Source organism: Malania oleifera, chromosome 5, assembly GCF_029873635.1.
Source record: "Malania oleifera isolate guangnan ecotype guangnan chromosome 5, ASM2987363v1, whole genome shotgun sequence".
Taxonomy (NCBI): domain Eukaryota; kingdom Viridiplantae; phylum Streptophyta; class Magnoliopsida; order Santalales; family Ximeniaceae; genus Malania; species Malania oleifera.
In genome coordinates, this window is record NC_080421.1 from 38,879,123 (window position 1) to 38,951,211 (window position 72,089).

The window sequence follows — 72,089 nt, forward strand, 5'->3', positions numbered from 1 at the left end:
CTATTTGAGGAGCTATGAGGAGGATGAGATACATTTGAGGCAGGTTCTACAGACGCTACGAGAAAAGAAGTTGTATGCTAAGTTTAGTAAATGTGACTTCTGGATCGAGAAAGTTGTGTTCTTGGGGCATGTTATCTCAGGAGATGGAATTTCTGTAGATCCCAGCAAGATTGATGCGGTAGTGAATTGGGCCAGACCGAAGAATGTCCAAGAGATCAGGAGTTTCTTGGGGTTAGTTGGATATTACCGTCGTTTTGTAAAGGGATTCTCGGCTTTATCAGGGCCTCTGACATGACTGACTAGGAAGAATGCCCAATTTGAGTGGGACGACAGCTGTGAGCAGAGTTTTCAGGAACTGAAGCAAAGGCTAGTCACAACGCCGGTACTGATCATCCAGTCTGGGGGTGAGGGGTATACTATCTATAGTGATGCGTTCTTGAAGGGACTTGACTGTGTATTGATGCAGCATGGCAAGGTGGTGGCGTCAGCATACAAACAATTGAAAAAGTACAAAAAGAACTACCTTACCCATGATCTTGAATTGGCTACAGTGATACACATATTGAAAATTTGGAGGCATTACCTGTACAACGAGCAGTGTGAGATTTTCTCCGATCACAAGAGCTTAAGGTATTTCTTCACCCAGAAGGAATTGAATATGAGGCAGAGAAGGTGGTTAGAATTGGTTAAGGATTTTTACTATACCATCAGTTACCACCCAGGGAAAGCAAATGTGACAACTGATGCACTGAGCAGGAAGTCTTGAGAATCAACATTGACAGCTATGGAGATCTAGCGTTTGATCATGATGGATTTGGAGAGACTCGGCATTGAATTGAGAGAGAGTAATACTCCAGTATGTATCACCAGTCTAGTGGTATAGCCTCCTCTGCGAGAGAGAATTAAATCCGCCCAGAAAGAAGACCCATAATTAGTAGAGGTGATGGACAAAGTACAAACCGGTGAGGGAGAGGAATTCTGCATTTCAGACGATGGAGCTTTACGGTTCCGCTCCAGATTGTGTGTTCCTGCCGATTTTAACATTAGGAAGACTATTTTGGAGAAGGCTCACAGATCTTTGTATACAGTCCATCCCGGCAGTACAAAAATGTACAGGGATTTGTGAGAGTTTTATTAGTGGAGTGGTATGAAGAGAGAGATTGCCGAGTATGTAGCTCAGTGCTTGGCGTGCCAGCAGGTAAAAGCTGAGCACCAAAGGCTAGTGGGTCAGTTGTAACCGCTATTTATCCTAGAGTAGAAGTGAGATCATATATCCATGGACTTCGTTTTAGGGTTGCCGTTGACATCGCATGGCCTGAATGCGATTTGGGTGATAATGGAGCGGTTGACTAAAACCGCCATGTGTTTTAGATTTTTGGGGTAGTTGGACTTAGTTCATACTGCTGGTAGAGTTTGCGTATAATAACAGTTACCAGTCCAGTATTGGCATGACACCGTTTGAGGCATTGTACGGTAGGAGATGTCGATCTCCTTTGTATTGGGATGAGATGGGTGAGCAACGAGTTGTGGGGCCAGAGCTGGTACAATAGGTGTACAATAAAGTTCGACTCATCAGAGATAGAATCAGTGTAGCTCAGAGCCAACAGAAGAGTTATATTGACAATCGCCGCAGGAATTTGGAGTTTGATACTGGTGATTATGTGTTTCTGAAGATAGCTACGTTAGAAGGAGTTATGAGGTTTGGAAGAAAGGATAAACTTAACCTTAGGTTCATTAGTCCATTTGAAATTTTAGAGAAGGTGGGACTGGTTGCCTACAGGTTAGCTTTACTGCCTTCATTATCCAAGATGCATGACGTATTCCACGTATCTATGTTGAGGAAATACGTCCTAGATCCTTCTCATATTATCAGCTATGATGAGTTAGAGCTCAGTGATTTGCTAGTCTCTGAGGAGGTACCAGTGCAGATTCTGGACAGAAAGAAATAGGAACTACGTAATAAGAAAATTTCTCTGGTAAAGGTTTTATGGAGGAATCATGCAATAGAAGAGGCTTCTTGGGAGCTCGAGGAGCAGATCAGAAAAAAATACCCGCAACTATTTTAGGAAGTTTAGATGTGATTAGGAAATGTAAATAAATATGTAATATTTCTTTTACAGGTACATGTAATGCTTTAGTTAGTAAGTGGTATTTTAGTTTTGGGGGAATTTTCTTTTGGTATATGTAATCTCCCAGGACTTGAAATGTAACCACGGTATTCCTCCGCCATAAGTGAGGGCAAGTAATAAAATAAGTAGACCATTTTACCTATTAAGGGATGATGAATTATATGGATAGTAAATTTCGAGGACGAAATTTTATAAGGAGGGGAGAATGTGACAACCCGAATAATAATGGTATTTAAATAATAAAGAGGAAGGAAAATGGAAACAGAAACAAAAGGAGGCAGTAGACTTCATTGACGACATTGCATTTTGGGAGAAATAACCTAGAAAATTAGTGAGGCCCTCGTTGACGAACACAGGGGATTCGTTGACAAAGATATAAGAGGACCTCGTTGACGAAGCCAAATTTTGTCGATGAGAAGATACCGAGAGAGGATTTTAGGAAGTCTAAAATTTGTCGACAAAGGTGCAGGTTTGTCGACGAACTTTCTACAGGACTCGTCGATGAGGTGATGTGTCTCGTCGACGAATCCAGTCCTATAAATAACCCAAAACTCGAATTTAAACACAAAAATTAAGAAAACTCTTACACACTCTCTCTCCATTCGGTTTCTCTTCCTTCTCTCTTCGATTCGAGCTCCGTCGCTCGCTGGATCGACGATCTGAGGCCACGAGGACGCTCACGGGGAAGTTCTCTCCAAATCTGCTGGAGCGGATCGTTGGTGGAAGCTAGTTAGAATTCATCCCTGAGTTGAGGTAAGGCTTTTTATGCCAAATTTGGTCTTACTGTAGTTATAAGAAATGATATTCACATGAAAATACTGAAGTTTAGTACTTGAAGTTTTCATTTTCAGGGTATTGATTAGGAAATCCTACAGGTGTGAGTCTAGGAATACATAGGAGCTTTTTAGTTGCCAGGTAAGGGAATAAACTAAAGCAATTATTTTTTCACACGCATTATTATTATTATCAGCAAAGTAATTTTCAGGGAATATGTATTATATTTGAATATTTTTTAGAAAATGTATGTTATTGGGAAAATTTTGTTGTTTTATAGAAAATGTGATTTTAGAATGACATGTACGAAATTATTCAGCTTTGGGTGGCATGAATGTTATTTTTCATGAAAAATATTATGATGTAACAAATTTTATGAAATAAGCAAGTTTTTAGGGATTATAAAAATACAGTACATTATGGTTTCGAAATACATGATAATTGATTTATTTATTCAGAATGATATGTATGAGATATTCGGCGCAAGGCTGTGATTAATAGTTGGTGTAAGGCCGTGTTTTACGTGTGATTTAGGCGCGAGGCCATATATTTATGAAATGTTCGACGCGAGGCTGTATTTATGAAATGTTCGGCGTAAGGCAGTATTTATGAAATGATTTTGGTGCGAGATCGTATTTATGAAATTATGAAAAATTCTATAATATCATGTATTATATGTTATCAGAACCTGGATGTTAGTTTAGTTCAGTTTCAGGAGCTCGGTACCGTAGCTTATAGATCAGATATTTTATGATCAGATTGGTGCTAACCACCCCATGAGGGGGTGGGAGATGGATAGTCGATGTGGCTTTCAGTGTAGAGTTGTAGACGTCCACCTGGCAGTCCGGACCAAGGTGTGGCCGGCCCATCATACTTACAAACATTTTTGACTTCGTAGTGGTCGGCTAGCCATTATCGGGTCTTGCCTTCAGGCTGCACAACCCGTCATAGGGGGGTAATACATGACATCAGTTAGCTATTTATCCTGAGTATATTTTCAGTATTATCAGTTAAAATAGACGTTTTATGAATGATATGATTTATTAGAAAATATAAAAGTATATGATTATTCAGTATGATATGATGAATGCTTACAAAAATATGAAATGTACTGTATATGTATAATTGCATTAAATGTTCATGTTGTCACACAGCTGTATTTAGTTTATTTTCCCTTACTGAGAAGTATCTCACCCTCGAACTTAATTAATTTTTTAGGAGACCCTGAGAGACCTGCGGGTCGTGACCACCATTGAGTTTGTTGAGTTACCCTACTAGGAGGGTAAGATTTTGTACTAGGATTAGGATTATTTTGTTGTGAGATCCTAGTTGTATTTGGAATGTTATGGGAGATTGAAAATATATGTATGCTATTTTGGCGTAAATAAACTCTGGTATTATGTTATATTGTTTGGATGGTTGTAATTTTTTACTTATTGCCACTTAAGTTTTCGCTGTTTATGACTGGTCTATCCCTGCTACCCACGGGTTCGAGTTGATGTTGTTATTATTTATGATTATTATTTGATAAGTTAAGCAAGTCGTTACATCTTATGCAGAGTATCCCCACTTCAAATAGTTCTTTTATCATTATCCAATGCATATAATGGATATTGCTAATTTTTCAAATACTACTTTATGTCCTAGTACAATGGCTTCCTATCTACCTATTCTTTAATAACCATACAATGAGCAAAATCACTTTGTACATCCACACTTAGTGGTTGCATTTTCTATTCACCAATAACTCTGATTATAGAAGCCAAAAAATATAATGCATCTTAACATTTGTTCTTTGTTTGTCGAATTAATGTTCAAAAGAAATGAATTTAAATTGTTAAACAAGTTTCTCTATAAACTATTGATAAGGAATCAATTTTCAGTCTTTTGTTTTCCATTCCCTAATTACTTGACATAGGATGAGAGTTGAATTCCCATACCTTCAATATCTCAAAATTTTATTTCCTATCATCTTTTGATCCAGCTATATAAGCCTTATATTTGGTAACATTGTTGGCGTAAGGAAAATTTAACTTAACAATTGGAAATTTTCCCCTTTGTGGTGATACCAACACTACCTCTACCCCACATCCATAGGTGTTTATAGCCCCACCAAAATGCATTTTCTAATGACATTATTCATTTTCCATGCCTAAAAAATCTTCATAGAAAAACTCAAGTTAGCTATTCCTTTTTCATCCACTACATGGTCAACTACCGCTTGCCATTTGATTACTTTGGTTGATTTGTATATAATATCATATTCTAATAGCAACGTACTTAAACAAGCTAGTCTTCCTAATAATTTCATTGTCTCAAAGATATATTTCTAAGGATACATTTGATATATCAAATAAGTGGTATGTTATAACATGTATTATCTTAATCTGTTAAGATAATACAAGTTACCCAAGTTAACATGTATTACCCAAGTTAAAGCACAACATGTTCTTTCCACAAAGAGAATATCCACATTTACACTAGTTGAATTTCTTGTTGAGGTAGTTGTAGCTTTTTATTTTCTTTCTATTTCATCGTTTTAGCATAACATGCAACCTATAGACTCTCCCAATATCATTAAGAAAAGAAATAGTGGCTTCTTGAGAATCGAAGGCATCAAAATAGATGGATTTTTTCAAATACTCCTTAATCTTGTCAAAATCTTGTTGGCGTCCATCATTCCAAATATAAGGATTATCCTTCTTCAACAATTGAGATATGAACCTTGCAATTCAATTCAATTCAACCTTCCCAAAAATCTTTGTACTTGTTTTTTTATTAGATGGTGGTGCGACTCTAGTTTCTCAATTGCTAAAATATTGGTTGGATCCACTTCAATCCCCCTTTGACTACAATAAATCGCAACATTTTATCAAATTTCAACCCAAAGGTGTATTTAATTGGATTCAATTTCATCTTGTATTTTTTCAATCTCTCAAATTACTTTTTTAGAACCTTGGGATGCTCTTCATCAATTTTTCTTAGCGATCATACTATCCACATTTAATTCAATTTTTTATGCATTAGATCATGGAACAATGTTACCATAGCTCTCTGATAAGTAGCTTTAGCATTTTTAACCCAAAAGGCATTACTTCATAGTAGAACGTGCCTCATTGAGTAATGAATGTGGCTTTAGTTTTCTCCTCTTCCACCATATTTATAGAATTATATCTAAAGAAAGTATCCATGCATGAAAAAAAACTTTTGATCTTCTATGTTATTGACCAACAGGTCAATGTGGGATAATGGAAAAAATAATATTTAGGGGGATAACCTTGTTCAAATCTAATAATTAGCACACATTCTTGATTTACCATCCTTTTTAGGAACTAGAAAAATGTTAGCTACCCATTATGGATAGTTACAAACTTCCATAAATCCTACATCAAATTGTTTCTTAACCTTTTCCTTGATTTTAATTTTCTATATAGGGCACATCCTTCCAAACTTTTGTTTTATAGGTCGACAATTAAGACACATTGGTATCTGACGAGTCACTATGTATGTGTCTAATCCAAGGATAACTTGATAAGACTAAGTAAATATATCCTTATGCTTTAACTCCACTGCTTATTGTGTTAGCTTTGGTGCAATCCCAAGAGCTGGGGGGGGGGGGAAGGGGGTGAATTTTTATTTTAAAAATTTATCCTGTAGGTCAATTCACTAGCATCAGTATTACGTAATCCTAAGTTCAATCTAGTGTGTATAAAGTAAATCAATATAAATTCAACAAAAATTGAAATGCGCAAGTAATTTAAATAAGCATACACGAGAAAGCAGTAAATAGAGACAACACCAGAAATGTTATTGGGTTTTGGGCAATACTGCCTACGTCCCCACCTTGGCACACCCGCACAAGGATTACACTATAAACTCACTTAACAGGTGGAGTGGCACCGTTTACAACCAAGTCAATTAGCGGGGCTAACCTCAACCTACACCTTACCAGGATGGTACACCTAACTTTCCTAACTGGGTCTAAGCTAATCTGAGACTATTCGATAGGGCTAGTCTCCCTTTTCAGGCCCATGCCTATAATACAACAAATGTGTATGAAATTTTGTATACAGAAATACGCTTCTTCACAAGCAGATATGTACATCAGTATAGCTTAAGCAATGACGGAAGCACGAATGATATGTAAATATGTCCAGTGCTCTAATGTGTGCTAAACACTCAGTCAAGTATAGATAATCAATCAAGATCAATAGTATATATCAAAGTAAGATTTGAACCACAATATTCGAATATCACAGTATCAGATCAAGGTTTCAAATATGCTAGTTAGATGATTCAAACAAACTTAATAAGATGTTCTCAATGTATTAAGCACAATGGATGTTTGAATGCAAGCTTTGAAAAATGATTTTTGCACACAAAAATATAAGCTAAGGTAACTTGAAATGACAATGCAAGAACCACAAGCCACCACGTCTTCCCATACAAAGATTTATCAAATAAAATTGATGGGAGAACTTAAAGCTTTACTCTCAACAAAAATCCAACAATTAATATAGCAAATAAGAGTATGAACTAGTAAGATTAAGCACAAGCACTTTAGAAATATTCACAACACTTGAAAGCTCAAGAAAAATGAAGTGTATAAGTGTTTGGGAGTAGTATAGGCTAAAAAAGGATTTTTGAATTTGAGAGAATTTTGGCCTTAATCAATTTGCTAATCCCTTCTAATTATTGCAAATGAACATATATATATATATATATATATATATATATATATAGGCAATGGAGGATTTATGATCGTTGGGGACCCAATGGAAATTATTAGAAATGTTTATTGAAAGATTAGAAAAAATTAACCCAGTTTACCCCATTTTAACTTGGTTAAAATTAATTCAATCCGAAAGTTTCAGGTGCCTGGTCCAAGGTTCGGGTGCCTGAATAGACTCAAAGCCAAACAAGTCATTTTGAGGTTCAGTCGCCTGAAGTATATTTCGGTTGGCTGAGTAGAGGCGATTCTTCAAAAGACCGCAGTTCGGGTGCCCAAAGTACAATTCAGTTAACTAAACTCACAAGTTTGGTAGCCCGAGGCCAAAGTGAACGCAAAGGTTCGGGTGCCTGGGTTGGTGAAAAGTTCTCTGACACGAGTTCGGGTGATCGAGGAAGATACGTTAAAAAATGGTTTAGTCTGCCGAACACAAGTCAACATGACGACTTGTCCACGATTCGGCCGCCCGAGGCGTTTTCAACGCCACAGGCTCGATTGCCTGACCTCTCACAATATTTTTTAGTTAAGTCCAATTTGGCTTCATTTAACTTCCCTGATATAATAAGTGATGTTGGGTACTATGTACACTACGTGTAGGTTCCTAAAGTCCATTTATGGTCAATTTGAGCATACCTACCTATCATGCATGATGCAAATTATTACAAGCCATAAGTGTACTGTCCATAATTGAATTTACATCCCAAAATGAAGAAAATAAATAGAAAATACAAATTACAACACAGATTTCTTCATTCTTTGGCACGAACACCACATGCCATCATGATATATATCGTTTGGTTCGAGTACACACGTAAGGTGAACCTGCATGCAAATCTTAGTACAACCGTCAGTACCAAGAGTGTTTGTCATGATCAAAACTAGGTGTGACCTATCAGGTCAACATATTGTCTCACTTGTGAGCTCATCAAAGTTTCAATCTTCATCTCCTATGGAGCACTTTCTTTTCCCAAAATCACAACTTCCTCTTCTTCCGTGTGTGGTTTGATTTATTTATCGTCATGTTCCAACATTCTCAAAAGCTCTTATGATGGCTCTAATTCCTCATCTCTTTCACTAGGGTTAGATAAATATTCTTATTGCAATCTTCTTACGATTTAAGGTGGGTTTTGATATTTTGTAGGGATAAATGAACTAGTTCTAAAGAGAATAACAAAAGAAAGAAAGGCTAATGCAAATAAAAAAAAAAAAAAAAGAAGGAAAAGATAAGCATGTTTACAACATAAGGATCTTCCTTTGGCCATAAATTAAACCAAAAAAATATTTTATGTTCTGGAAATCACTTGTACATAGTTAGGACCTTAATGATACAATTATCAAGTATTCTGGATGCAAATTCAGAGACGTCCAGCCAACAGTTCTCTTAACTAATCATGCCAATTGACAATCTATCTTCAAATAATTTGATAGACTCTTTAAGCTCAATATCTTCTTGTGGAATTGTCTCAAATTCGTGAGGCATATAACTTATAATGTCTTTGGAAAACTGTAGTAAATACGTGGAATTACCAGTACAGACTCATATGGGATTCTTCTTTCAATTTTGGCCAGTCTCTTCTCTCTACATCGAACAAAGGCCTTAGCTTTATCCCTTTTGGATGGTTAAAAATTCAAACCAAAAGTATCCTTATGGTTAACCAATGCAATTGGTTCAGTTATCCCTGATAGATGCTTTCCCAAATTCATATTCTTGCTTCAACATATTTTTTGCAGTCATTATGCTAACTTTTGTATATTTTGGTTCTAAGACTTCTACTTTTTCTCCACTAATAATTAGACACTTTATCTCAAATGTCTTGAGATGACAATTTGCTAACATATATTCAACTCCAGTGAAGGAACCAATCTAGGTTTAGTTGTTCCAACACTTTCTTCTCTCTTTCTAGTAATTAGATGATCTCCAAAAATAAATTTTAGCTTCTAGTGCAGAGAGGATGACATTGCCTCATCTACATGTATCCAAGGCCCTTCTAATAGCATATTGGAAGAAGGTATGTTTTCTAAAACTAGGAAAACAATTTCAAAGGTGCAAGGACCAATCTCATCATTCAAATAAATTTCACCAATAATTTTTCTTATAGTCCCATCAAAAGCTCTAACTATCGAACCACTCCTTCTCACTGGAGACTTGTCTATTCCCAATTTCACTAATATTGAGTATGGACAAACACTAAAAGCTAAATCATTGTCAAGCAATACCCAAGGTATGATCATTAGACTGTGTTTCACAACTATGTGCAGAGGAGTCACATGGCCTTTTCCTCATTTATCTAAGTTATATCGTTAACTGTCAATATAGAATTGACCTAGCTTTCAAACTATCCAACTGGAATATTCTGAGGCATATGATCTTCATTCAGATCCTTTTGTAAAGCATTCATATGACCTTCTAAAATTGAGTATTGATATTGTAGCTAGAGTTTATTCAACTATATAAAAATACTATAATCACTAATCTCGAGTTGTTGTAGAAACTTCACTACATTTTCATCACTAATCTTTTTATTCTTTACCTTGTCTACCATTTTCTCCTTTCCTTTGGCAACTTTATCACTATCCTTCCTTTTTAATTTTTTGCTATTCAAGTGTATAATAATGTCCACTTCTTGTCATTCCATTGATATTAAATAAATTAGCCACACTAACTATATTAGCTAAATTCACAACCTCTGCTTCCTACTTCCAAGGTATAACAGGAACAAAGTATGTGGCCTAGTGATAAGAGATTTAGGGTTAGATGAGGGTGACATGTCATGTTCGATGCAAACATGTGTATAGGTTGAAAAACAAGGTGTAGTCCCAAGAGGGGGGGGGGGGTGAATTGGGTTTTAAAAGTTTCTTTTAACTCTTTTTATAGACTCACAACTTATTGTAAGTTTAGTACTCAAATAAGGATGATTTGTATTACAATATCATCTAGAAATCAATATTCACTTTTAAAACATTAAGAATGACTAAATCAACTTGATCTTGCATCAATGTCAATTAACACCCAACCAATGACATTAATTCAATCAAATAAACCAATAATTCATAATGTAATACTCTCGGCCTTTGAATAATTCAATCCACTCAACAAGATAACCAAAACAAGATTCACACTAAAGAATGAATTCAGTAAGGCTTTCGAGATTCAATGATTGAATAACTCAAAGTAGAGTTTGATAAAAGCCATGTTTTAATGAAGCACAATTGAAAATTCCAACACTCTTCCAAAACTCAAATTTTAAATAAACTTTCAATTAATGAGTTTTGGGTGTTAATCAATCAACGTACTCCCTTATGGTTTTCGCAAAAAGTATTGATCAACCAACGTACTCCTGTTTGGTTTCCGAAATCACAAAGTCAAATTAATTTTTGGTTTATTTAATACCCAATCCACACAATTTATAGATTTGAAATTAACAACCACATAGTCATATATGTGCAGAAAATTAAAAAGAGTTTAGGGAAAGAGAGTGAGACCGAGTTTTTTACGAGGTTCGGCTTATACCTAGCCTATGTCCTCGCCTTAGGCAAGACCTCCTAGGGATTCCACTATAGCATTCCTTTATGGGTGGAACCAACTGTTATAATCCCTCCTTTAGGGTGGAGCCCCCTCTCCAAGCGATACCCCACGCTTGGTACAACGATTCAACCAACCTTGAACCATCAAAAACTACAAGAGAAACAAGAAACAATTTGGTGTACAATGACACTATCAAAAGAGTAAATTAGTACAATTGAAATCTATATACTTAAATCAAAATCACAATATAGAAAGATGAAGCTCAAGTATATTTATCACTAGGGTTCTTTTTTAGGTTGAATAACTCAATAAAAAGAATTTGATTGATTTTCTGCTTGTAGGTTGTTAATATATCTGATCCTTAGGTTTAATCATGTATTTATAGAGTTTAAAGAGTATTTTTCGTGTTGCTCAAGTTGTTTGGAGTATTCCCCAAGTTTTCTCAAAGTTTGGTGGCTAAGAAATCACTTTTGGAAAGTTTTAAACGCTGTTTTAAAATAGCCATTACGAGGTTCAAGCACCTAAACTCATCGAGTCAGTCACCTGAACTTAAAATTCAGTGTATTTTTGAAGTTAGTATAGGGTCAGGAGCCTAAAGTGACAAGGGTCAGTCGTCTTAAGTGGTTCAGTCTATTGTTTAGACGCCTAAACACATTAGTTTAGCCGCCTGACAACTTTGACCACCCTTCAATATTTTGGTCATAACGTTTTCTACAAAACTTTAAACTAGACGTTCTTAGTATCAACAGAAATATAAGAGAAAATCTCACGACTTTCACGTTCAACTATTTTTAAGATAAGGAGTGGTTGATAAAGAAAAATGCTCATCAATGTGGATATAGAAAAAATAACAGAATTTGGAAAATCGTGTTTTGGTGCTTTTCATTCCAAAAATAATTTTAACCTTTTTGAAATAACTTTTGACCTTATAAAAATATTTTCTAAGTATTTAAAAAGGTATCTAGGTCCAAGTAATTAACCTAAGAGTTTCATGTATCCATATTGAAATTGCTTGAAGTACTTACATAAAGACTTCTTAAGACTTAAACAATCTAAGCACTTAAGTCTTCATGCTTTTCCATCTCTTCAGTCTATCTTGACTTCAACTTCAATTCACTTTAAGTTTCATCAAATCATCTTTGAATCCATACTTTAATAGTATAAACTTTATGAGATCTTCTTTCTTTGGAGTATAAGCTTTCAATAATCTTTGTGTGCACTTGATCTTGTATTCACATACTTGAGTCTTGAAATATCATCACTTAATCAAATATGTTGAGTTCCTCTGATTTGTTATCATCAAAACAAGATTTTAAGCCTTGTAAGGCCAAGAATCTTCCCTTTTTTGATGATGACAAACAAGAAACAAAAATGAGTAAGCCTTAAAAAGGCTCTCCCTTACAATAAGCATCAACTTAACAATATTTGCAATATCAAGATCAATCTTAATAAACATATCAGACTTCATGATCAATTTCATATCATTCTTATATATCAAGATTAACTTAATATCACATTATGTCATAATTCAAGATCAATTATCATGCTCATATACATCATTTCATAGTTGAGCCAATATACATGCTTAGGTATGTCATGCTAGTGTCATGCTTAATTTTTATCCAAAAAATCTCCCCTTTTTAACATCAATAAAAAAGAGTAAGATATCAAGAAAAATATACAAATTCTAAGGCCAAAAGCGACCATAAGCTAAAGTATATATCAAGTGAGGCACAAAATAGAAACTTTGCATTCATCATGCATAAAAAGATAGACAATAACTCCCCAAAATAACATGATAAAATACAAACGATTTAGAATCCGATTTTTCAGTAATTTCATAAGTCATGATATCATTACATAATAAATCTAACTCCCCCTGAATGAAATATATTTCATATTTAATAAATTTATAATTTCATTCATGATGTATGAACTATGTATTCATGAAGATGTCAAGATTATCAATCATGCTTTTGAATTTATCATGTCATGCTCATGCTTAGTTTGCTTACATTTAGTTTTGCTAAATTTTATCCCCTTTTTATATCAACAAAAAAATAAGTTGAAGGAAATATTATGCAAAAGTACTAAGGATATAAAAAAAAATTCCGCATTTAGATCACAATAACAAGGTCCATAAGTCAGCATATATTTTAATCAAAACATGGTCATCCATTATTCATTATGCCAAAAAAATATATAACATATTCCAACATCAGCATGTGAACTTAAGATGGTCAAGAGAAAAACAAATAAAAGAACTAAGCACAACAAAATAATATTTCAACCCAACTTAGTGTTTAGTTTGACAAAATATATATGCATCTTGCATTACCATTAGATTTGTATGCTCATGCTCATGCTTTCTTCAAACACTTATCCTTATTCCTTATTTGAAATTCTTATTCAATAAACTCAATTTGCTTAAGAATTTCTTTCTTTTGATTTCAGATAATTTTTTTGCACATGAATACCAATTGATGAATTGAATCAACCCCAAAGGGATTGGAAAAGTGGTGAATTCTCTTCTAGGCATATGATTAGGATTAGTTTGACTTAGATTAGCATTTGGCAAATTAGGTATAGTGGTTTGTGAGCTTATGACTGGCCTATTGGTATAGATTCGAGTTGGAGATTGATTCTGTGCCTTGCCTTAAGAAAACACACTCATTTTTTATTTTTTTTTTATTTCAACCCACTTTAAATTATTTATCCAATAGTCACAACTATTGCAAAGTTAGACAAATATTTTGGAATTATTTATCAAAATACATTCCTTTAAATGTACCTACAAAAAGTGCTAACCATCTTAATATTCGATAATGGTGGATTAACTTGAACAATGACTTCCCTCTATATTTGAGTATAGTCTTTAAAGGCTTCTAAATTCTTATTATCCATATTCAGAAGACTCATTCAATCTATGGCAATGATTGCATTAAACTGATACTACTTTAGGAACAAATTATCCAAGTCCCTCCATTTTGAACTTGACTTTTGTCTATCAAGGCATACCATTTTGGAGATAGGCTAGTCAAACTCTCATGGAACAAATATATTAGAAGTTCATGATTTATATTGGCGTAAGGAGCAATCTTCCTTATTTACATTTGGAGATGAATCTTAGGATATCCTATTCCATTAGAGCTTTGAACTTCTTAGGTAAGAAAACATTAATAAATAGACGCAAGTCTTCAAAATCTTCCACACCTCCATCTTGTATACCTTGAATCGAACTTAGTAATTCTTCAACACACGTCATATGATCCTTATCACCAACTGATTGAATTATTCCTCTTTTGGCTTAGCCAACTTTGTTGGTTCAATGCCAGTCCTTTGTCCAATTATATTAATGAAGATAGGTTCTTGGATAATTGGAAATGTAGATGATGGTTGAGTGTCATCAACTATAGATGCTTTTTCTTTTTATGAGCTGGACTAGAACCAATATAGACTTTTCCAAAGTCACAATTTTTTTGTCAATTAGAGACTTCATTATGGCTTGATTTATGGCAACTCCATACTTTAAGACCAAGATCTAGTGGAAAATACTCAAAAAATGAACACGAAGAAATGTGAAATGAAGGAAGAAGGATTGAGAGAATGAGATTGTCTCTAAAATGGCACAATGTAAACTTCTATAACAAACACACCAAGCATGAATTTTCTTTGCAACAATCTTTCCTTTTCCCCGACTAGGATGTGCCCTAAAAATGGCCATGCATATGTTTGTAGACCATGCAAGATGGAGGGAAATGGAGGTTGAAAATATGAAATTCAAATTCAAATTTTCAACTTCCATAACTATCAACTTAAAACCACTAATGCCTTGATTTGTTGCCTGACGCATGGCACCAACCAAGTCGCATGGCTAACCCAAAACCAATAGACAATCAAATTAAAGAATTTCAAATTTTAAATTTTCAACTAAATCAACCGGTTGTCCTATGGGACCAGTTGATTGCTATTATGTTGGCATCAAATTCCTTTATGCATGCGCAAAGAAACAAGTAAGGGAAAGGGCCTATCAATCGCTTTAAAGTGGCAATCGCCCTGTGCAATATTTCATTTTTTTATTTTTATTTATTTATTTATTTATTTATTTTTAAGCTAAATTCTCAAATTGTTCACCTAGGTTAGGAAATGTTTGGTCAGGAAATAACTATCAACACATAACCCAATTACATGGATTGGTTTGTAGGTTTAATGTCCAACTCATTTGATCCATCCTGACCCACCGCAGATGACTATGCGAAAAAAAATAAAAATTGATAAGGGCCCACAACTAAACTATGGGATTGACACATTTTGGATTGTTTAGGGTTTGTTTGCATCGTTGCTGTTTTTCAATTTTCTATTTTTGTTTCTCCATAGTGAAGAAACATATTATAAAAATGTGTTTGTTTATGTTGTTAGTTTTCTATTTCTGTTGCCAATTTTTAACTGCTACTAAAAAACAAAAAACTAGATTTTATGATTTTTAGTTGTTTTGGCAACCTATTGCCAAATATTTTAATAACCAGAAATAGCTTTTTCAAATTAAATTATTCATTTTATATACTTTAAAACTAAAATCAAAATTAAATGATCATATGAAATTAAATATAATTAAAATAAAAATATACATAAATTTTAAAAAATAATAATAAAGTCAATTACAAAATACTTTTCCCAATTGTCATGCCCAATAAAATTTCTGTTGTATAGTAAATTTCAAAGGAAGAACAATCAAGTAAAATACTTATAATAATTTTTTTATTATAATATTTTTTAATGTGCATTATTTGTAATTTTATTATTTTAATCATATATTTATAATATTATTTGATTAAAAGAAGAAAATGAGCATTGTTTAATTAAATTTTTAATTTGTGTTAGTTTTATAAATGTTAACCGAATAGGTTGCTAGTTTCTAGTTTTTAGTTTCTATTTCCAGGATTTGGTTTTCAATTTTGGTCTTCATTTCTTTAATTTTTGACAATGATACCAAATGATCCGTTTATTTTTATTTCTATTTTTGTAATATTTATGGATTGATGTTTTGGTCCTTTAGAAGACAATAGACAAATTTTACATTTTATGATTTAATGTGGTTGATAGTATGGGTATTAGACAATAAACATATCATTTTTTTATTTACTTTCATAACCTTCTTTATATTATGTTAGCAATGCAAAATAAAAATTGTAAATTACTTATCATGTTATATCATATTGTTAAATTGATATAAACTATTTTTTTTTTTAAATTAGAAATCTACTATTTCAATATATTTAACTTGAATGACATTGACATAAGACTTTCAAGGTAACTGATATGCCCCAAATATATTAGCCCTAAAACAATCCATTTACCATAGTGGAGTATTAAGGAGCAGCCACGATCAAGGCCATTATTGCCCAAGGGCAGCTGTTCTTGAGGAGTCAATTCCATGCACACTAGAGCGATCCATGCCCATGCCATTAACAACTATCATCAGCTCCTTAAAGGTCAGAGTGATTTAGCACCCATTTTTACTGTTGCATTTAGCCTCTCTGAAGCATTTCCCGTACTTAGGCATCAGAGTGATCCCTCAGAGTATACTCTAGGTCCTCCAAACCTTTTTCCTTTCCCCCTTTTCATGTCAATGGAAGTCGGAGAGCAATCTCGCTGGTCACCACCAATTTTATCCCGCAACAGTTGGTGCCTTATGTGGGAAATTGCTTTGGAGAGATACTTGACTTGCTCTTAACCTCTAACATTCAAAAAATGCCAACCACACACAGCTTTAGCTCTAATCCTGCCGTCGGAAAAGAGTCGCCCCATTCCATTCACTCCACACCCATACAACCTTCGGGAGTCCCCAGGGAAGAATTCCTTGCCTTCCAAAAGAAAATGAAGGATATGTTCAACATGCTCTTACAGCAAAAGAGTCAGGAAGGGCATGTCGCCCCACCAACAACAATGAGTCTAGATCCAACCAAGAAAGCAGATAAGCCAAAGGAGAGTGAGGAAAAAACCCACCTCACTAAGAAGGTAGAAGACGAGAATAACGTGGGTGTCAACAAGCAGAGATCCACTGAGTTTGAAGAAAGGATTAAGAAAATATACCAAATAGAGAAGATGGTGAAAGAAGGCAAGACCAACCCCTTCTATGGGAAAGCTTCTCTAAGATCTTTAGAGCCCCCATTCACCATAGAAGTGATGGAGGTTCTATTGCCCAACAAATTCAAAATGCCAACCTTTGAAAGGTATAAGGGTCTATCCGACCCAATCGATCACCTAGACACCTTCAGGGTATTGATGCAGTTGCAAGACTCTCCTTACGCCATCATGTGCCAAGATTTTGCAGTAACCCTCAAAGGTAGTGCCAGGGATTGGTATCAGACCTTGCGACCTGGATCGATCGATTCCTTCTCAGAGATGGAGCAGCTGTTCATCGGCCACTTCCTCAATAGTTGGAGAATCATAAAAACATCAGCTCATCTAATAAGCATGGTCCAGGGAAAAAAGGGAGATGCTAAAAAAGTTCATGCACCATTTCAACACTGCGACGTGGAGATCCGCAACCTAGATATAGGGGTGGCTTTGGCAGCTTTGACCATGACCCTTCAGCCCAGAAGCTTCCTGTATTCTCTAAGGAAGAAGTTGCTGGCTGATATGGAAGAACCGATGGCCCGAGCGCAGAAGTACATCAATCTGGAAGAAATGATGGATATTAGGGGAAATCAAATCAAGTTGAAAAGGAAAGGTAGTAGCCGAGAGATGGGAGAACCTTCCAGATCCGCGAAGAGACAAAAGACCAGTACGCTGCACGCCAGCTTTAAGGCGAGAGGGTAATCCGGTAAGTTCTCCACTTGTACACCACTAAACACACCAAAGTCTGATGTGTTGATGCATATAAGGAAGAAGGAATATGTCTTATGGCCCTAACCTATGCAAACCCCTTCATACAAATGGAACATGTCCAAGTTCTTTCAATTCCATAGGATTCACGGGTACGATACAAAAGAATGAATTTATCTGAAGAATGAGATTGAAGCCTTGATAAAAAAAGGATACTTGTTGAGATTCATAAAGAAGGGAGATCGGCAAGGGGAACCTCGTGAGCGGAAGAGACCAAATGGGGACGAGAAGGAAGAACAGATCATAGGAGAAATAACGGTGATCTTTGGAGGATCCGCTAAGGGTAGAGGCAGTGGAGGTGCACGTAAAAGATATGATAAGCAGGTACTCTCAACAGAGAGAGGAGAACCAAGTGGCAAAAGGAAAAAAAAAGATGATGGTATCATCTTTGACAGCGAAGACGAAAAAGGAGTGCAGTAACCACATGACGACACACTAGTAGTGTAAGAACCCAAACCGTGATAGGTGGGTTTAAATAATTAAGAGAGGGGTGAGATGGTAATTAAACAGGCTTCATCGACGAAGTTGGAGTTCATCGACGAAGGCCTTACATTTCTCATCGACAAAGTTCAGAGGCTCGTTAATGAAGAGAAGCCAAGGGGTTTCGAAAAATCAGAAATCCCAGGCTCATCGATGAGACCATCATCTCGTTGACGAGCTATCTAGAAGGCCTCTTCAATGAGGATGCAATTCGTCGATGAGATCTACTGAGTTAAGGGTACTATAAATATCTGTTTTCATTACTTCTCAGTTAAGAAATCTCATTTTCTCTCTCTCTATTTCTCTAGAAACTCTTCCTACTCTCCATCTCTCTATAATTCTTCGATGTTCGTCACGAGAATCATTAATCCGAGGTTACCACGAGGATCGTGGAAGGATTCTCTACAAGTTCTATAGATTGAATTTTCGGTTCGGCTGTTTTCGGGTTTTGGCATAAAATCGAGGTAAGGCTCGGTTTTCAATTTTGATCTAGTAGTTTTGTAGAGAACAGTGTTATGAGTATTTTATGTACTGGGATTTTTAGGTTTTGGAACTCGATTCACTGGTTAGGGGCCTTGGAGTTCGGGATTTGATCATTGGGGGAAAGGTAAGGAGATTCAGTTTATGTCGGTTATTTTTGAAATCAGAATCGGTGAAATTATGGTTCATGGTTTTATGTGCGTTTTGGTTACTCATTTGAGGGGAATCTAACGGGTAAACTGTGGGTTTTTCATGGTTATAGTTTTGGAAAAAAAAGGGGTATTGGATTGCATCCCTGGTTTTGTTGGGAAGAATCGTATGTATATGCTGATTTATACTGTGTAATAGGGATGACTGTGCCTTGACTTTATTTAGACTATATATGTTTGGAAAACCATGATTTTAGATTACCAAATGGGTGTAGTTTGTTTGGTTATATGAGCATGCATGTGTTGTATTTTGGTTGAAATGCGAGTAGGAATGGGGTTTCGAATTTGTTTCAGGTACTGAAAGTGTCTAACACTATATCCAAGGGTGTATGAAATCATTGGCCATGTTTGGCAAGATTGTCTAGCTCTATACTCGAGGGCATGAGCCTTACCGGCTGATCACCTAAGGGAGTGGATACACCAGTTTGCATCGGTATGACGCCATGGGAGTTTGGGACTAGCCATGTGCAGGTGGCGCCGTATTTTGTGGGTTGGCTACAAGCCAACGCTGTATGTCACAGGTCGGATTTGAGTCGGAGGGTGTGACGACATTGGGATTGCTTGATCATGTGTGTGTGCGTGGATGCATTGTTGTGAAATTAGTACTAGAATTGCATTTAATTGTGTACATATTGCTGTCATGATAACACTCAAATGCCACACACCGATATAACATGTATTCTTCCTTACTGAGAGGTGTCTCACCCCTGCTGTACGTACATATTTTTCAGGTCTTTCGAGTAACCGGAACTAGCGTCTTTGTGTTGGAAGCGTAGTGGCTGGTGTACTGCGGGTAGCGCTTGGGTAAGTGCTAGGACTTTCATTTCACGAGTTGCAGTTTTGAGATATGTTGAGCACCCGGTTGTATGTTGTATGATGGAATATTAACTCTATTTGTGTATAGACTCTGGTATGGTACCATGTTTGTATAGAATGACCTTTTTCGTTGTGTATATTATGTTGTGTATGGATGTGTATAGGGTGTCTGGGAATCCCACGGGGTTGGACCCTCATCCATTGTCCTGTATTTTGGATGTCTTGTTTGATATAGGGACAAGTTAGATTACATTTTTCACCCCTGGATTCCATTTTCGAGTTTGGGGCGTGACAAGTAGTCTCCCTAGTGGTGGCAAATTACAAATTGAGATGTGTGTTCATAGATAATGGCAGCTCAGCCAACGTTATGTTCTAGTCGGGTTCGGAGTGGATATAGTTCATCCCATAGGTACAATCACACTCCCGACAACAATGAGGATGACCCCACAACAAGTCACTTCCTTGACATAATTCCTGGTGGTTGACCAGCCATCAGTATACAACATCATACTAGGCTGCCCCTTGCTCAAAGAGGCTCGAGCCTTAACATCTACGTATCACCTCAAGATGAAATTCCCTACTCCGCACGGGATAGGGGTGGTCAAGGGAGATCAAGAAGTGGCTCGGAATTTCTATGTAATGGCCCTAAAAGGGAAGATGGAAGCAAGGGAGACCTGAACTGTAGGAGACCTAGAGGTAAGGGGAGAGTACTCTCAAATTAGCATGTTGGATGAAGACATCACACGCGTACCCCTAAACGGTAATCAGGAGAGGTGCGTGCAGATCGAGAGTTACCTACCCAACACTTTAAGAGGAGAACTAAGCAGGCTACTGAGTGAGTTCGCAGATGTGTTATCTTGGTTGGCCGAGGATATGTCGGGTATTGACCCTGCGATCATAAAGCACAGGTTGTAGGTAGACCCCAACACAATCCTGTAAAGCAGAAGAAAATGAGCTTTGCGATGGAGCAAATCAAGGTGATTGATGAAGAAGTGGTGAAGCTGGTCCAAGACTGATTCGTTAGGGAGGTCAGCTATTTAGAGTGGTTGAGCAACGTGGTTCTCATAAAGAAGCCAAATGGGAAGTGGCTCACCTGCATAGATTTCACAGACTTGAATAAGACATGTCCGAAGGACAACTTCCCTCTCCTCCTAATTAATTAGCTGGCTGATTCGACCTCTGGACATGAGCTTCTCAGCTTTATGGATGCCTACTCGGGATACAATCAAATCCTAATGCATTGAGCTGATGAGGAGAAAACATCTTTTGTCACCGAGAGAGGGCTATATTGCTACCGATTAATGCCCTTCAGATTAAAGAACGTAAGAGCAACATACCAGAGGTTGGTGAATAGGATATTTAAAGATCATCTCAGGAAAATGATGGAGGAATACGTAGACGACATGCTAGGGAAGAGCTTAAAAGTGGAGGAGCACCATAAAGATTTGAAGGAGACATTTGAACTATTGCGCAGGTACCAAATGAAACTAAACCCTTCAAAGTGCGTGTTTGGTGTCTCTGTAGGGAAGTTTCTTGGGTTCATGGTGATGCATAGAGGGATAGAAGCCAACCCATACAAAATAAGGGCACTACTAGAAATGGAGGCCCCTCGAACGAAGAAGGAGATCCAAATCTTGACAGGAAGGATAGCCTCCCTCAGCAAATTTGTTTCCTGCTCGGGGGACAAGGGCATACCCTTCTTCAAGGCACTAAGGAAGAAAGGAGGATTTGAATGGGGGGAGGAGCAAAATAAAGCCTTTAAATAGCTTAAATTGTATCTCGGCTCCCCCTCGCTACTAACAAAGGTGAAGGCAGGAGAAGACCTCTACCTATACATAGCTTCGACTCCAAATGTAGTCAGTTCGGTCCTAGTCCGAGAAGAAGGTAGGCAGCACAGACCTATATACTACACCAACAAGGTGCTGAGTGGAGCTGAGAATAATTACAGTACAGCAGAAAAGGCGGCCTCTCCATCATTTGTGCTGCACGAAAGTTGATGCCCTACTTTCAGGCGTACAAGGTAATTGTGTTGACAAACCTACCATTAAGGTAGATCCTCCAGTGGCTAGAGAGTTCAGGAAGGATGATGAAGTGGTCAATTGAGTTAGGCGAGTTTGATATATAGTACCTACCAAGTCCTTCTGTCAAGGCCTAGGTACTAGCTGACTTCACAACTGAACGATCCCCCGAGGCAGCAAAAAAATCGGAGGTATGGACGTTATACATCAACGAGTCATCTACTGCAGCCAGAGGAGGAGCAGGGTTTATCCTCACGACACTGGATGATACGGAGACCCTATCTGCACTAAAGTTGGAGTTCTCAGCAATAAACAATGATGATGAGTATAAAGCTCTACTAGCAGGGCTACGCTTGGTGAAGGCACTAGGGGTAGCACAAAATAAGGTATCAAGTGATTACCAGTTAGTGGTGGAGCAGTTGAAAGGAGAATTTGAGGCTAGGGATCAGAAAATGAAGAAGTATCTAGCCAAGGCCCAAGAATATGCCAAAGCATTCACTCATTTTGATATAGAGCATGTGCTAAGGGCCGAGAACGTAAAGGGTGATACATTAGCAAGATTAGCCTCAACCATGGACCCAGAATGGAGGGATGCTATTTACCTAGAGCGAGTCAGAAAACCCTTATACGAGGAGGGAAGTGTTAACTTGCTGACAACTGAAGTCAATGAGGGGGATTGGAGAGTGCCTCTGATGCGATACCTCCGTGACGGATCCCTACTAGAGGACAAGAAGGAATCTCTAAAGGTGAGGAGGAAGGTGGCAAGGTACACACTCATAGACAAAGAGTGGTACAGGCGGTTCTTAACGTTGCCATACCTACGGTGCCTGAGTGATGAAGAAGGAGAATATGTACTAAGGGAGATCCACGAAGGGGTATGCAGAAATCATCTAGCCAGCAGAGCTCTAGCTCACAAGGCCTTATGGCAAGGATTCTATTGGCCCACGATGAGAAAGGATGCGCCCAAGTTCATCAAACGGTGTGACAGGTGCTAGTGGTGCACAAGAATACCACATGTTCCATTCAATCTCCTCTCCCCTCTGACCAGTCCTTGCCCCTTCACTTAGTGGGGACTAGATATCTTGGGGCCACTACCTCAATTGACCAGGCAAAGGAAATTTCTATTGGTGGAAATTGATTACTTAACAAAGTGGGTAGAGGTCGAAGCCCTAGCTCACATAACCGAACGGAACATCACACAATTCATGTGGATGTCAGTGGTTTGTCGGTTTAGAATCCCATGGGCCATAGTCATGGAACACGAGAGACAGTTCGATAATGAGCGCTTCAAGGAATTCTGCTCCTACTTGTTCATTAAAGTCTTGTTCGCATTAGTAGCATATCCCCAAAGTAATGGTTAGGTAGAAAACATGAACCGAACGATACTGCACATTCTAAGGACATGGCTCGAGTCTGCGCAAGGCAGATGGGTGGAAGAGCTCCCCTCTATAATCTGGGTGTACCACGCTACCCAACAAGCAGCGACAGGGGAAACCCCATTTATGCTCGCAAATTGGAGTAGAAGTCATTATCCCTGTTGAAGTGGGGATCCCCTCTTGGCGAAGGAAATACTTTGACGAGCAAGACAACAATAAAAAGCTCAAGACGAAGATAGACCTCCTAGAGGAGAGGTAGGAGCAGGCACGTGTGAGAATCATAGCATATCAGCAAAAGGTGGCGAAGTACTATAATAATCGCGTAAGAGTGAACATTCCACTTTGGAGATTTGGTCCTTAGGAAGGCGCGAACCAACCCAGCAGAACCAGGGCCGAACAAGCTAAAACCGAACTGGGAGGGACCATACTGAGTTATAGTGGAAATAAAGCCAAGAAAATACAAATTGGAGGACGTAGTGGGAAAGGAGATAAAAAATACATGGAACTCTTATATGTTGAAAAAAATATTACTCTTGAATTTTTCATTTCACCAAATGTTGTACAATGCAATAGTAAGTCTTAAATACAAAAGTTGTACCACCAAGAAACTCAAATGTGCATTACATTATATTGAATAAAACTACGGAGATGGATTATTCAATAGATCAATTGGCTTTGCTTCCCTCTGCAACCTCCTCTTCCTCTGCCTTATCCTCCTCATCCATTTCATCTATGGACTTGGGACTCTCATGACCATACCTATGTGAACACACACCATCTAGAGGAAGGTCAGGGTGCATGGTCCTAACCTGCTCTTGGCACGTCCTGAAACCTACACGATAAGTCTTGGTGGTGTCCATGATGAACCGTGATGAATCCTTATACTTCCTCACCGCAGCTCTGGTAGCATCAGTTGTAGCAGTAGCAGCAGGAACCTCCTCCCTTCGAATCCTTTCAATTTCTTCCTGAAGGGCCTACTTGCAGAGCTCAGCCTCACTAAGATCATTTCGGGCAACAACATACTTTTCTCTGGCATCCAAGGTCTGTTGGTACATCTTAGTAACCTTTTCTTCCTGGGCCAAGGCCATGGTCACTAGCTGAGAACAAACAAAAGGGAAGAATAGGTTAAAAATTCCAAGGAGAAAGGGGGAGATGGATAGACACGGTCAAAAAGCATGAGTTTCAAAGGTACCTGGTATATGGTATGTCTAATCTTTGCGAAAAGGACATTTGGAAGAGAACATTGAGCTTGCACAAAATCCTCCAAGTAAACTGCCCTATGTAGTGCAGGAGTGGAACGAGTCGACATGTGAAAGATAGCTTCATTAAAAACGGTCGGGCTAGGAGGATGCACCATCGCAACATTCTCCACAGTAGGAAGCTCACTCTCTCGAGCTCCTTCCTTTTCTTCTTGCTCCTACTCGCCCTTTATTTCTTAGTTTTTCCTATAAGAGATTTATATTTGTTAAACTCTATATCTGCAAAGGGAGAAAAAGAGGTAATAATATAGAAAACCGTAGGGACATCCGGATATATACATCATGAGATCAAAGGTAAGATAAGACTTTAATAAACGGGGCTGATCCCCCACTGCACAAGGACTCACTCCTTGAGCAACTTCTCGTAAGGGACTATCCTTTGCCAACCAAGGGCTCGTAGCTCTTTTAGGGTGGCCTGCTTAGCGGGAGATAGCGTCGGAGGTGTATGACGCACCCGAACTAAAAGAAAAAGAAAAAAACAAGTAAGCAACATGTACCTACACACAGCTCCTGCATACGTGGTAAGTAAATAAAGTGAAGAGAACGTCACCATTAAGAGGAGCAGACCAAACGCGAGGCCTAGTATAATTCAACTCCCCAGATGCAAAGAAGTATCAGGAATTCCAATTGTGAATGGAAGAGCTACCCGGAGTAAAGAGTTTAAAGTCGGACAAAGAGTTGAAGTAGTATAGTTCCTTCTCCATAGAGTGCATTCTCATCTAGAAGCAGCTCTGAAAGAGAGGCATCGTGGGTTGATGACCTTTTCTGAGTAGGAGGACAACAAAACACAACAGAAAAAGGTACGAGTTTGGAACAAGCTGTGAGGGGGCTACACGGTAAAAACACATCACCTCATAAATGAAAGGGAGAAAAGGATATCTAAGCCCTAAGTCCAAATAGTCGGTATACAAATAGAGTTCACTGGGGCTAGGATCAAGAGCAAACTCCAAGCTAGTAGGCAACCTAATACTAATGTTTGCAAGAATAGCAAAGAAGTAGCGGACATTTTGTATATCTGAGGAGGACAGATCGCACCGAGCACTCTTTACCATGATAGGAGCCCTCGCTGGGGGCATCGAAGACTCCATAACAAAATTGAAATATGAAACAAACAATTTATGCAAGTATAAAAATGGATTAAACAGGTGAACTTCCCATAAAAACACAGAAGATACTGTGTGAAACAAGATCAAATGGGTAGATTTTGCATAAAACACGACAAACACTATGCAAAAAAAGAAAAGATAAAAAAGGCAAGTTTCTCATAAGAACAACGAAGAACATGAAAAACAAAACAAACATATAATGCCACACAAAAGCGGAGAAAATAAACCAAGGAAAGGGCAGAAGGAGAGCATACCTAGCAGATAGAAGGGACCCTTTGGGTGAGATGAGGAGCGAATGAGAGAGCCGACGACCTTTATATAAAAAGCCTACATGGATACTCGAGAAAATTAGCATCTTAAGAAGGTGGTAACACATCAATAGGGTGTGCGACTCGAGGGAAAAGATACCAAATCCCCGTACATACGTTGACGTGGTGCTAGAATTCTTGACTTCCCGAGGTACGCCCGATTTGACAGGTACTTATTAAACTTTTGTAGGGCGGCGAACATTGGGAAAAGAATTCAACGTCACTTTGAAGCAGTCAGACTGACAACCCAACAAATGAGCACAACTCATTAGGCAAACAAGGTCCAATTGACGAGCACAGATTGTGAGGCCGCGCAATAGCCCAACAAATGAGCACAGCTAATTAGGTAAACATGGCCCAATTGACAAGCACAGCTCATGAAGCCGCACAACAGTCCAACAAATTAGCACAACTCATTAGGTAAACAAGGCCCAATTGATGAGCACAGCTCGTGAGGCTGCGCAACAACCCAACAAATGTGCACAGCTCATTAGCAGAACAAAGCCATTAAGAGCAGCTCGACAAAAACCAGTTCGGCAAAAAATGCCTCGAAGAGCAGCTCGAAACAGCTAGTTTGGCAAAAAGTGCCTCAAAGAGCAACTCAGCATAGCCAGCTTAGTAAGAAAAGCCATTAAGAGCAGCTCGACAAAAGCCAACTCAATAAAAAATGCCTCGAAGAGTAGCTCGGCACAGGTAGCTCGGTAAAAAATGCCTCGAAGAGCAGCTTGGTAAAAACTAACTCGGCAAAAATGCCTTGGAGAGCAGCTTAACACAGCTAGCTCGGCAAGAAAAGCCATTACGAGTGGCAGGGCAAAAACCAGGTTGGCAGAAAATGCCTTGAAGAGCAGCTCGGCACAACTAGCTAGACAAAAAGTGCCTCGAAGAGCAACTTAGCACAGCCAGCTTGATAAGAAAAGCCATTAAGAATAGCTCGGCAAAAACCAGCTCGAAAAAAACACCTTGAAGAGTAGTTCGGCAAAAATAACTCGGCAAAAAGTGCCTCGAAGGGCAGCTCGACATAGCCAGCTTGACAAATATTGCCTTGAAGAGCAGCTCGACACAGCCAACTCAGTAAGAAATGCCTTGAGGAGCAGCTCGACACAGCTAGCTCGGTAAGAAATGCCTCGAAGAGCAACTCGGCACAGCTAGCTCGGCAAGAAATGCCTTGAAGCAGCAGCTCGGCAAAAACAGTTCGGTAAAAGTACCTCAAAGAGCAACTCAGCCAAAACAGTTCGACAAAAGGTACCTCGAAGGGCAGCTTGGCAAAGAGTGCCCCGAAATGCTTTGAAAAATAGCATGACAAAAAATACTCCAAAAGAACAGCGTGAAAGAAACGATCATTAAGATTAGCTCGACAAAATTTGGTCGAAGCAGCATGCCTTGAAGAAAGTTGCTCGGCAAAATTTGCTCAGGGCAAAGCCTCGAGAAGCTGCTCAGTAAGGGCCAGGGGGGAACAAAATTCCCCCATGAGATTGCTTGGTAAAATCTGGTCGGAAGGATCTGTTTGACACAAATGGGCAAACAGAGCTAGTTGGAAATGTCTGCTTAGCACAAATCCTCGAGAATGGCGGTTCGAAAACAATCAGCTCGACATAAGTGGCGTGTCACTGTGGTTGGATCAGCCGAACAAGGTTAAGGTTAGCTAGCCAAGCAGCAGATATTGCTTAAAACAATAATAATAATAATAATAATAAATAAATAAATAAATAAATAAATAAATAATAAAAGGAGGACAACTGATATATATGAGAAGAAGACATGGCAACTTTCAAAATTCCTTCTAGAAATTTGAATCTAGGGGGGGGGGGGGGGGGACAACTGATACGCCCCAAATATATTAGCCCTAAAAAAATCCATCTACCATAATAGTGTATCTCAGGATCAGCCACGATCAAGGCCATTATTGCCTAAGGGCAGCCTATTCTTGAGGAGTCAACTCCATGCACACCAGAGCGATCCATGCCCATGCCATTAATAGCTATCATAAGCTCCTTAAAGGCCAGAGCGATTTAACACCCATTCTTACTGTTGCATTTAGCTTCTTTGAACCATTTCCTTTACTTAGGCATCAAAGTGATCCCTCGGAGTACACCTCGGGTCCTCCAAGCCTTTTTTATTTTCCCCTTTTCAGGTCAACAGAAGTCGGAGAGCAGTCCCATTGGTCACTGTCGATTTTATCCCGCAACAGTAACATATGTTATTATTCTTGGTAAAACTTACAAATATTCCTTTAGCATTTTTTTTTTACTTTGATGCAACGTTAAATGAGTTAAACTGTTAACCCAACCCAATTCGCCCGACAATCAAATCGACTAAAATCAATCTAAACTATATCTTCAAAAGTTTAGCTTAAACTTGGATTTTTGTCAAATCAACAAGATTGGATCAAATAGAATTTTAACTTATTAGTTAGATTCTATCTCTAATAATGAGTTGTGGTAAACATATTTGCATATATATATATATATATATATATATATATATATATATATATATATATATAATCCTTGATATAAGTGTTCTTAGTGTTTATTTTATGTTATTTTATTTTTTAGCATGATAATGTAGAAGTGCCCTAAAAAAGGCCATTGCAATCCTATTTCAACCTCAAAATTGAAATAATTTCAAAATTTTTTCCTGACTTTGTGACACGAATGATTCGATCCCCAAATAAAGGAAATTTGATTTTTTATTTTTAACAGACCTCCTTAGTCCTTTTCCTTTTTCCATTTTTTTTAAAACAAGGTGTAATTAATAAAATGGGATAACATGGCTTGTTTCTTATTCTTCCAAATTATGAACTCTATTTAGGTCGGACCCTTTGAAAATCTCTAATATTATTATCTCATGGCCTCTCTAGAGCTATCCTACCCTAGTTATTTGCCACCTATGTTTGACATCTATTTTATAAAATTATAGTTTTGTCTTAGACAGCAAAGTTTTATTTGAATTTTTCACTACACTCTTCAAGAATTTGAATTCATAAGTTAAAAGATGATTGCGAACTTATTGTGACAAATAAAATTCGAAGCAATTTAGGGCCCTTTTAATTATGAAAAATAGCTTTTATTTTGTACTTTAGATAATTATAAAAAATAGCTAATCTTTTAATTTTGCACAAAAATAAAAAATAATAAATTTTTAAACACTATTTGCTTATAGAAATAGTTTAATTTTTCATTTCAAATTTTCCTAATAATCACATAATACCACCTTGTTTTATGATTTTTTTTTTTAAAAAAATTGTACATAAAATTTCGGAAGCTCTTTTTGTTGTTTTCTGTATTTGTGATTTTTTATTCTATGTTTGGGGGCATGCAACTCTAATCTTGGGTTGAATTTGTTGCATTACGATAAATTAAATATTGTATAAAATTGTATTAATTTTCTTTTGAATCCAAATAAGTCCAAATTCAAGTTCTAAAATCCATGATTTTAGATACAACTTAATATAATTTTTAAAAAATTGAAAAACAAGTAATCATTTTTGTAATTATTTTAAAATCTAGAAATAAAAAAAATATTTATGACAACTAAATAAATTCTTTATTTTCTTCCTTTTTTAATGTGAATCTTGAAAATTTTAAAAATAAATTAATATTCTTATAATTGTTTGGACAAGAAGTGAAAAAAAAAATTCTTTTTATTTTCATAATAGTGTAAAGATTTAAACATAATCTTTAATATTTGTTCCACTTGTTTTGCTTATATAATGCTTATTCATAAAGAAGGAATAATCATAATAGTATAAAGATTCGTTAACTTTGAAAAATGTTATTCACCATATAGTAAATGACAATGCAAAATTTATATATATATATGGTAAATAAAGAATCATTATTTTCAAATTTTATTGTGACAATCGGTCCGTGCTTGCCATATTGTATATATAACATGGAATAATATACTTTTAAACGAATGATTTTTGTATCCTCAATAAGTAGTGGGCACGGTGCGCCCAAGACTTTAATTTTTTTTTAATTTTAAAATTTAAAAATAGTTTCATTATTTATTAGCATTTTTATTATGTTATTTTATTTAATAGTTTCAATAGTTCAAAGGGTATCTTAGAAGTTTTCAAAAAATAGGCCAAAAATAATTGCCACCTAATTTCCAAATGAGAGTCCTTTCTCTTAATGATATATTTTATTACATTCCCATCCTATTGCACCATACACACACCCCCCTTTGAAAATTTAAATAAATCAATTTCTTTTTCTAGAAGCAAAAAAATAAAATAAAATAACTTTTTTTAGCACTATTAAGCAAAACTAGTAAAATTATTTCTCAAATTTCATCACTAAATTAGATTGCAAAGAATATTATTTATTTTAACTATTTTAATAAATATTTTTATCTAAAAAATAGAATTTCGATAATTGTTCGTTCGTAAAATATCTTTATAATTAACCATATTTTCTTCTAATTAAAAGGATAAAAGTTATAAGGCAAAATATCGTTACTCTTAAAATATTAAAAATTTAAAAAACTAAAAATTATTATAACCATCATTACTATTATTATTAGTTCGAAGACTTGGATAAAATCATTCAACCATGTTTGTGCCATAAATGGCATGAAGTTTGATTAAATATGGAGTGGTAAATTTTTAGAGAAGTCAAGGGCATATAAGTCATTCAAGCTACATTTGGAAACAGAGATGCTCCCCTTCCTCACCCTTCTCTCTCTAAACATATTTTCTATTTTTCATATTTTGCCCATCTCTTACGTTGTTCATTCCTGTTCTTAAATCTTAATTAATTTTCACCACAAAACCCAACAAATCTGCAACTAAAAAGGGACCCACCATTTTACCTTTTTGCATATTTGTCCCCAATTTTTTTTCCCAACTTGTTGCATCTCTCCCTCCGTCCCTCCCTCCTCTCGTGGAGCTCTGCAAGGGAAGCATGGCATGAGGGTTATACTGATGGCTATGAGATCATTCACTCCCATGGAAGTTTCCTATTAAAGATTCTTGCTTTTGGGTTCATCAAGATCTGTTCATGCCTTCAACCGGCAGCTCACCCACATCAAATAGTTTTGATTATTTCCTCCCTCTCCGGTTTTAGAGGTGACAGTTTTTTTCGTTTTTTTTTGTTTTTATTTTTTTGTTTTGAATTGGTTCATGAATTCGTGAATTTTTTAATTGTATTAATATTAATATGGGCGGGAGATGATACGACTTGGGGTTTCTTTTTATACTGGTCTCGAGCTTTGGAGCTCTTCTTCGTAAATCTTTGGCTATAACTTGAAGAAAATGGTCAGATTTTTTTTATAAAAAATTTGGAACATATTTATCAGTTAGTTTTCTGAAGGTCGGTTTTATGGCGTTCTTGTTTTCATTTATGTAGTTAAAATTATCTTGTGAAGTGAATTCTACCAGTGTCTGTTTGTTTTCAAGGTAATAATGGAAAGGAAAATGAAAGAAAAAAAATTAATTTTAGGACACCTTTAGAAAATTGTCTGTCGGCTGAACGCAGTACAATGATCTGTAATTTTATTTTAAGCTTATAAAATTCCCAAAGTTTCTAGGGAATGGTCCTCTTTTAATTTTTAATTTTCTAAAAATAAAGTTTAGCCTTTAGCAAACTGGTAGAGTCAAATGGGTTTAGTCATTTATTGACAAAACTAACACTGGGAAGTTCATTATTGAATTGAACAGCTGGCTTATGTGGAAAGCTTGAGTTGAAGGTAGTTAAGTTTGCTGAATAATTCAAAAACTGTAATAACTCACATTGTCCTATAGCAAAATATGTGCTTTTTTTTTTGGGGGGGGGGGGGGGGGGTGGTAGGTGGTTGAGAAATAACTGAAAGGGTTCTTGATTTGGGCGCAGTGTTTGATTCACACCTCAATGGAAATTCTAGTTGTGGTTTCATATGTGGTTGTAGCTTCTTGAAAATGCAAAGCAATGGCATAAATAATTCAATTTCTTGATTTGTATGATAAAAAATTCAAAGAGGTCTTCATTGTTTGGTTTTTTATTAGTTTTTTTTTTCCTGCTTTAAGTCTTGTCATATTGTTATTAATTATGATCTCTGTAATTCTTGATTTCTGTTGAAATGTTTAATTGCATAAATCAGCTGGAGGAGAGAAAATAATGTTAAAAGGATTTGTATAGATGCTGACCTTCTCAGCGCACGGATATTTTTTCCTGCAGACTTTGAGGAATTACTTCTGTAGTCTTAGCTATGTTTTCACTCAACACTGTCACATGTACAATCAATGTATGTATATGGTCATCAATGCATTTGCTATGGACATCAGATGAAAATCAAATAATTCTGTGTGTTCATTTGTTTTATAAACTCGTCATTTGTTCCTTTTTATTTGTTAGTTCGTGGTCAGTTTTGGCAGCAAAAAACATTGAACCATTTGTTTAGTGGGGTTCTATCTTTTAATCGCTACAATTGTTTTAGCAATTGGATGATGTGCATGCCAAGTTATCTGCATAATTTTCTTCAGCCTGTTTGTCTCTCCATTTAAGGATATAAAAACACACCTAGGTAAACTTTGTCACCTTTCCTAAGAAAAAAATATCATGAGGTTGCTAGTTTAAGGTTTTTTTTTGGAAATTTTGAATGTTTTCAATCTTTCGTTTTATGAAAACAGACAGCATATTTTTATTTATTTTTCTAATTATATGGAGCAAGAGAAATGATTGTATGACAGTTTCCAGAAACAGTTGGAGACACCTTTCTTAAGCTTCTAAATCTGCCCATTTTGACTTCTTCTCATGAAAAAACAAGGAGTTTTCCCAAACATTTCTACTGCTCTTTTACAAAAGAACTGGGAAAAAATAATAAGAAACAGAAAAAAAAAAATTGTTTCAAGCAAACACTTCGATTACCATGAATGTATATGGATGGTTAACAACTTGTACTTTAGAAACTGTGATAATTGTTGTTATAAAAAAATTGTTGTAAAGTTAGAGATGGAGTAGAGAAGACGAGAAAAGGAGAAAAAAATAAGAAGAAAGAAATTGGGGGGGGGGGGGGGGGGAGAAGAGGCAGCAGTTTTGGGAGCCTCACATAGAGCTTGAGGTTTGCCCTCGTATATTTTAATGAGAATAAAAAAGACTTAAGGACAAAAATACTCCCACCCACTATCTAATTACTAAAACAACATATTTTCTTTTGACACTTCTCTTCAAGTTGGAGGTGTATAAATATCACCTAACTAGCTTGTTACAACCGTTAGACTCGACGGGCTGAGAACATTGCCTCATTGATCCAAAAATTTCACAATTGAAGTCATCGCAACCTTCTTCAACACATTACCCCTTTCAAAATGGCAATCAACTTTAATGTGCTTTATCCTCTCATGCAATATTAAAATTGGCAGCTTGATTATCACAAAACATATCTATTGGCTTTGTTACCAAAAATCATATCTTTGACATAAAGACTTACACCACATAAGCTCAATCATAGTATGACTACTTCAGCATTACAGTGGCTTGTTTCTTGCTATGCCAATCAACATGATTACTTCCCACAAATGCATAGTATCCAGTAGTAGACCTTAGATCATCAACAAAGCTAGCCCAATTTACATCATCTCATAGTTTTGTTTACATTTATATATCAAACGTTATCCATAAAGTGACAGTCAAATAAATCAACTAGGCATCCAACTGCCTATGTTGACATTTGTCCTCAAATTCCACTTCAACATCCCTAGAAAACTTCATGCTAGGATCTGTTGTGAAAGAACTTAGATTTGCACAGCGGAAATTAAATACAGCAACTAACGAAGAACAAATATGGAACACACCCACGCAGTATATCTGAAAGCAAGAATAACAACACAAAAATTTACGTTATTCGGCAATGCCTACATCTACGGGAGCAATCGACAAAGTTTCACTATGTAAGTGTCAAAGAACATGCAATACAATGATCTTCCACTCTCAGAATATACCCAGAATGGTATATTTATAAACACTTCGGAGGTTTCTCTCCAAACACCCAACCACATTAACGTCTAAATTCAAAATTTGAAATTAGTCTCACTGCCTCGAGCCAAATAGTCGACAGTTTTAGGAAATCCATCGACGGTTTCAGACAAAATAGAAATATTGGCCCTGCTGCATTGTTGCACTCTGATTTCCATTCATGCTTTCCCTTTGAATGTGAGCCATAATTCACAACAAACTCCACCTTGGCGAACATACGCCCCTTAGGAGAAATCAAAAAACATGAACGCACTGCTCCACCTTGAACTTGGAACGTTAGGTTGGGTCCGTCTCCCCTCTAGCACTTGGAGACATGAAGTAAGTCCAAGCAATGCTTGAACTTTTCAGTAGTAACCGATTTTATCAAAATGTCTGCTGCGTTTTCAGATGTGTAAACTCTCTCCAATACAAGTTCACTTGAAGTAATCAATTCCCGGACTCTGTGGAACCTTACATCAATATGCCTAGTTCTAGCATGGTACACTTGATTTTTCGCCAAGTAGATAGCGTTTTTACTGTCACAACGTAGCACAACCCCACTTTGCTGTATACCTAGCTCTTTGGCCAAACCGATAAGCCATAAGGCTTCCTTTGCAGTTTCGGCAATTGCCATATGTTTAAATTTAGTTGTAGGCAATGCCACCAAGGATTGTACCATAAACCTCCAACATATAGGTCCTCCCATAAGGGTAAAGACATAACCCGCTGTAGACCTTCTATCATCCATATCTTCTACATAATCAGCATCAACAAACCCCACAACTGATGGACTATCTTGTTGCTTGCCGAACGTGATGTCATAACTAGAAGTACCCTGTAAGTATCTAAAAATCCATTTGACGGCTTTCCAGTGCTGTCTACCCAGATTAGAGAGAAACTTACTCACCACACTCACTATATGTGCCAATTCTGGTCTTGTACACACCATGACATAAATTAAGCTCCCCACCCCATGGAGCTAGCATAGGGGACCTTTGACATGTCCTTGATATTATTATCTGTACTTGGGCATTCAGCAGTAGATAATTTAAAGTGACTTGCTAGAGGTGTACATACCGGTTTAGCATCAGCCATGCTAAACCTTTACAACACCTTCTTCGCATAGTCGCCTTGAGATAACCACAATCTCCTTGTAGTTCTGTCCCAGCGAATTTCTATCCCAAGTATCTTCTTGGCTACACTAAGATCTTTAATGTCAAACTCTTTATGCAACAAATCCTTTAATTGATTTACCTCAGTTAAATCCTTTGTAGCTATTAACATATCATCGATATACAACAATAAGAAAATAATAGAACCGTCATCAAGCTTATTCACATACAAGCAGCAGTCATACTCATATCTTCTATAGCCTATCCTGATCATATAGGAATCAAATCTTTTATACCATTGCCTTGGAGATTGTTTCAGCCCGTAAAGAGACTTCTTCAACTTGAAAATTAAGTGTTCTTGTCCTGGTTCACTGAATCTCTCCGGCTATACTATATAAATCTGTTCCTCCAAGTCATTATGGAGAAATGATGTCTTCACATCCATTTGTTCCAAATGCAGATCATAATGAGTTACTGACCCCAATACTACTTTGATGGAAGTGTGTCGGACCGCAGATGAAAAGATTTTATTATAATCTATTCCCTTTTTCTGTGAGTATCTCTTTGCCACTAAGTGTGTCTTAAATTTCTCTCATTCCTTTTTTGAAATTGCTTCCTTCTTCCTATATACTGATTTGCAGCCTATCGCCCTCTTCCCATTTGGAAGCTCCACCAACTCCCAAGTTTGATTCTTATGCAGCGATTCCATTTCCTCAATCATAGCACCCATCCACTTACTTTTCTCTTAGCCGTGCACTACCTCTTAAAAAGTAGTTGGATAATTGCAACTGATAATGAAAGCATAAGATACTAACTCTTCAAACCCATACCTTGGAAGTTTTCTGATAGTACGTCTGGATCTCCATATAGGAATATTATCGACTTGCTGGTTTCCCGAACTCCTTGCAACTGGTGGACTAAGATCATTATCATTGCCCTGAGTTTCTAACTCCACCTGCACAACATGTTCGTCTTTGTTCCAAATTTTTGGCTCTTGTTTCTCTTCATCAAATTCTTGAGTATGCTTTACCATAGTTTTCTCATCAAAAACTACATCCTTGCTAATCATCACCTTGTTTATCATTGGATCCCACAACTTGAACCCCTTCACGCCCTTTTGATATCCCAAAAAGACGCAGCGTCTAGACTTTGTGTCAAGCTTCGTTCTCTCCTCACTAAACACATGAACATAGGCTGGACAACCGAATACCTTCAATTCGGAATAGTCTACTGCATTTCCCATTCATACCTCTTCTGCCACTTTCTCCTCTAGTGATGCCCTTGGTGACCAGTTTACCAAGAAACAAGCCATACTAACTGCCTCGGCTTAGAAGTTCTTTGGTAGCCTTGCATTAAGCCTGAGACACTGAGCTCAACTAGAGTCTGGTTCATCCTTTCAGCCACACCATTTTGCTGAGATGTCCGGCGAACAGTGAAATGTTTCTTAATGTCCTGCTGCTCATAAAACCCCATGAACCTAGAATCAGCGTACTCGGTCCCATTGTTTGACCTGAGGCATTTGATTCTCCTCCTCGTCTGGTTTTCCACTTTAGCTTTCCACAACTTAAACTTGGCAAACGTATCAGACTTACCCAGACTTTCTGTGAGTAGTCGTCAACAAAACTCACAAACTAAACATGTCTACTTCTTGATGCTACTCTAACAGGTCCCCAAACATCAGAATGTATATAATCAAGAATACCTTTTGTCTTGTGAATAGCTGATTTGAATTGTGTCCTATTTTGTTTCTCAAGAACACAAAATTTGCAAAAATTCAGTTTACATGTTTCCATACCTTTCAAGAGTTTTCTCTTGTGAAGTTCTTTCATACCATGTTCACCTATATGCCCAAGCCGCATATGCCACAAAATGGTTTCATCAAATTCAGAATCTACGATTGCAGCTCCACCTACAATTGTAGTTCCTTGTAGTATATAAATATTTCCATCTAACTTTTTTGCCCTTTCATCATCGTTGGATTACCTTTGCACACCTTCATAATCCCACTTTCAGATTTGTAATTGAATTCATTACAATCCAAAGTGCCAAGTGAAATGAGACTCTTCCGTAGGTCCAGTATGTGTCTTACATTACTCAAGGTTCTTACAACACCATCAAATATTTTAATTCTAACACTTCCAATGCCAATGATTTTTCAAGAGACATCATTGCCTATAAGAACTGGACCTGAATTTACCAACCTGTAAGTGTTGAACCACTCCTTATTTGGAGTCATATGATAAGAACATGTCGAGTCTAGGATCCATGAGTCCGTGAGGCGATCCAACCCCGACGAAACTGAAAGTACATCACCATCACTGCAAACTAAATTTTCTTTTTGAACTACATTTGCTTATTTTGAAGTCCCTTCATGCTTTTCAGCATTTCCTTTCTTCCAATCCGGACACTTCGGTTTAATGTGTCTCTTTTTATCGCACTTGTAACATCGGATATCCTTTTTTTTCTTGGATTGAGTTTGGGATTTTTGACTTGATCCATTTCTGAATTTTCCTCTCCTACAATCATGGTTACCTTTCACCACAAGTCCTTCTCCGTTCATCTCAGACTTTCATCCTTTGATGAAATCCCAACAATGCACTTGTCACCTCTTCCAAGTTTAGGGTCACTTTCCCCCATGTAAGAGTGGTAACTAGGTTCTCATATGTGTGAGTCGTTGGCAAGGAATTCAGTAGCATCAACGCCTTATCATCATTTTCAAATTTCACATCAACCCGCATTAAATCACTTATGATTTGATTAAATGTTTTGATGTGTTGATTCAAGTTTGAACCATCCACCATCTTAAGTCAATAAAGACGCTACTTAAGAAAGAGTTTGTTAGTAAGGGATTTGGACATATACCGGATTTCAAGATTTTGCCAACGCAGGAGAATCTTCCTCCATGACATGATAAAGCACTTCGTTGGCCAAACACAATTGTCTTGTAGCAACAGCCTTTGCCTCTAATTCTTTCCAATTAGTCTCATCCATACCTTCTAGTTGAACACCATACAAGGCCTTCACCATTCCTTGCCGCACAAGCAAATCTTTCACTTTCCTTTGCTACAAACCAAAGTTTCCAGTTCCATCAAATTTGACAACATCAAATTTTGCAGATGAAGTGGCTCGATGCCATAACAACACTTTGATACCAATTGTTGTGAAAGAACTCGGATTTGCACAGCGGAAATTAAACACTGCGACTAATGAAGAACAAATATGGAACACACACAAGCAGTATATTTGAAAGCAAGAACAACAACACAAAGATTTATGTGGTTCAACAATGCCTACATCAACGGAAGCAATCGGAAAATTTCACTATGTAAGTGTCAAATAACATACAATATAATGATCTTCCACTCTCAGAATATACCCAGAATGGTATATTTATAAACACTTCGGAGGTTTCCCCCCAAACGCCCAACCACATTAATGTCTGAATTCAAAATTTGAAATTAGCCTCGTTGTGTCAAGCCAAATCATCGACGATTTCAGACAGAATAGAAATACTGCCCTAAAACCGTGGACGGTTTCAGACAGAACAGAAATACTGCCCTTGCTGCACTGCTGCACTCTGATTTCCATTCCTGCTTTCCCTTTGAATGTGAGCCATAATTCACAACAGGATCCATACGGTATTAATTGGCATAGCACCCAACAAACTAGTCCAAGGTATATTTTTTTCTAAGATAGATTAAACCCTTTCTTGCACTGTACGATATCAATATCAAGAACGTAATGTAGAGTACCAAATCTTTGATTTGAAAGTTAGCTTGACGGCATGGCTTAACAGATGTAATCTCGCTTGAGTCACTACAATAAGAATGATATAAACAAAATAGACTACTAGAAGTACCACGCGTCTCCTTTTTGCAGACAAAAGACTGAATGAACATAGTAGCATTGGATGAAGCCAAATGTAAAGAACACCACACTAAACTTGTCAAACCATGCTCAAGGTGACTGTTCAAGACCATAATTGACTTTCTGCAAGCTACTTACTTTACATCATTCCCCTGAGCAACATACCTGGGAGGTTAGTCCATGTATATCTTCCTGCAAATGTTGATACAAGAAGGCATTTTTCACATCCAACTGATATAAGGGCCAATCAAAATTAACTGATGAGATTGATTAAGTGAACATAATTTAGTCTTCCAACCCTTGGCAACCAATCGAGCCAAGCCTTAATACCATATGTTTGGGTGTATCATTTGGCATCCTTTGGCTGTTCAATAGAGATATTAGGAAGATATTTGATAATGTGTTAGATTACCGCTTAAGCTGTTAGGTTGTGGCCAACAATGTGTATCAAGATTAACACTCCCTCGCACATGCATCCTGATTGCATGTGGGGAGGTAACAAACAGTAAATAGTATCCGTTACAGGGAATAAGATGAATTTAAATAAACAAACAATAAGTGCAGGCAACACGACTAAAATCCAAGACCTCCTAGAAACCATGGCTCTGATACCATGTTGTAAAGTAAGAGATGGGGCAAAGAAGAAGAGAAGAGGAGAAGAAAAGAAGAAGAAAGCAAGAGAGAGAAAAAAAAAAGTGGCAGTTTCCTGGAGCCTTGTATACAGCCCCAGGATAGAGATGGGGCAAAGAAGAAGAGAAGATGAGAAGAGGAGAAGAAAAGAAGAGAAAAAGAAAAGGTGGCAGTTTCCTGGAGCCAGCCCCATGTCTGCCCTCCTATAGTTTAAAAAGAATAAAGAAGACTTCAGCAAAAATAATTCCCCCACTAAAATACCTAATTACTAAAATAACTTATTTTATTTCAACAAAAAATATTTTTAAGGTTATGGTTATAATACATTTATTATGTGGAATAATCTTGTCAATGCATTACATCTATAATTTCCAGTGAAATAGTTTTTTTCTGGTGTATTCATTATTTAGTTTGTGAAATGATTTTCCAATTCAGGTCAGATGGACACAAAATCTGTTAGATGTCTGATAAACAGCATTTCCCGATTCATTCATTTAGTTTCGTGCCAGATTCTGAAACCGATTCCTAGTCAGAAGGATTACAGAATAATAGTCAGTTCATTGAAGCTATTGAAACCGGTGCTTGATGAAGTTGCAGATTACAGAATATCTTCGGAGGAAATCCTATTTAAGGAGTATGAAGAACTTGATGTGGCTATTAATGAGGCAAGGGAGTTTGTGGAGAGCTGGTGTCCAAAGATGAGCAAGATTAGCTGTGTGAGTAACCTTTTTCTCATTCTGCTTGACTGGGTCCTTTTGACAAGGTGGCGCTTTTCTATTTTTTGGGCTCTTATAACTTACATTTATGCTTTTTAAATAAATTAGTAATTCAATTCACATTGTTTTCCTTTTCTTTTTCGATTTGTATCGCTTTGTTTGCTTAAAACATCTATTTTCAGAAGTAAGCTTAATTATACAGAATATATTGCTTTTACTAGTAAAATTTTCTTCCCAATCCATATTTCATGAATGATCTTCAATGAAGTTGTAACATCCAAAGCTTTCGTTTTTTCTTCTATTATTTTGGCAATTGATAACAAAGTTGGCAGGTTGGGGAATGGCATTGGGCCTATGTCATGCATTTAATGAATTCTTTTGGATCTCTAGATTCTGCAGAGTGAACCACTGGTGATGAAAGTTCAAAGCTCTTCACTCAAGATTTGTCATAAATTAGAAGAATTGTTACAATCATCTGCACGTAGTTCTATTTTATCTGGTGTCCATGTAAGTTGGAAGTTGGAATTTGTTTTTCACCACTCTCTCTCTCTCTCTCTCTCTCTCTCTCATGTTTTTTTTGCCTGGTTAACCATATCTAGTCTGTGACTGATCTCTAGTCAACTGTTTCAGCTCTGTATGCAAGAACTTCAGTATGTGGAGCAGGAAAGAATATCAATAAGCATAGAGGAGGCGCTAAGAATTCAAAGAGATGGTAATATTCCATCCAGTGATCATCTTTTAAAAATTGCTGAATCACTTGGTCTGACTTTGAGCCATGAACTGCTGAAAGAAAGTGTGGCCTTGGAAAACAAGAGAATGAAGGCACAACTCAGCAAAACAAAAGGGGAATTAGACCACATCAGCCAAATCATGGATCTTTTTTCCCATATTCGTAGCTGTGTGGTTAAACTTGATTGCTTTAAAATGATAAATGGAGTCTCAATTCCTTCGTACTTTCGTTGCCCTTTGTCATTGGAACTCATGGTGGATCCTGTGATTGTGGCTTCGGGTCAAACGTATGAGCGGGCTTCCATCCAAAAGTGGCTTGATCATGAGCTGATTATTTGTCCACAAACTCGCCTAAGGCTCGCGCACACAAATATTATTCCTAATTACACCGTCAAAGCTCTGATAGCAAACTGGTGTGAGGAAAACAATGTAAGGCTTTCCCGTACCCCTGAGTGCACTAATATTATCTCAGTCCCTCCTTTGAATAATGAATCTCGTCAGGATTTCATCCATACAGATAGTTTCCATTGTTCTTTACACAGCAATTGCACATCAAGATCTTCTGTAGAAGTTGGTAATGAGCTTGAGAAACAAAAGGTTGATACTTCTTCCAGATTGAATGAGGAATTATCCAAGGCATGCAAGAGAAGGGACAATGAAAGGTCTGAATCCCCATCCCCTGAGCAGTCATACATTCACAGCAGGAGTGAATCAGTTGCAAGTGCTATTTCCAGTGTTGACTATATGCCCACTGGCTCAACAGAGGCATCTGGGATATCTGATAAGAATGAAAATGTGAGCGAGTATTCAGGAGAAATCACATCTGAACGTCCTACTTCTTCTCCTACTAAAGATTTGGGGTTTTCGCCCTGGCCATCAGGAAATCAGAGTCCCAAAGTGAGAACTGAAATGCCTAGCAATGGAAGTCACAGCCACAGCAGAACACTTTCCCATCCGTTTTCTGACTCAGGATCAGATGATTTAACCACAGCTTCTCATGTTGAGAAAATGGTTGAAGACTTAAAGAGCCAGTCAATTGAAGTGCAAACAAGGGCTGCAGCAGAATTACGTTTTCTTGCAAAGCACAACATGGAGAATCGCCTTATTATAGGTCGATGTGGAGCCATCTCACTACTACTTGCATTGTTGTACTCAGAGGTGCAGCAAACCCAAGAGCACGCAGTCACAGCTTTATTGAACCTATCGATTAATGAAGACAACAAGGCCATGATAGCAGAAGCAGGAGCCATAGCACCTCTCATCCATGTCTTGAAATCAGGAAATGCTGGAGCCAAAGAGAACTCTGCAGCAGCTCTGTTCAGCCTTTCAGTATTGGAAGAATATAAGGCAAAGATTGGTCGTTCTGGTGCAGTTAAAGCCTTGGTAGATCTATTAGGTTCAGGGACTCTCAGAGGGAAAAAAGATGCTGCCACTGCACTATTCAACCTTTCAATTTTTCATGAAAATAAGGCTCGAATAGTTCAAGCAGGAGCTGTGAAGCATCTTGTAGAGCTGATGGACCCTACAACTGGAATGGTCGACAAAGCTGTTGCTCTTCTAGCAAACTTGTCAACGATTTCAGAAGGAAGGGTGGCAATTGTGCGGGAAGGGGGCATTCCATTGTTAGTTGAGGTTGTTGAAACAGGTACTCAGAGGGGAAAGGAAAATGCTGCCTCAGTACTGCTGCAACTGTGCATTAATAGCGCCAAGTATTGTACCCTGGTTCTCCAAGAAGGAGCTGTCCCACCCCTCGTCGCATTATCTCAGTCTGGCACGCCCAGAGCAAAGGAGAAGGTGTGTAGACTACCCTCCTCTCTCTCTCTCTCTGTCTCACTCACACACACACACACACACACACACACACACACAGATAGTTAAACTCCCGTCATGGCATGGAGGCTGGTGCTGTTATTTCACCAGGTGCAGAGAAAGAAGGGAATTAAATTGCAAACGCTTTCGCTTCTCTGGTTTTCAAGTCTACTCCCATCTCAATGTTTTGATGCTGTTATTCCTTATTCCAAGGATTATACCCTTAGCTTGAGTTTGTGTTACAAAATGTCTATTCATATGAATAGAGTGGTTACAAGGAATAAATAAGAAATAACTATTCTAAAATTTCACCAGCAATGTCCTTCCTTTCCTATTTCATGTTGGATGAAATAACAAGAAATAGACAAGGAATATCTATTAACATGGGAGAAAGTTTATTCTCGAATTTCTCATTGCATTCCATGTTATTCCTAAGAGAAGCTATTTTGCAAACCAGGCTATGTTTAGTCTATAGAATGTCCATTCCTAGGGATAGAATGGTTATAATAAAAGAATTTGATAGTTCATCAAAATAATTGTTGGCACTATAAAGCAAATATCAACGCAAAAATTTGTGTGAATCCATAACTAAACAAGAAATGACTATTTTCAAGTTTCACCAAAATGTCTATTCCTTTGTCTTTGTTGGATAGAATGACTGACTTCTTTTCATATTACTATATCTGTATACATTTTCATTATATTCTTATATCTTACACAATTCTTATTGCATTTTCATTGTATTCCATCATATTCTAAGAGATAGCTGTTCCACGAAACTTGGCATTTACATTATTAGATATTGTTTTCCCCAATAGAAAGCACGGGATAATTAAATTATTGTTGGTTTTTTTTTTTTTTTTTTACCCAGGCACAACAGCTTCTTAGTCACTTTCGAAGCCAGAGAGAAGGGGCTAATGGGAAGAAAAAATAATGATTTTTTTCCTCTCTTTTTCTTTTGGTTTATTGCTGTCTTTTGGGTAGTGCTCTATGTTGGTTGCTTTTCGACACAGAGATGTCCTCTTTGGTGGTGGTTCCTTCTAAATATTCTTTAATTTTCAACCTTATTCTCTTGCTCCTGTTGTCTTCAAGTTGTTAAGAGTGCCAAATGGAAGCAGGCTGCTGCTGTTCTGGTGTAGTTTCTTCTTCTCCATTTGTTTTGATATGGTCTATTGCAGGTGTGTTTGTATATAGTGTAGGACACTTGTAATCTGCTGTACAATCATGGACTGGGAGCATGGATGGATTGATGGATGTACATGTTCTTTGATGCACAAAAGGTGCCCTTTCTTTGGCATGGGCAGCCCGTGGGTTCTTATTAATGTACTAAATGCCCGTTGTGTTTGAAGGACTTTGCTGCTTGCAAGGCCTACTCACCTCTGTTTGGAGGTCTTGAATCTATACAGAGGTTCCAAAATTTATTGAAAATCTTGTTAGGTTTTACAAAACCAATGCATATTAAGATTAAATATAAATGTCCAAAAATATGAGAGTTCTCCTCTTAATAATCATTTTAATTATCAGATCAATTAGATGAATTTAAGTGCACAAACATGCGAGAATATGAATATATTAGATGGAGTGGGATTCACTCGTTTGAAATCTAATGATTATAAGAAGTGTAACACCCACTTTTCTAACCATTGACGTAGCTCGTGGGGAATTAAGCACTAAGGTATTCATTATCAGAAGCAAAAATAATGTTATAGACTGGATTAAATTCATTTCCTCAATTTTCTATAGCTTGAGATTCTCTCTTTTGTTGAAGTCTGAATATAAAATAATAGGGACTAATTTGCGCATCTTCTTTCTAGCTCATGACACAGTTGATAATAGAAATAGTAAAAGATAACTAAGATAAACGTTGTTGGTGCCAAAAATATCAAATTTCAAATTGCAAAACAAGTACCCAATTCAAGGGGGAAAATTCTCTTGATCATAGCTATTTTATAGCATAATTCTCTACCTTAGCATCTTTTATGATACTTTTAAATGAATCCCTCATCCATAGAGCATCAAATAATTGAGGAATTAGCAAGAGTGACGAAGAGGTGGAGGATGGGGAGGGGGGGGGGGGGGGAATTCACAATAGTTAGGTCAGCATCAACAAATATGGAAGCTTTGGATGCCCGAAATTAATTCAAATTAATTGGACAAACAATGAGTTGAGAAGAATTAATTGAGAGTTCTTTGTCTTCTCATATACGTTTGCAAGCATGTTTCGGGTTTGGGCCATGTTTCAAGGGTTGTGCCCAAACACCCTCTTTAGGACAAAGAAGGAAAATCCTTTCATCCTAAGGGGCATTTTTGGAAAATAGGGCTATAGGAGCAAAACCCTGACTCCTAGACTTCATAAATAGAGGCTTGCAACACCTAGAAGACACATACTGGAGCTTGAGAGGTGGATCACAGGTTAAAAAGTATGATAGAGGAGAAAACCTAAGTCTAGGGTATCACACATCAAGAGAGGAAGGTTATGAAGGTTTTTTTATTTTCATGATTCTCCTGGGTATTCTCTTGTTGTAACTCTATGGTGTCTAATGTCTTTGGACATAAGATGGTGAAAATTCATTGTCGTTTGCTTCTTTGGATGTAGGCTATCATGCCCTGAACCCGCCAAGTGGGGCCCGAGGTGTGATGTCATTTTGTAACGCCCTAACTTGGGTCTGTCAGGGAGTATTGCGTCTCTCCTCCTCCACTAAGACCAGACAACAAGGGAGCGGGCCTTATCGGACTAATGACTGACCTCACAGACCAACACATGTTCTTTTCAGTGTGTTTTGTCCTTACTCACACACTTCCTGAGAAAACTTCTCAGAAGGTCACCTATCCCAAGATTGCTCCAAACCAAACACACTTAATCGTGGAGTTCTTATGGAAAGGCTCCCGAAAAGAAAGGTGCATCTTGTTGATATAGGTAGTAACATCAAATCCTTTTTAAGTCTTTCTTCTACGGGGTATCACATAGGCATTGTCGAATCACGTAATTTTTCGTGTCATTGTTTTATTGCTTTCACATAATATGCGTGATTGTGTTTTTCTGTATATTTTACTGTTGGTTGCTGCATTCTGTGATTCGATATTCCGCTACGCATTCATTTGCACAACATTGTTTTAATGAAAATCCAAAAAAAGTAAATTTATTTTGAATGATGTTTTGGATGTGTATATGAGCCCTTGTGATTGGTAAACACAAATAAGAGATAAGAAAATGTTATCTCTACTAAAGATTTGAGGATAAAGTGCCTAGGCACTCCAGCACATCGGGCATCCTTTTTGCTTGTCTTATTATGCTTGATTTTGGTGTAAACATTGTTAAATGAATTCGACAATGCAACGCCAAGTGGGGACAATGGCATTTTTTTAGATTCTAGAGGTGAGAATAACCTCAACAACAAGACTATTCAATATTTAAATGCTTAATAATTAAATTTAACCTAGAAGAATTATGAATCTTGATTGATTGAATTCAAAATGGGTAATTAAAGGCTAGTCAAGTATCATTCATTAGCACAAGTGTGTGGGTGGTGCTAATATTTTTACCTCGCATAATTGTACTCCCAAACCCTACTCTAGCTATACAGACCAAAACAACTAGTTCTTGACCTAAATTAGCTTAAGAATTGAGAATTAGTAGATATTAGGTGAACTAAGCACATGGTCCAATACTTGGAAATAAAAGGTTAGTGGCAATTTCGTTGAATTTTTTTTTTGAAACCCCAAAATCTCACACCCTCGTTTTTTCAACCACATGCTTAGTCACCATTTGGATAGGTGTGTTGGGATATGTCAACATTAGTTTCCCATTTTTTTGGTAGGGAACTAAGAATCATTTTACCATTTCATTAGTATAAAAGATCTTACCTAGTCTTTTCATAGGATTAATATTATTTGTGAATCAATTGTACATATCAATCATTAACCTATTTTCTTTCATCCGAAACATCTAATATTCACTCATCAACAAATTCACTTTAGGTTCCTTGACTTCGTTAGTTCCTTCATGCATTACTTCAAATTTGTTTTATATTTCTTTAGCTAACTCATAACTTAAAACCTTTGAAATTAGGATATATTCCCGAGAGAGGGGGGGAGGGGGATGAATTGGGTTATTAAAAATTAATTTGCGGAATTTTACTTTAGCCCTTAGTTATTTTAACCTTTTACAATTACACAAATAAGATATCTAAGCAGCGACCATACTATACCAATCAAGAGTCCTAAATATGAATATGAATGTGTATATGATATCTACAATTATATTACAAGATCAAGTTTCAATTTACTCACCTAAATAATTTATTATAGTGCAATTTATAGCAATAAATAATATTTTTAATTACAATCTTAGTAGTGAAGTAGGTTTATCTTTGCATATAGACTTCAATTTAATGATTGATTATAAAACCATTTTCCTCGGCTCAATTACTTAAGAATTCAAAACTTTATACTTGTCTGAATTTTCAATCCAACAACCAAATCAAAACCAATATAGATTCAATCACAAACAAAATCGATATTCAGCTAATTTCCAATGTTCAACAAGTTTCAATATCAACAAGATTCAATATTCAACAAGTGTCAATATTCAGCAAATTCTTAATGAAAATAAAATCATGCATGTAGTTTATATCTTGCAAAAATTTAAAAGACTAAGGGAAGAAGAGCTGAACACCAAATTTTACAAGGTTTGGTCGCAGCCTACGTCCTTGCCTTAAGTAACCCACTGTGAGGATTTCCTTTACCACTTCGCCACTAGGTGAAGTAAACCTCTCTCCATTCAAGGTGGATTTCGCCTCTCTAACGAGAACACTACTCTCGCTAGGCAACGATTCAAAGTCCCTGAATCGTAAAAAAAAAATACAAAGAACGCACAATTGCTTGTACGAAAAAAAAAAAAAGACTCCTCACTCGAGCAGATTAGTACATGTTAGAGTCACAATACTTCAAATAAAACAATATAGAAGTTGAAGCTCAAAAGTATATCGCTAGAAATCTGATTTAAAGAATGTGAGTTTCGAAAGATCAAATCAGATTATCGTGAGTTTTTCAGAAAGAACACAACAGCCTCTTCTGAAAAGTATAACCAAAAAGTTTTAATAGATTGTGTGTCGTGCCGTTCTCTCTTCTTGCCCTAATATGCTAGAATATTAAGTTTAAATAGTGCTCTAGGGTTTCAAAAAGTTTCCCTAAAATTTTCTTTCAATTTGAAAACCAATCATGCAAGTTTTAGAAACAAGATTAGCGCTGTTAATCGTTTAAACATACGCATCAACCAATTGGACTCGAAAGGTCAGTCGCCTAAGCTTTTTTAAAAATAGCGCTTTCTGAAAGTCATAATGGGGTTAGTCGACTGGTCCTGATAGGTCAGTCGCCTGTGCCTATTCTGTTTGCATATTTTCGAAGTCAGTAGCACTTTAGTCGCCTGATGAAATATCATCAGTCACCTGACCTTTCAGCAATACTTGTTTTTCAATGTTTTGGTTCCAAACTTAAATTAATACTTTGGAAAACTTAATTTCAACTTTGAGAAAATATTTTCCATGTATAAAATCAGGTATCTAAGTCCATGATATATCATAGGAGCTTCACTCAACAATATTGAAATTTGAAGTACTACATGAGACTTTAACACGATAAATCTATCTAAGTTCCTAAGTCCTCATGTGATGAAGTTTCTGACATTCTTCTAAACTTTAAGTGAATCTTTAATAATCTTCATATCCCTTATGACTTGAAACTTCATGTTCATCATGACTCATAGCTTTAAGTGTGATTTTCATTTAAGTTCTTTAAATATATCCACTTGATTTCATAAGATCACTTAAGCCTTAAAACTTAACCTTAAACAACCATGTTAAGTATCCTTGATTTGTTATCATCAAAATGAGATTAAGCCTTGTTAGGCCAACAATCTCTCTCTTTTTGATGATGACAAATAAGGAACAAAAATGAGAAAGTCTTAAAAGAAAAGGCTCTCCCTTACAATAAGCATATCCTTAACAAGTCATACCATGAATAGTAGAAGTTTCAACACTCATATCAGAATATTTCAAGCGTTCAATATCATGCTTTCAACATTCATATCAGAGAAATTTCAAGCATTTAGAATTTTCAATATATAGCATGCTTTCAATACTAATATCAGAATAATATATATCATGCTGTCAACACTTATATTAGAACAGTTTCAAGCTTTCAGAATGTTCAATATATATCATGCTTTCATAATAACTCCCCCTGAATATACTATTAATATGTTCATATCTCAATCATAAGTTCTCATTTTTGCCAATATTTCTCTCCCTTTTGACATCAACAAAAAGGGTAATGGAAGAAAATGAACATGCGTTGCAACATAGGACTCAAAATTAGAATTCAATTCAAAATCATAGTCCATAATTTAGCATGCAATTTCTCAAGTCAAGCATTCATCAAAATGTTCATTCTAGATATACAACATCCATCATGCAAAAGATATGCAATATAGACCAAATTCTAGCATGAAAAGTGTCATATCCAAGATAAGAAAAGAGAAGATAAGAAAATAATGTTAAGTGCTGTAAGAAGCTCAAATATTACAATCCAAAGTTGTTTTAAAAGATCAATAATAAGACAGAGTTAATCGTCATTGTCACCATCAAATTTAGTGCCTTCCTTATCATCATCATCGATCATCATCATTTCCACAGCTCAATTCCATTGGTGCTTTCCTATGTGATGAAGATGATCCTGCCATGTAGTTCTCAATGCGTCCAAGACGCTGATCAAGTCTAGTGAAGCTCAACTGAAGTGAGCTAAAACTAGTATGCACTTCATCACGAAAATCATTTAGCTGCTACTGATAAGATACAAACTAGGATAGAGCATCATCTGCAGCTTGTTGGGATTCTAGTGCTTGTTAAGGTTCTCCACGTGGACGTCGACCAATTAGCAACCAACCATGTCTTTCATATTTAACGTAACCCTTTTGCTTAACCATAGTAGATGAGAAAATATCATAGTGGGTTCATTTGATGAAGAGGGTAGATGGTGTGATCACGCTGAGATGGTCAAAGATTTGGTTTAGAATTCCTCCATATGGCAGAATAACCCTTCTAGCCTCTTCTCTAGTAAACATCCATTTTAATATTAGGCTAGGTAAGTCAAGCTTCTTCCCCTTTAATAGGAACCAGATCACAAAATAGTCAAGGTAGGAGATATGATCTTGTGACCCTACCCTAGGAAAAATGTTGTAAGTGACGAGTTTCTGTAAGATTTGAGCTTGGAGATTAAGTTGACAATACACTGGAGGATTACCAAAATATACAGGAGCTTCTGTCATAATCAATGGTAAAAACTCCTTAAGGGTAAATCCTTGAGCCATTATCCAAGATAAACCAATTTGTGGACATTCAAACTCTCTGTGTTGGATTCTAAGTCTCGTGGCTAAAGTTTGTGGGGTGTTGGAATTGGTGTGATCCCAAGAAGGGGGGGGGGGGTGAATTGGGTTTTAAAACTTTTTCACTAATATAAATGTTTCGCCGATTCACCACATATCATATCCCATTTTAATTATGGTCATGAATGAAAAATGATTAAGCTATAAGCGTGAACATACACGTGCAACATATCTCATTTAAATAAAGGTGTGCATGCAAATAATTAGAACTATGAATAAACAAGCATACACGTGCGAAAATTAAAGTACAGTAATTAAATGAGTGAGTGAGAGAGAGAGAGAGAGAGAGAGAGAGAGAGAGAGAGAGAGAGAGAGAGAGAGCAACACAATATTTGTTATCGAGGTTCAGCCAAACTAGCCTACGTCCCCTCCTTGGGCATATTCCCCAAGGATTACACTATCTCTGCTCACTTAAACAGGAGGGGTAGAAGTCGTTTACATCCTCTCCTTACGGAGCGAGGAAAACCCTAGTTCAATTTCTAGGCTAAACCAAACTGGTCTCACTTACGGGGCTGACAATCCCTAGTTCAATTAATGGGATGAACCCAACTGGTACAATGAAAACATTTTTGTACATGATAATACTTCTGAAAATACAAGCAAAGATGAACACGTTTAAGCTCTACAATGCACTCTCTAATATGATTTGAAATTAATGCTCAGTAGAGTAAGGGTGTTTTCAAAATAATTGTGCAATCTTTGAGTATGATGTATAAATGAAATTTTTTCACAAATGAAAGGTATATGATCTTTGATTTAAAATAGAGTATGCAATAAAATACTTCAAAGATCTTAAAGCCTACAAAAAGTTTCTCCGAAAATATTTACCAGGAAAATAATCGGGAGAAACCAAGATTTACTCTCAATAAGGATTTTAAAACAATGAAAGAATTTATGAGAGTAAAATACTTAATAAATGCCCAATCAAAAATGAATACTCTCTTTCAAATGATTTTCCAAAGAGTAATAAAGAAAGTTTGGAGAGTATACAAATTTACCCCATAAACGATTTTGAAATAGAAATTGAAATGGGGGAACTTTGATTAAAAAATATTTGAGAGAATTTTAAAGTTAATCAAAGTTGCTAATTAAACAAATGAAAGGGGTATTTATAGTTTTTCTAGGAAATATGACCGTTGGGGACATATTGGAGATTTTGAAAAAGTTTAATTAAATTTTAACCCCAATTACCGCAGTTAAATTTTCGGCAACCCCGAGAGTTTTGATCGCCCAAACACTCACAACTAGAAAAGTTGAATTTTCAACTTTGGGTTCCTGAAGACAGGTTCGGGTGGTTGAACCAAGGCGATTTTCCAAACGCTCGAGGTTCGGTCGCCCGGTGAACGGTTTGGTTTGCCGAACCTCACACTTTGGTCGCCGGAGCCTATTTTGAACTAATAGTTTGGTCACCCGGGGAAGGTGAAAAGTTTTAGCTCTAAGGTTTGGTTGACTGTAGACATTTTGTTCATTTTCAGTTCGGTCGCCCGGGCTTTAGTCAATTTTTTTACCTTTGCACATTCGGTCGCCTGAACTTTTTTTAACCTTCTAAGTTCGGTCGCCCGTAGCCCGATTTTTGTCCTATTTGAGATTAAAAACTTACCACTATTTTCATAGATATGACTTGTAAGATAGAGGAAATTTTCAAAGTGATGTGTAAGGACCTAGGGTCGTTCTATGATCATTTGAGCCTACCCAAAAAATCCGGCGTCAGTCGACCGAAGGTGATCCCGAAAGTCAATCTATGGTCTTGAGCATTAAACCTATCATGCATGATGCAGTTATTATAGACCATATTAAATTACAAACTAAATAAAATTAAATGCATTACAATACAATACAAAAATGTCTTGATTCTTTTTGCCTCCTATTAAGCCATCATGAAGTATGATCTTTGTAGTCCTTATGACTTCCTTATGTCCTTACCATCCGTGTGTGCAAAGAATTACCTGTTCATAAGCTCAGTGCACAGGTAAGATACTTATGTTTTGTCAACATCAAAATAAGGATTGGACTCAAAAAGTCAACATGGGGTTACTACAAAAGATTTATCCATAACTTGGGTGGAACACACATTTTCTCCCTTCACCATATTTGCATAGTAAAGCTTAAAAAAATTTGGATACATGCCTCTAGCTTGATAAGTTATGAACCTTTCCCAACCCAAAGCATTCAACATAGGTAACATATATGGGAAATCATCTCTAAAAAAGTCAATATCTAAAACCTTACCGAAGACAGGTTTCGTAGATCAAAATTGTTCCCGATAGACTTGTTTGGCGTGGGGTGTCATTAACCATCGCTCAATGTCGTTTGAATCATCCCTTCTGAAGGTGGGATCTCGGTTCGCCATGTGCTTGGTTCTAGGCATGATTTTGAAGCAAATAACCGGTTGAATCCTTAAAAAATGAGATGAAAATGAAATATGGAAGGATCTTTTGAAGTTTAATCAGTGAAATCTTCGAGAAATAGGACTTGGAGACGAAAGAAAGTGCTTAGGGAGAGTGGGGAAAACAGGGTCAATAGATTGAGGTGTGAAAAAGTAGGGTTTTACAAATAGTAAATATATATACTGCCACGGCCAGTCAATTGCCCTCAAAGAGTCAATTTCCTAACCTATGTATTTCTTGAAATTTCATGAGTCAATAGTGAGTCAGTTGACTGCACTTAAGGAGTCAGTCACCTGATGAGCCTGAACCTAAAATTCTAGTAAGTTCGTGTAGGTTCAATCGACTAATGGTAAGGTGTCAGTCACTTGTCCTTCAGGATTTGTGACTTACTTGATTACTTAACTCGACCACTTATTTTAACTAGCTTCTACTTCTCAAATCACCTCTCTACTGTGCAATAAGCCTTATTAACTTTGGATTTTCTCTCTTTTGATTTAAGATTATTCTTTTGCATATGAATGCCCAATTTTCACATTGCTTTCCAAATCAGCAATTGATGCATAGGACTCTTTGAATTCAATGCTTTCTAAGTTAAGCCTTGTACAATCCATCCTTTGATTGTGGCCAACAATGTCATTTTTATATTCATTTGATTCTGACACTAATGTCATCAATAAACTAGAAAATTATTCTTCAAGATTGATATAAACCATTTTAATCTTGTTCAATCTCTTGTATTAAAGATGAGATTTTGTGAATTCTCTGAATTTCTTAGAAGTAGCTGCTGATATGATTATGGAGTGAAAGCTTTTAATTGATTATGAATAGCTAACTTAATAATTTCAAAAAGACTTCTTAGAACCACTTTTCTTCTTGAATCAACCATATGTTGTAAGAGTTTAAGAACAATTACATTGCACTTGCACTTGAGGACCTATCAGTGTCTTGAGATGATTTTAAGATGAATATCCTATTGATTTATTCAATGTTTAACCTACTGAATTACAGATTTTCACTTTGAACTTCTTTCAGTGTTTAATCAATCAACAAGGTCTCAAGATGAATTTAGGATCTTGTGAGTAACATTACTAAGACTATTTTAATTCAATCTTCTAAATCTCAAGTTTGTGCAAAGAACAACATATGATGTGCTCCATGTTGGCCTTACAAGGCTCAACATCCTGTTTTGATGCTAACAAACAAGTGGAACTTAACATATTTGGTTAAGTAAGGTCATTTCAGGACTCAACTATGAGAACGCAAGGTCAAGTGCTCACAAAGCTTGTATTCCAAAGAAAGAAAATCAAATGAAGCTTAGTGCATGGATTACTTAAAACATGAATTCAAAGATAAAACTTGAAGATCATGAGAGCATTGATATTAAGGAAAAAGCTTCAAGAATGAAAGCTCAAAAGATCATTGAAGCACAACAACAAAGAGAAATCAAAGAAATGAAGAGAGTCAATAAGAGTTCAAATTATGAAATTTCATTTTGAAGCTCATTAGGAAAAAGAGACTTAGAGACCTTAATTTTAAAACATGGAACATATTTTTCAAAGAGAACAAATTGGTATTCCAAGAATTAAGAAGCAAAGAGAGTGAATACAAAAATATTTTAAAAACTAGATTTTTACTTGATAGGTGCTTGACTAAACGTGGTCAGTAGGTTGCCACTTTAAAAGCTTTTAAAATATAAAGACCGAAGGTTTTCAGGCTACTGTCTGGGTCTTGATAGGAGCCTGACGGTGCAAAATGAGAAGCTTGACAAGGTTTCATCGGGCTACTGTCACCCTTCAACCTCTTTTTTAAAACTGGGTTATTTAGTGAAAGACGCCTAACCCCAAGGTGACAGGCGATTGCCACCCTACTGCCTATGTATTTTAGCTATGTAATTCATTGACATGCACTGACAAGAACCCCTTAGGCTACTGCCACGCGGTAGATTTTAAATTTTTATAACTAACATATTTTTGAAAAATAAATTACTTGGGGCTCAAACCTGTTCAAAACTTGGACACTACTCCAAGTAAACTTGAGGATCAAGTTAAATGTTTTTCTAAACACTATAAATACACTCAAGATCAATTAATTCAAAAACCAAGAATCAAATTCAGCATCTCTCTCAATTGTTCTCAAACTCTCAAGGGCTTTCTTACTCTCATCTTGCACGAAATTTACTGAGGTTTTTCTGATTCTAAATCACCAATCGTGTGCTACAATTCTAATTCTTTTATCCATTGAAAGAACTATTTGGTGATACACTCTTTGAGTTTTAATCTGAATTTCATATTTTGAATTACTTTGAAGTATATAGTTTTGAATGTGTACTAATCTGCTCTTTAAAAGAGTGTTCTTGTACGCACCTATCATTTTGTATTCTTGTAGTGTTTTTGACGATTCCAGGATTGTTGGATCGTTGGTTAAGCATGGGGGATTACTTGGAGAGGCGGGCTCTAGCCTTATTGAAGGAGTGACCGAGTGAGGGGAAATCACTTGGAGAGGCGAGCTTTAGCCTACTGAAGGAGTGTGTAATGGTGTTGTTCCGCTCAGAAAAGGAATTGATATAGTGGAATCCTTTGGTGGTTTGCCAAAGGCGAGGACATAGGCTGGGGATAAGCCGAACCTCGTAAAAATTCAGGTGTCACTCTCTTTCCCTTACTCTCTTTATTTTCAACACATATAAATTGTGTGGATGTTTTAAATTCATTAATCTTAAAAACTATGTGGATTGGATTTCAAATTAAGCTAAAGTGTAATTTGTTTTTGGGCTTGTAGAAACCGAAAGGAAGTACGTTGGTTAATCAATATTTACGGAAATCATAAAGGAGTATGTTGATTGGTTAACACCCCAAAACCTATTAACTAAGGTTTATTTGAAATCTGAATTTTGGGAAGAGTGTGGATGTTTTGTTGAATATCAAATTGAGAAACAAATTTCACAAATATAGGGCTTGATTCAAAATTTCATTCACTACAGGGCTGCAAACAAACAAAACATCTTGATTGAATATTGTGTAGTTAATTGATTGGTTACTTACTTTGTGATTAATTGGTTTGAGTGGTTGATTGAACATTTATTTGTGTTGTGGTTGTGGATTGAATAAAAGACTTAAGCTTTTTTTTTGTGTATTGAACAAATCAATAAAAGGTTAAGACTTCATTAAAAACAAAAAGAATTTAAAAGAAATTTTAAAACCCAATTCACCCCCCTCTTGGGACTACACCTTAGTTTTCACTCTATAATTTTAAACTTAAGTATTCATAAATTATCTTTAACAATTCAATTAAGGTTACCACTTTTGTCCATGGGAAATGAATCAACTTGGTTATATTATCTTATCTCTTGAGCTATAGCCATTATTTAAATCAATCAATCATGATATGCTCAGTTAAATTGGGCTTTAGATTGATTCTTAGAATTCATCATATTTACTTAGCTTCTCAAGGTCTCTACTATAGTAGACATTTTTATTACTATTTTATATTTTAAGTATTATCTACTATCCGAGCACAATTATAGTTATTACTGCATCCCTTCTTATGCTAGGAATGATCAACTTAAACTCTATAGGTTGTGAAGGCATCACTAGCCCTTTTCATTTTAGTACAATTTAGCTTTCTTAATTCTTAAAAGGGAATGACAACTCTTAAGATCTATGGAGGCCTTAGTTCAAGAATTAGGCTTTTATTTTTTGTATCCATTCCTTTTTGGGTCTAAATGGTTTAACAAGATATGATTCTTTGACTCTCCAAACCTGTTTGGTTTTCACACCCTTTCTCTCAAATGGACATTCAAACTTTATGTGTCCCTTTTTCTTACATAGGAAACATGTGGTGTGTATGTAAGAATTTGAGAAGGTACTAGCATAGTATTTGGAAGCTTTTACAAAGTACCCTATGTAGAGGTTCTTTTTCTTTTTATTTTCAATTCCATTGAATCTTATGCCGTCATTGTCTAATGACATTCTTTGAAATCCAACTAGTTTATCAAAGTTCTCCTCTCCTCTTGTGAAATTGTGAATGATTTTAGATTGGCCCTCTATTTTACTTTCAAGAGTGAGTATTTCTGAATCTTTTATATCTTTGCAATTTTCTTGTAACCTCACTAGTTCTTTGGTTATCTTGTTAATTTTACTTTTTTGTTCAGAAATAACCAAATCCTTCTCTTTTTCCATAGGGGTTTGGGATCTTAAATCTTCCAGTTCTTTCATCACTTTTTCATTCTTGCTTCCTAATCTCTTAATTTTTAAATCCATTTCTCTTTTAGAAAGATTTTTAGATTCTAATTCTTCCATTACCACTTCATTCTTATTTTTCAATGAAGTGTATTGTTTAGTCACATTAACTAGAATCTTATGAGCCTTGAATAGTTCTCTTTGTAGTTCTTCATAAGATGACATACTCTTATAATTGGATTCATCAGATGAATCGTCACAAGATTCATTGCATGATTCATTAAATGTTTTGAATGAGGAACTTTGTTCTTCATCATCATCCCATGCCATAAGAAAAGCATTAGCAATCTCTTGATCGCTTGATTCACTTTTTGAACTATTGGAACTTACATTGTCCCATGTAGTGGCCTTCATTGCCTTTTTCTTCCTCAGAATTCTTCTTGAGCTGTGGACAGTCCGGTTTTATGTGGCCTACTTTATTACGGTTATAACATGTTGGAAGTTCAGGCTTTGTTTCCTTCTTACTAGTCTTTCCTTTATCCATTTTGGAGTCCCGAAATTTTCTTATGAATTTATTTTTCTTTCTAAGGAATTTTGCAAATTTCTTGGTTATGAAGGCTATATCATTGACATCCATTACCTCTTCATCTTTATCGCTAGAGCTTTCATTTAAGGCTTTAAATGCTATGGACTTCTTTTGTTTATTGCCCTCAGTGGTTCTTTCATTTATCGCCATCTCGCATATGAGAAGCGTCCCTATCAATTCATCTAGGGAAGTATTTTTCAGATTTCTGCCTTCCGTTATGGCAGTGACCTTAGGTTCCCAAACAGGAGGAAGTCCTCTAAGGATTTTCTTGATCATTTCATAGGTAGAGTAGTTCTTACGTAGTGCATTAAGGGAATTAATTACATGAGTGAACCTAGTGCACATACTAGTGATTGATTCTTCTGGGTTCATCTTGGAGGCCTCATACTCACTAGTGAGCATGTCAATCCTACTATCCCTAACATCTACAGTTCCGTCATAGGTAACCTGTAACTTGTCCCAAATCTCCTTAGCCAATTTACAACCCATAATTCTATTGAATTCATTGGCGTCTAAGGCACAATATAGTGCGTTCATTGCACTAGAGTTATTTTGAAGTTGTTTTATGTCTATGTCATTTAGACTACTTTCTTCTTTAGGGACTTTATTGGATCTAGGAGTGGTTCCTTCGGTACTTAATCGCCTATTACACTTTACTATGATAATAGCGGGGCGGTTGCTAACTCAAAGGAACCCAGGACCCACAAGAGGGCAAAACACATATAGCATAAGTATCACCTGATACGAGATATCGTGTAGAGAGGTGATGTGATGGTGACTAAGATTGCATCGGCAAGCAACTTGGCAGACCTGTTTACAAAGAGCTTACCACCTAGTACTTTTGATAGTCATGTAAAGGGAATGGGAGTGAGATGTATGGCAGCAAGGCTTTGAGTATAAGTGGGAGATTGTTAGAGATTTATACTGAAAGACATGCTTTATGTAATTAGTTTTATTTTTATTAATAACTTCAGTTATTCCATTTTAATAAGAATCTTTGTGAGCAATGTTTGCCTAACATTATCTATTTAATGATTATGCATGTGTGTCTTTTATTCTATATAGTAGGTGATCTAGTGTGTAGAGTACGATTTACACACAGAAGATTAGATCATCAGTTCTTATAGAATATAAGTTTATTGTTCACAGTCTTAAATGGAATCGGACACACCATTGGTAGGATTGTAGCACAAGGTTTTAATAGGTCTGTCTTGACTTTGGGGAATGGTATAGTTCCAACTCTTTGTGCTAGTACACTTTATGTGTATTAAACAAGACCGTCTTGGGGTAATTGTTTTTATACTGACTATATAAAAAGCTTAATACCTCATGATTATTATAAGTGCTTATGTTCTTAATCCTGATATGATTATTGGACACGTGCACGTAGTGTTTATTACTTCATATAAGAGTGAGATTCTTTATGGGTCAATAAACTCAGTGAGTTGAGTAATGACATTATGTGTATGGTGAACATTAATTATTGATGGAATCCACGTCCTGGTATCGGGATTGATGATACCCCCTTGAGAAAGCTTATAAGTTTTGATTGTGTCAAACCTTGCAGGTGGATTTTGAATCTGACACATCAAATAAGTTAAGAGGAAGGTCTCAGGGAATTAATATGTCAATTAATTAAATTGTCAGTAATTTAATTTAATTGACGGGTATCTGTAATCTTTACGTGGGGAGATAAATAAGCATTTAAAAATAGGAATTTGAAATTTAATTTCGAATATGACAGGGAGTGCAAATATAATTCTTTAGTGGTATGAAATGTAATTAACGTAATTAAGGATTAATTATGGCTGGATTAAGAATTCTTAATTACGTTGGAAGCCCTAGTCATATTTACCTAAAGGTCCCTGTTGTAGCATGTGTTGGGCTTTTGTGGAACCTAATTGTGTTAAATTTGGATGATGACCCGACCTTTCTTTAATGAAAGATTTATATCCTAAGGCTTAGTCCATGGAGCGAAGGATTGGGCCCATTTTGTAGCCCATTCGGAACCCTGTGCGCAACATATAAAATGATTGTTTTTGGGTGATTAGGGCATGTGGTCACACTTCGCGAGAGAGCGAGAGGGAGAGCATTGTACCGCTGCACTCTCTATATTTTCTTCCTGATAATAGTGAAATTCTTGCAACTTTGTGGACATAGGCAAAATTACCGAATCACGTAAATACTGTCTTGTGCATGTGATTGATTTTTCTTTGGCGTGTATTCTTTCTCTATTTTGTTTCTCACAAGTTTCAGGAATTTGTTCTTAATTCCCAACAACTGGTATCAGAGCCAAGTTAGGTTCGAGTGGAAGCAATGGCAGAGGAAGCAAGAAAGGCATCTGGAATAGAAAAGTTTGATGGCACAGACTTTGGATTCTGGAGGATGCAGATCGAGGATTATCTCTATGGGAAGAAGTTACATTTGCCGCTTTTAGGAGAAAAACCTGCTACTATGAAGGATAAGGAATGGACTCTCCTTGATAGACAGGTATTGGGAGTTATAAGATTAACTCTATCTAGGTCTGTTGCACTCAATGTTGTGAAGGAGAAGACTACAACAGATTTGATGAAGGCTTTGTCTGGTATGTATGAAAAACTGTTAGCAAATAACAAGGTACATCTGATGAAGAAATTGTTTAATTTGAAAATGGCAGAGAATGCATCAGTAGCACAACATCTGAATGAGTTTAATACTATCACAAATCATTATCTTATGTAAAAATTGATTTTAATGAAAAGATTCATGAATTGATCATTTTGTCCTCGTTGCCAAATAGTTGGGAGGCAATGAGGATGGCACTAAGCAACTCTACTGGAAAAGAAAAACTGAAGTATAATGATATACAAGATTTAATTCTGGCTGAGGAGATTCGCAGAAGAGATGTGGGTGAAACCTCAGGATCTGGCTCCACCATAAACCTTGAGACAAGAGGCAGAGGTAATGACCGAAATTCAGATCAGGGTAGATCAAAATCCAGAAACTATAATTGAAACAGAAGTAAATTTAGATCTGGCCAAAAGGGACAATGTTGGAACTGCGGGAAAACGGGTCACTTTAGGAGACAATGCAAAAGCCTTAAGAAGAAGAATGAGGATGATTCTGCTAGTGCTGTAACAGAAAAGGTACAGGATGCACTACTTCTTGCAGTAGATAGTCCACTTGATGATTGGGTTTTGGACTCAGGAGCTTCGTTTCGTACCACTTCACACCATGAAATCATACAGAACTATGTAGCAGGAGATTTTGGTAAGGTGTATTTGGCTGATGGTATAGCCTTGGATGTTGTGGGTATGGGAAATGTCCTGATGTCGTTGCCCAATGGGTCTATTTGGTTACTGGAGAAGGTACGACATATTCTTGACCTGAGAAGGAATTTGATTTCTATCGGACAGCTTGATGATGAAGGGCATGCAATGTTGTTTGCTGGTGGCACTTGGAAGGTTACAAAGGGAGCCAAAGTATTGGCTTGTGGAAAGAAATCTGGAACTCTATACATGACCTCAGGTCCAAGAGACAAAATTGCAATTGCTGAAGCTAGTACTGATACAAGCTTATGGCACTGCAGGTTTGGTCACATGAGTGAGAAAGGGATGAAGATGCTAATGTCAAAAGGGAAAGTACCGGAATTGAAGTCTTTTGATTTTGTCTTGTGTGAAAGTTGCATCTTAGGAAAGCAGAAAAGGGTGAGTTTCTTGAAAAATGGCAGAACACCGAAGGCTAAAAAATTGGAGTTAGTGCACACTAATTTGTGGGGCCTTCTCCCGTTGCATTCCTTGGAGGTTCAAGGTACTACGTTACTTTCCCTGATGACTCAACTAGAAAGGTATGGATTTATTTTTTGAAAAATAAATATGACGTATTTGAAACTTTTAAAAAGTGGAAGGCTATGGTTGAGACAGAGACAAGTTTGAAAGTAAAGTGTTTAAGGTCAGACAATGGAGGAGAGTACATAGATGGAGGGTTCAGAGAGTATTGTACTACACATGGAATCATAATGAAAAAGACCATTCCTGGGACACCACAACAGAATGGTGTGGCTAAGTGCATGAACAGAACTCTCAATGAGCGTGCTAGGATTATGAGGTTGCATGCTGGACTACCAAAAACTTTCTGGGTTGATGCTTTTAGTACTGCAGCTTATCTGATAAATCAAGGACCTTCAGTTCCCATGGAGTTCAGACTTCCTGAAGAGGTTTGGAGTGATAAAGAGGTAAAGTTTTCTCACTTAAAAGTTTTTTGTTGTGTTTCTTATGTTTATATTGATTCTGATGCTCATAGTAAACTTGATGCAAAGTCCAAAATATGCTATTTCATTTGCTATAGTGATGAGAAATTTGGCTATCGGTTTTGGGATGAACAAAATAGGAAAATCATCAGAAGTAGAAATGTGATATTTAATGAACAAGTTATGTACAAGGATAGGTCAACTGTAGTATTAGATGTCACTATGATAGATAAGAAGAAATCTGAGTTTGTTAACCTAGATGAGTTGACTGAAAGTACTTTCTAGGAAAGGAGGGAAGATGATAAAAAGAATGTAGAATCACAGGCAAATCAGAATACACATGTGGCTACGGTCCGTAGATCTTCCAGGACCATTAGACCTCGACAACATTATTCACTTGCTCTAAATTATCTCCTGCTAACTAATGGTGGTGAGCCAGAGTGTTATGATGAAGCCTTGCAAGATGAAAGTTCAAGCAAGTGGGAGTTAGCCATGAAGGATGAGATGGATTCCTTGTTGGGGAATCAGACATGGGAACTTACTGAATTCCCAGTAGGGAATAAAGCTTTGCACAACAAGTGGGTATATAGAATAAAGAATAAACATGATGGTAGCAAGCGCTACAAAGCCAGATTAGTTGTCGAAGGGTTCCATGTCATGCCCCGAACCCGAAAATGGGACCTAGGGGTGAAAATGTAATCTAATCTGTCCCTGTATCATACAAATCATCCAAGATATAGTACAAAGGATGAGGGTCCGACCCCGTGGGGTTCCCAGGCACCCTATACACGTCCAAACACAACAGAATATACGCAGCGGAAAAAGGTCATTCTATACATACATGGTACCATACCAGAGTCTATACAAAAGCAGAAACAAGGCTCTATGATACAACGTAAAACTGGGTGCCCAACATGTCTCAAAGTAGCAACCCACAAAACACAAGTCTTAGCACTTACCCAAGCACTACCCATAGTACATCAGCCATCATGCTTTCGACACAAGGACGCAAGTTCCGGTTACTCGAAGGACCTGAAAAATAAGTACGTACAACAGGGGTGAGACACCTCTCAATAAGGAAGAATGTAGGTTATATCGGTCTGTGGCATTTGAGTGTTATCATGATGCAACACATATAAAGTTAAATGCAGTTCCAGTACTAATTTCACAACAGTGCATACATGCACACACACATGATCAGCAATCCCGGCGTCGTCACACCCTTCGGCCCGAAGCCGACCCGTGACATACGGCATTGGCCTGTAGCCAACCCACGAAACACGGCGCCATTGGCACATGGCTAGTCCCAGACTCCCATGGCATCGTACCGTCGCAAACTGGTGGATCCACACCCTTCGGTGATCAGCCGGTAAGGCTCACGCCCTTGGATATAGAGCCAAACACTCTTGCCAAACATGACCAGCGATTTCATATGCCCGTGGATATAGAACCGGATACTCTCAGTACCTGGAACAAATTCGGAACCCCGTTCCTACTCACATTTCAACCAAACACAACATAAACATGCATGCTTATATAACCAAACAAACCATACCCATTTTGTAATCTAAAATCATGGTTTCCCAAACACATATAGTTTAAACAAGTCAAGGCACGATCATCCCTATAACACAGTATAAATCAATATATACATTTGGTTTTCAACAAAACTAGGGATGCAGTTCGTCGCCCCCTTTTTCCCAAAACTGCAATCATGAAAAAACCCATAATTTTCCCCCGTTAGATCCCCCCAAATGAGTAGCCAAAACACACACAAGACAAGACCGTGAACCACAGTTCTACCAAGTTCGATTTCGAAAATAACCAACATAAACAGATTCCCTTTACCTTTCCCCCAAATAACAAATCCCAAACTCCAATGCTCCTAAACAGCAAACCGAGTTCCAACACTGTTCTCTACAAAACTACAGGATCAGAATTGAAAATCGAGCCTTACCTCGATTTTAAGCCAAAACTTGAAAATGGCCGAACCAAAAATCCAATCCATAGAACTTGTAAAGAATCCTTCCACAATCCACGTGGTAACTTCGGATTAACTATTCTCATGACGAACGATGAAGAAATCTAGAGAGATGAAGAGTAGGAAGAGTTTCTAAAGAGATAGATAGAGAAAATGAGATTTCAGCTAAGAAGTAATGAAAATGGATATTTATAGTACCCTTGACTCAGAAGTTCTCGTCGACGAATTGCGTCCTCGTCGATGAGGTCATATAGATAGCTCATCGACGAGATGATGGCCTCGTCGACGAGGCTGGGATTTTTGATTTTCTGAAACCCCTCGGCTTCTCCTCATTGATGAGCCTTAGAACTTCGTCGACGAACTCTGGCTTCATCGACGAAGCCTGTTTAATTACTATCTCACCCCTCTCTTAATTAATTAAACCCACCTATCACGGTTTGGGTTCTTACAACCTCCCCTCCTTACAAAAATTTCGTCCTTGAAATTTTTCATCTCTTATTCACAAACTCAACATACAAGCAAATACATATCTATAATTCTAGAAAGAAACTAGCGACTACTACAATGCAGCCCCATCACAATATATACATACCCTCACTTATGGCGGAGGAATACCATGGTCATATATACAACCATCTCAAGAGTTCACAATACACATACACTCCCAACGACTAACCACCTATCCCAACCCAAAGTAGAGTAATGTACACATACTCAAAACAACTACGGATACTTCCGGCATATTTCCGTTTCCAGTTCCCAAGAAGCTTCCTCAACCTCGTGGTTTCTCCACAATACCTTCACTAACGGTATTTTTTTAGTACGAAGCTTCAGAACTTTATGGTCCAGAACCATCGGTATATCCTCATACGCTAAAGTATCCCCAATTTCCACATCCTTATAACTAATAACATGTGAAGGATCCAACACGTACCTCCTCAATATGGATACATGAAACACATCGTGGATCCTCGAGAGTGCTGGGGGTAGTGTAATCCTGTAGGCCACCAGACCCACTCGCTCAAGAACCTCGAATGGTCCAATATACCTTGGGCTTAGCTTGCCCTTCTTCCCAAATCTCATCACCCTTTTCATCAGAGCAATTCTCAAAAATACCTTACCCCCCACCTCGAACTCTAACTCACGGTGGTGGACATCTACGTAACTCTTCTATCGACTCAGAGCCGATTTAATCCTCTCCCAAATCAAACCTACCTTCTCAGACGCCTGCTGTACAAGTTCAGGTCCTAACACCTGAAGTTCACCAACCTCATTCCAATACAGAGGAGATTGACACCTTCGACCATACAGAGCCTCGAATGGTGCCATCCCAATACTAGCCTGGAAGTTGTTATTATAAGCAAACTCTACTAGTGACATAAACTGTATCCAGCTACTACTGAAGTCTAACACCCAAGCTCGCAACATATCTTCCAAGATCTATATCGTCCTCTCTAACAGTCCATCAGTCTGGGGGTGGAACGCTGTACTGAAAGTAAGCTTCGTCCCCAATGCTTCTTGTAAGCTCGTCCAGAATCGATAAGTAAACCTCGGATCTCGATCTGATACGATGGACACCGGTACTCCGTGCATTTTCACAATCTCATGCACGTACATGTATGCTAACCTACTCAAAGGGTAGCTAACCTTCATCAGTAAAAAGTGAGCATATTTTGTCAACCTGTCCATAACCACCCAGATAGCATTTCGCCCGTGAAGTGCTAGTGGCAATCCGGTCACAAAATTCATGGAAATATGCTCCCATTTCCACACCGGAATAGGCAAAGGCTGCAACGGCCCTGCCGTCCTCTAATGTTCAGTTTTCACCTATTGACACGTCAGACACTGCTCCATGAACTGAGCAATCTGCCTCTTCATACCACTCCACCATAAGGTCTCGCTCAAGTCCCGATACATCTTTGTACTACCAGGATGTACCGTATACAACGAACGATGCACTTCTTCTAGAATTGTCCTTTTGATCTCATCGTCGTTCAAAACACATAGCTTGGTCCCAAACCTCAACACACCTTCCTCAGAGATGTTGAACCTTGTAGCCAAACCTTACTGTACCTTTTCCATAACCTCTGTCAACTCTGCATCACTAGCCTGCGCGGCCTTGATACGCTCAAACAAAGTCGATTGAACCACCAAACTAGCAAGGAAAGCCTGATGATCTCCACACACAAACTCTATGCCTGAGCTCTTAAGATCCTGTCTGATGTGCCGCTGAGCTATGAATGCAGATACTACCACATGATTCGACTTCCGACTCAACACATCAGCCACCACATTAGCTTTCCCCGGGTGATAACTGATGGTGTAATCGTAGTCCTTGATGAACTCAAGCCACCGTCTCTGCCTCATATTCAACTCCTTTTGCATGAAAAAGTATCTAAGGCTATTATGATTAGTGAAGATATCACACTGCACACCATATAGATAGTGTCTCTAGATCTTTAGTGCATATACAATAGCAGCCAATTCCAAATCATGTGTAAGGTAATTCTTCTCGTATTCCTTCAGTTGCCAAGAAGCATATGCAACTACCTTACCCTACTGCATAAGCACACATCCAAAACCTTTCAGAGATGCGTTGCTATATATCACTAAACTGCCATGCCCCGAAGGAATGGTAAAAAATGGAGCAGTAACAGTTGGTGCTTCAACTCCTGAAAACACTGCTCACAATCACCGGTCCATTCAAATTTCACTCCCTTCTTGGTCAATCGAGTCAGAGGTCCAGACAGTTTAGAAAACCCTTCCACAAACCGACGATAATAACCCATCAGTCCCAGAAAACTCAGAACCTCCTGCACATTCTTCAGCCTGGCCCAATTGACCACCACTTCGATCTTGCTAGGATCAACTGATATACTGTCACTAGTCACCACATGGCCTAGGAATGCAATCTGACTCAACCAGAATTCAAATTTCTTCAATTTAGCATACAACTTCTTCTCCCGCAGAACCTGTAATACTAACCTCAAATGGTTCTCGTGCTCTTCCGAACTCCTCAAGTACACCAAAATATCATCAATGAATACCACTACAAACTGGTCCAGGTACTTATGGAAAACCCTATTCATAAGATCCATGAACACCGCTGGAGCATTGGTAAACCCTAACGGTATAACCAAGAACTCATAGTGACCATATTTGGTTCGGAAAGCCATCTTCGCCACACCCTCAGATCTAACCCTCACCTGATGATATCCTGACCGCAATTCGATCTTTGAAAAGACCTTCGTACCCTGCAGTTGGTCAAAGAGATCATCTATACGAGGTAAAAGATAGCGATTCTTCACAATCACCTTGTTAATATCACGGTAATCAATGCACATATGCATTGACCCATCCTTCTTCTTCACAAATAGTACTGGAGCTCCCCAGAGCAAAACACTAGGTCGAATGAAACCCCTGTCCAGTAATTCCTGTAACTGCTCCTTCAACTCCCGAATTTCCACTAGAGCCATCCGATACGGAGTTTTAGAGATCGGTGCCTTACCTGGCAGCAACTTTATTGTGAACTCCACCTCACGATCTAGAGGTAAACCAGGTAAATCATCTGGAAACACATCCGGGAATTCGCTGACTACCCAAATATCCTCGAGTCTCAACTCATCCTATGGCGGTTCCTTCACACAAGTTAGGTACCCCTGACACCCATCCAAGAGTAACCTCCTCACCTGCAATACCGATAGAACCTACGGCGTAGAATGCACACGCGATCCTACAAACTCGTACTCCTACTCCCCAGGAGGTCTGAACACTACCACCTTCCTATGACAGTTGATCACAGCATAACTAGAGAACAACCAATCCATCCCCAGAATAACATCAAATGCTAACATGTCGTATACCAAAAGATTCTCCAGTAGCAGCTTCCCCTGAATTACCACTAGGCAGTTTACTAACATCCTCCTACAGAATGATATACTCCCATATGGTGTAGTAACAGATAAGACCTTGTTCATGATTTGGGTCTCAACCTCACACCATTTAATAAAATAAAGAATGGGTTGCATCTGAATCAAACAAAACATAAACCTTATTTGAAAGCAATAACAAGGTACCTATCACTACATTCCTTGCATGTTTAGCATTCGCTGGAGTAAGAGAGTATACTTTGGCCGAAGTTGTATTCGCTTGAATAGTTCCCCGAGGTATCTGATTGCTCTCTCGATTCACACTAGACACAGACACGTCTCGTTTTGGTGCACGACAATCGCGAAACATGTGACCTGACTGGCCACATTTATAGCAATTACCCCCCAAAGACCGGCACTCACCCTCATGCCATCTGTGGCATCTAGTACAATGACCACCAGTTTGGTTCCCCTGAGAACCTGGCCCTCAGTTGTGATGCCCCGACCCACCAAGTGGGGCCCGAGTGCCACATGTTCCAATCACCTGTATCTGATACCATAATTAACATACATGCAGCGACACATGAATAAATAACCTCAAATAAATACCAGAGTTCTATATAACAACCAAAAACCCACACTTCAACATCCAAATATCTGCATCCACAACCAGCATCTAAAACGTAATTCCATACAAATATATCTATACATATATCAGTATCTCACAATACCCCAAAAAGAAACTATCACAAACAGTCCCAGCCTAGGCCTTCAAACCTGGTCTCCAGAAGAACCTGAAAAATTGTTAATCCACTAGGGTGAGACACTTCTCAGTAAGGGTGGAATAAACTATAACAGTGTGTGACAAATGAGTTTTAATATTTATATCTCAAAATAAACTACTTCTTATATAACATCAATAAAAACTGAGAAAATGTACCATTAATAACATTCCCGACATCCAATATCACACACACATTCAATATGCACAAGTACATAATTTTTATGCAAGCGAAAGTCCCCAAGGATAGGGAAGATTACCCACCCATACAAGTAGCTTCCCTCTGCTCTGGTACTAAAAACTACCTACCAAAGCACTCACCTTACTCAGTAAGCCCTTAGGTGAAGTATTACCTCGCCACCAGTACACACATTTTTATTATTTTAAAGGCGAAGGTTTCCGAGGATTAGGATGTCTACCCGCCCATACAAGTAGCATCCCTTTGCACTGATACCAAGAAACTACCTAGCAGAGCACTTGCCTTTCTCAGCAAGCCCCCGGTGGTATGTTTACCTCGCCGCATGCACACACATGCATTCACAATATGCTATGCCCTTATTTTTATGCTATAATTAAATTCACATATGCACAACAAATCCACACAGGAATCATGCATCTCATACTTCATCTTCCAATGTCCTCAGTACGTAGCCCACACAGAGCAACTGCGTACATGTCAGTACGTGGCCCACACAGGCACCTACGTACTTCTTATCTACACGTGGGCCACACAGGTACCACTAACCACACAGGGTAAATAACATGGCCCACACAGGCGCCATTATCCACACAGGATATAACGTGGCCCACACAGGCACCACTACCCACACAGGGTATATAAGATGGCTTACACAGACGCCATTATCCACACAGGATATAACGTGGCCCACACAGGCACCACTACCCACATAGGGTATATAACATGGCCCACACAGGCGCCATTATTCACCAGTATCCAATCCCCATGACCTACCCGTCATACATCAGTAGAACAAGCTCCTCGACCTGCCAATGTCCTACCCCATATAAATGACAATATGACAAGCTTCTCAACCTGCCAACGTCATATCATGATTTACATCTAGGCAATATAACAACCTCCTCATGCCAACGTTATATTGAGATGCATACGAATAACCACACCAGTTAGTTCACACAGACGCATTAATGCATTTCCACACAGGAATTCAACAGATCAATTCATTTCCCACACAATATCCCCACAAATCAATACATTTCCACACAGGAGTCAAACATAACAACTCATTCATTATGCCATAATCATTTCAAACACCCCCACATGCAAACCCAAATACCACAGTAATTCATATTCAATTTATTAGGAAAAATTACTCCCATGTCACACAAATTTCATATCATAAACAATTATCCCAAATATAACCTTAAACCAAATAATCATTTTTTTTTCCAGTAATCAGACTATTCTGAAAATCATATAGATAAATAATGAATTTCGTATGCTCGTAAATAATTGGTTCATTTTAATAAAATACTGATATAATTTTATTCCCCCTTACCTGATTCCCTGAATTAAGCTTGCAGGGCTCCCAAACTTATACCCGTGACGCTCACCCGAACCCTGATTCAATCAAATCAACCCCAATAAAATATTATTTTAACATTTCCTAATTTATAATAATTAAATAATAATTAATTTCTAAATAACACATTTATCCTAATTTTGGACTATTTCTACAATAACCCCACGAGAATTTCACTCCGCTAGACTTGTAGAGAATCATCCCTAGATTCTCGTGGTGGTGTCTGATCGCCTATTTGGCTTAAAATTTAGGAAAAATTGAGATAAGAATGAGAATTTGGCTTACCCCACGAGATATGCCCACGTTACTCCTACGATAAATCCACTTCGGTAGATATGTCGGTGGTGAAGAATGGAGTTCGATAGTATCTTCGGATTTCCAATTGGACGAGAATCTACCGCGAAATCATAGAAAGAAGAGGAGTGGAGAGTGAGAGAATATATTTAATTTTTTCTTTCTCTTTCTTTCTTTCCTTTCTTATCTGCGCATGAGAAGGAACTTTTATTTTTCTTCTTTCCTATTGTTTTTTTCCAGCAGGAAAACTTACGCACTAAGTTTTCTTTTTCTTTTTCTTTTTTTTTTTTCTTTTTTTTTTCCTTTCCTTTATCCTTTCTTTAACCTTATCAGATACTTATATATCCACAATTCTTATATTCTTAATTTAATTAATTTTCTTAATAATAATAATTTTTTATAATTTATTTATTTTAGGTCGTTACATCGGTATTCTAACGGTAACCCAAGCCCTTCTTCCTCTTCTTCCACAATCCCTAACGAGATCTAGACTAAGAACCAGAAGGTGCTGGCCTCTTCTTTAGCTCCTGATCCACCTCATCCTCTAAGATACCGGTCTTAATCACAGTGGCTTTATCCACCAAAATCGAGAACTCGTGGATTTGAAGCATACCCACCAGTCTACAGATATCCTTACTCAAACCCTTCTCGAATCTCCGAGTCTTCTCATACTCACTCGAGATCAAAAGCGGCCCAAAGCGGAACAACTCTATGTATCGAGCTGCATATCCCTGCATCGTCATACTCTCTTGAGTCAGAGCAGAAAACTCATCCGCCTTAGCATTACGTACAGAAGCCAGGAAGTATATGTCAAAGAACACCTCCTTGAAACAGCTCCATGACATATCTTCAAGACCACCCCTCAGCTTCTCTAGCAGATTCACCACAGTCTACCATCGATTCGCCTCCCCAGCTAGATGGAAGGTAGCATAGAGGACTCGCTGCCTATCCATGCAGTGCAGGGCCTCCAAGATCCTCTCAATCTTCTCCACCCAATCCTCTGCTATCATTGGGTCATGTCCCCTAGAAAACGCCGGAGGGTGCATGCGTGTGAACCTCTCAATGCTGCACCCTGCAGCAATAGGAGAGCGTTCGCGTCTCCTCACACTCCGCTTGATCTCCCGCAGCACCTGCCTCGTCAATCCTCGAGGTATAGAAGAAGACTCATCACTTGCAGTCTCCTCGAAGCCACTTCCCAGGTCATTATCCTTGGGCTCCGTTCTACAACACAGTAGAGTTCTATCAAAACTTTTATAACACGAACAGACATACAGTTAACACAATTATCTATCCCCAATCATGTTAACTACTCCCTGCCAGGTCCAGGTCTGTCCTATCACACCGACACGAAAGTCATCAATGGTCTGCCCTGCTTTTACTAGAATCATCATTCCAGGAAAAACATGGAATACCACCGAAAAGTCCTGGTCTAGCAACAGAACAACCCTCAACCAACTCTACCCACATCCAACATCCTATACTCTGGTACGTACTCACAGTTAAGCCTAACCAAGTCTAAAAGACCTAACAACCTGGTTAGCTCTAATACCAAGTTGTCACGCCTCGAACCCGGAAATGGGACCCAGGGGTGAAAATGTAATCTAACCTATCTCTGTATCATACAAATCATCCAAGATACAGTACAAAGGATGAGGATTCGACCCTGTGGGGTTCCCAAGCACCCTATACACATCCAAATACAACAGAATATGCGCAGTGGAAAAAGGTCATTCTATACATACATGGTACCATACCAGAGTCTATACAAGAGCAGAAACAAGGATCTATCATACAACGTACAACTGGGTGTCCAACATGCCTCAAAACGGCAACCCACAAAACACAAGTCCTAGCACTTACCCAAGCGCTATGCGTAGTACATCGGCCACC

At 37.5% G+C, this 72,089-nt stretch overlaps 1 protein-coding gene across 4 annotated transcripts; it reads left to right on the forward strand.

Annotated features, from left to right (window-relative positions):
* The first annotated feature begins 30,834 nt into the window (after positions 1-30,834).
* Positions 30,835-44,323, forward strand: LOC131156182 (U-box domain-containing protein 3). Of its 4 annotated transcripts, XM_058109649.1 has the most exons (6): positions 30,950-31,169; positions 32,180-32,323; positions 40,077-40,357; positions 40,748-40,864; positions 40,988-42,880; positions 43,767-44,323. In XM_058109649.1, the coding sequence occupies exons 2-6, from the start codon at positions 32,218-32,220 to the stop codon at positions 43,827-43,829; spliced, it is 2,460 nt and encodes an 819-aa protein (XP_057965632.1). In that variant the 5' UTR covers positions 30,950-31,169; positions 32,180-32,217; the 3' UTR covers positions 43,830-44,323. The 4 variants fall into 4 exon arrangements, with proteins under 4 accessions (XP_057965631.1, XP_057965634.1, XP_057965633.1 ...); XM_058109648.1 differs by lacking the exon at positions 43,767-44,323 and having other exon boundaries at positions 30,835-31,169; positions 40,988-43,428; XM_058109651.1 differs by lacking the exon at positions 32,180-32,323 and having other exon boundaries at positions 30,926-31,169.
* The last annotated feature ends 27,766 nt before the right edge of the window (positions 44,324-72,089 follow it).

What these genes read in the sequence shown, in the direction of transcription:
- LOC131156182 (XM_058109648.1), top strand. Translation starts at nt 32,218, where the DNA reads ATGCTGACCTTCTCAGCGCACGGATATTTTTTCCTGCAGACTTTGAGG. An exon ending in CTGTCACATGTACAATCAAT is followed by an intron (nt 32,324 to 40,076) that starts GTATGTATATGG and finishes TTTCCAATTCAG; the next exon opens with GTCAGATGGACACAAAATCT. An exon ending in AGATGAGCAAGATTAGCTGT is followed by an intron (nt 40,358 to 40,747) that starts GTGAGTAACCTT and finishes TTGGATCTCTAG; the next exon opens with ATTCTGCAGAGTGAACCACT.